Genomic DNA, 56,407 nt, shown 5'->3' with positions numbered 1-56,407 from the left:
CCCTCCAGCAGGCATGCTGCCAGCCCAAGGTGGGTACTGGCTGTGAGTGCTCAGTGAATTGCAGATTTTAGCAGCCACACCATGAGCTTTCCATGAACAGCAAATCCAGGATTAATACCAGCCCCAAATGTAACATGCAGACTGTTCCTCACTCTGCACAACCAGATAAGCTGGCAACTGGCCATTCTTATCCAAATACTGAATACCAGAAGAAAGGAAAAGAATCAAGAATCCTACAGGTCTTACTTCTCACTCAATTAATCAGAACCATAAAATAAAGACACTGTGGCTCATTACAGGGGAAAAAATGTTATTCCTGATGGGAAACATGTTTTCTCCTGATACCAGCAACCAGATGGCAGCTAAACAACGAACTGTCGAAGAAAACTGGGAAGAGTTTTCCTTCCTGCAGCTAACATGGACATGAGGTTTGCCCTGCCAAGGTGCCTGATCCTCCAGAGCAGCCCCAGGGCTGCAGGGAGCAGCTCTGCTCTCAGCTGGAGCCTGTCCCCAACAGCACCAGCCCTCTGTGACCAGCACAGACTGGAGTGCTCCACAGACACCAGCCTGGAGCTGGGACACCACAGGGCTCTGCAGATGGGACACAGGGCTCTGGAGCTGGGACACAGGGTTCTGGAGCTGGGACACAGGGCTCTGGAGCTGGGACACAGGGTTCTGGAGCTGGGACACAGGGCTCTGGAGCTGGGACACAGGGTTCTGGAGCTGGGACACCACAGGGCTCTGCAGCCAGGACACCACAGGGCTCTGCAGATGGGACACCACAGGGCTCTGCAGATGGGACACCACAGGGCTCTGCAGATGGGACACCACAGGGCTCTGCAGCCTGGGACACCACAGGGCTCTGCAGATGGGACACCACAGGGCTCTGCAGATGGGACACCACAGGGCTCTGCAGATGGGACACAGGGCTCTGCAGATGGGACACCACAGGGCTCTGCAGATGGGACACCACAGGGCTCTGGAGCTGGGACACCACAGGGCTCTGGAACCTGGGACACCACAGGGCTCTGCAGATGGGACACAGGGCTCTGCAGATGGGACACCACAGGGCTCTGCAGCCTGGGACACCACAGGGCTCTGCAGCTGGGACACAGGGCTCTGCAGATGGGACACCACAGGGCTCTGCAGCTGGGACACCACAGGGCTCTGCAGATGGGACACAGGGCTCTGGAGATGGGACACCACAGGGCTCTGCAGATGGGACACAGGGCTCTGCAGATGGGACACCACAGGGCTCTGGGACACAGGGCTCTGCAGATGGGACACCACAGGGCTCTGCAGATGGGACACCACAGGGCTCTGGAACCTGGGACACCACAGGGCTCTGCAGATGGGACACCACAGGGCTCTGCAGCCTGGGACACCACAGGGCTCTGCAGCCTGGGACACCACAGGGCTCTGCAGAAGGGACACCACAGGGCTCTGCAGATGGGACACCACAGGGCTCTGCAGATGGGACACCACAGGGCTCTGCAGATGGGACACCACAGGGCTCTGGAGCTGGGACACCACAGGGCTCTGCAGCTGGGACACCACAGGGCTCTGCAGATGGGACACCACAGGGCTCTGGAGCTGGGACACCACAGGGCTCTGCAGATGGGACACCACAGGGCTCTGCAGCCTGGGACACCACAGGGCTCTGCAGATGGGACACCACAGGGCTCTGCAGCCTGGGACACAGGGCTCTGGAACCTGGAACACAGGGCTGTCCAGCTGCACTGACTCTCCAAGGGACAGCTTTTTGGAGCTTTGGAAGAGTCAGTTTTATTATAACATCTGCACCAAGTTCTTCCCTGTCAGATCAAACACAGTGATTGTGTCAGCCTGTGCAGGTACAGTGCCAGGACTGTTCCTGCTCTCAGGTTCAGATCCCAGCACTGCCATAACTGGTGCACGTGGCTGGAAGCTCAGGAGTCAATTGAGTGTTTTCCTTCTGCACAAAGTCTCAAAGGCTTGGGAACAGAATGTCTCCCTCCTGCTGAAACACACTCCACATATCAGCACCACTTTATGGGCCCCTACCTTCCTCTGTCAGCTCATAAAAGCTCCTGCCAAGTTCTGCTTTTGGGCTGGGGCTGGAGCAGGGATGGCCCTGCTCCCCCTGGGGCACAGCTCAGCCTCCCTCCCTCCCTGCAGGGCACAGCCCCGAGTGCTGGCAGCAAACCGGGAATCCACAGCCCACACAGGAGCCAGCCTGGCCTGCCAGCACCCACAGACACTGGCAGCAGCTGGGGGGAGTGAGGAGCCAGAGCCACGGGGGGGACGGCCACAGCCCCACCTCTGTGTGCACCAGGAACAATGGGGTGGGCAGGTTTGGGGTGGGCAGGTTTGGGGTGTGCACCAGGAACAATGGGGTGTGCAGGTTTGGGGTGGGCAGCTTTGGGGTGTGTACCAGGAACAGTGGGGTGGGCAGGTTTGGGGTGTGCAGGTTTGGGGTGTGCACCAGGAACAATGGGGTGGGCAGGTTTGGGGTGTGCAGGTTTGGGGTGGGCAGGTTTGGGATGTGCAGGTTTGAAATGTGCACCAGGAACTATGGGATGTGCAGGTTTGGGGTGGGCAGGTTTGGGGTGGGCACCAGGAACAATGGGGTGTGCAGGTTTGGGGTGGGCAGGTTTGGGGTGTGCAGGTTTGGGGTGTGCAGGTTTGAAATGTGCAGGTTTGGGGTGTGCAGGTTTGGGATACACAGGTTTGGGATGTGCAGGTTTGGGGTGTGCAGGTTTGGGGTGTGCAGGTTTGGGGTGTGCAGGTTTGGGATACACAGGTTTGGGATGTGCAGGTTTGGGGTGTGCAGGTTTGGGATGTGCAGGTTTGGGGTGTGCAGGTTTGGGGTGTGCAGGTTTGGGGTGTGCAGGTTTGGGGTGTGCAGGTTTGAAATGTGCAGGTTTGGGATGTGCAGGTTTGGGATGTGCAGGTTTGGGATACACAGGTTTGGGATGTGCAGGTTTGGGATGTGCAGGTTTGGGATGTGCAGGTTTGGGATACACAGGTTTGGGGTGTGCAGGTTTGGGGTGTGCAGGTTTGGGGTGGGCAGGTTTGGGGTGTGCAGGTTTGGATGTGCAGGTTTGGGGTGTGCAGGTTTGGGGTGTGCAGGTTTGGGATGTGCAGGTTTGGGATACACAGGTTTGGGGTGTGCAGGTTTGGGGTGTGCAGGTTTGGATGTGCAGGTTTGGGGTGTGCAGGTTTGGGGTGTGCAGGTTTGGGATGTGCAGGTTTGGGGTGTGCAGGTTTGGGATGTGCAGGTTTGGGGTGTGCAGGTTTGGGGTGTGCAGGTTTGGGGTGTGCAGGTTTGAAATGTGCACCAGGAACAATGGGGTGGGCAGATTTGGGGTGGGCAGGTTTGGGGTGGGCAGGTTTGGGGTGTGCAGGTTTGGGATGTTCAGGTTTGGGGTGTGCAGGTTTGGGATGCACAGGTTTGGGATGTGCAGGTTTGGGATGTTCAGGTTTGGGATGTGCAGGTTTGGGGTGGGCAGGTTTGGGATGTGCAGGTTTGGGATACACAGGTCTGGGGTGTGAAGATTTGGGATACACAGGTTTGGGATGTACAGGTTTGGGGTGTGCAGGTTTGGGGTGGGCATCAGGAACAATGGGGTGTGCAGGTTTGGGGTATGCAGGTTTGGGATACACAGGTTTGGGGTGTGCAGGTTTGGGATACACAGGTTTGGGATGTGCAGGTTTGGGGTGTGAAGGTTTGGGGTGTGCAGGTTTGGGATGTGCAGGTTTGGGGTGTGCAGGTTTGGGGTGTGAAGGTTTGGGGTGTGAAGGTTTGGGGTGTGCAGGTTTGAAATGTGCAGGTTTGAAATGTGCAGGTTTGGGGTGTGCATGTTTGGGATACACAGGTTTGCACTAACCCTTTCCTTCCCCAAACTCCTGCTGTTCTGCAGCCAAGTCCCACCAGAGTCATTTCCAAGTTGGCCAAGGGCAGCAGGAAAGGCCAAAGTGTGGAGATCCTGAGTGTGAGCTCTGATTCAGCTGCAGGGTGAGCAGAAGGAAGGTGAGCCTGCTGGATGCTGCAGGTGAGCAGAAGGAAGGTGAGCCTGCTGGAGGCTGCAGGGGAGCACAAAGAAGGTGAGCCTGCTGGATGCTGCAGAATGAACAGAAGGAAGGTGAGCCTGCTGGATGCTGCAGAATGAGCAGAAGGAAGGTGAGCCTGCTGAAGGCTGCAGAATGAACAGAAGGAAGGTGAGCCTGCTGGATGCTGCAGGTGTGCTGTGGCACCGTGCTCTGGGGGACAGGAGCTGCAATAGCAACAGCAATAGCAGAGCTGGGAGCACAGAGAAATGGCCTAACTGGGATCCCAGAACTGCTGTGCAGGACACCCAGGGTTAATGTGACCCCCACAGGATGATCTGTGGCTCTGCCTTTCCTCCCAGCTAAGGCACTCAGGTGCCTGCAGCTCAGGTTCCCTCTCTCACTGAGCTCTTTTGGGCCCCTCTCAGCTGGCTGAGGTGTCAGCACTCCAGGTGCCACTCCAGAGCCCCAGGGTGTGCTCTGTGCAGGGCTGAGCTCACCCAGAGCAGGTGTCCAGAGCTGCACTCCATGTCCAGGTGTTCAGTGGGGGGCTCAGGGATGGGAGCAGCTCCCAGGCTGTGCTGCAGACACAGCTCAACTGGCTCTTCTGGCATTTAAAACAAGCCAAGGAACCACAGACCTCTGCTGTGCTGCAGACACAACTGGGACTGGCTCTGCTGGCATTTAAAACAAGCCAAGGAACCACAAACCTCTGCTGGTTCTGACACCCAGTGCCTCCCTGGGAGCCCCCAGTGCCTTGGCAATGCCTGGGAACGTTCCCAGGGAGCCTCAGGAGCCCATCCCTGCTTGCACACCTCTCACCTGCCCCACTGCACTCCCTCCTGACTGCTCTTAGGGGCTGCCAGCTGACCTGGGGACAGTTTTGGCAGCCTGAGCTCAGCCTGGCTGTTGAGGCACTGTGGATTTGTGGAACCAAGTCTCTATTGCACCTCTGGGCTTTGCCACAGTCCCAGACCACAAACACAGACTCATTCCTGACTTTTCCCACTGTTCCACTGCTGCCCCACAGCAACCACGAGCTGCAGAGGCAGTCCCTAAGAAAGGCAACTTTAAGATAAAATAAAAGACTCCTTCCTTTTAAAACAGAAGCACAAGGCCCCAAGCAAAAACATGCACACAATTAAATTGATTTGTGCATGGAAATGTGGCAAGCACATGAAAATGCAGCATATTTCTGTGCTGCCTTAGGCTTCTGACTTTATGGAAATTCACTCCCATATATTAAACCCCGTTTGTCCTTTGAAAAACAAACCCTTATTATTAACTAAAATGCCCAAACTGAATAAATTTGATTGTCCCATGCTAACTGGATTGATTGTCTATTTAAAAAAAAACAACAAAAAAACCCACCAAAAAACCCCACAACTAACTAACAGTTCATATCCATTTTATTAATATAACTGTCTTTTCAGCAGAAAAAGGGAAAAAGACAATGGCAGAGTCTCTTATGTTGACACAGACATTAATCAGCAAGTCACCAAGCAAAGTTCATAATCCAGCCAGGCTTCTGCTTTCCAGACCAAACTGAGTGACCCATATTGAGTGAGAAAATCTCACTCCTGGGCTGGATTCAATCCAAAATGCCTATTAGTAGGTTGGTTCTTAAAATGAACAAAGTACACTTTCTGATGGAACAAGATATTTCTGAATGAGAACCTGGGAAATCTCTTTCCTCAGGGGTCAGTCCCTGTGACTTCTCACAGCTGTGTCCCAGGGCTGGATTTTGTGGGCATGTTGGTTCCAGCCAACAATTGCTGTTTCAACAAAGAGTAATAAAACTTTCAAAGCTGGAGGAGTGGGGGGACTAAGACAGACAAAATCCTGCAACCCACAGGATTTTTGGATCATTGGGTCATGGTTCATTGTCCCACCCCTTCTGACTCCAGAGGAGTTTTGTCACTGACCTTGGCAGGTTATGGCAGCCCTGAGCAGCCAGGACTCTAAACCCTGGAAATTCACTCACAGAACCTCTCTGCTCACTGCTTGCTTTGGCTGTGGAGGATTTATCAAAACACACTGCTGCAGAAATGCTGCATGGGTTAACTGGTGCTGGTTCTATTTCATCCCTCATCCTCCTGAGTTTCTTTTCCATTTCCACGTGCACTCAGGTGCAAGGACACCCCTGTTTCACCACTCCAGGCAGTGGCATGACAGGATGTGACCCACATCACAGATTTGCTGAGAGGCAGCACTGATGTGTGTGCTTGTAAGGGGACTGCAGGGATCAAACCTTCCCCTGCTGTGATGGTGCTCACTGACACCAAACCCACAGAACAGATGGATTCCAAGGTCACCAGAATTAACTCCTGACAAACTATGATGGGATTCAAATCAAACAGTTAAACATAAATTAGAGTAGAGTGAAACAGTAATATTGAATTAGCAGCAAGATTTTTGGGGTTATTTAATACACTCAGTGAAAGTTGTAAGATGTGATATATTTAATTGCAATATATTTCTGTCAGCTGGACGCAGTAAAAAGTTGTCAATGTTTTGTTTGAAAGGAACAAACTGTGTGTTTGGTGATAGCTCAAGGAAATGAATGCTTGCACGTTAGAGGTGTGAACACCTCCATCCAGGATGAAACTTTGCCACCAGCACCCATCCCAGGCCCAGCAGGACAGAGGTTCAGAGGTTCTGTCCCACTGGGGCTCCTTGGCCACTGCAGCTCACAGCAAGACATCCAGACAGAGATTTCATTCCAGCTGGGAAAGCTTCCCAGCCTCTCCCAGCTCAGGACAGAGCAGCTGTGTGGTCCACAGTGACCACCATGGGCAGGGGTAAAACCAACCCAGCCCTGAGAGAGCTCCCATGGAGCCCAGCCCCTCACAGGGAATATTGGCACTCAGACTGCAAATATTAACAGCACAAAAATACCACAGTGAGCCTCTGTTCCAGTGCCAGTTTGATGGAAATCTGGCAGTGGGAAGTGCTCCAGGACACCTTCAGCACAGATACTGCAGCTGCTGAGGAGAGCAGGAGAGCAGAGCAGCAGTGCTGGGGGAGCCCAGGATCCCCCATCCATGGGGATGAGAGGTCTGAGAGCTGAGAGAGCTGAGAGAGCTGAGAGAGCTGAGAGAGCTGAGAGAGCTGCGAGAGCTGAGAGAGCTGCGAGAGCTGAGAGAGCTGCGGGCTCTGCCTGAGCACAGAGCTGAGCTGCCAGGGCATGGGCTGGGCACCACAGCACAGCCAGAGCCTTGGGGACCTGCAGTGTCACTGCTGTGTCCCTGCTCTGTCCCTGCTGTGTCCCTGCTCTGTCCCTGCTGTGTCACTGTGGTGTCCCTGCTGTGTCTCTCCTGTGTCTCTCCTGTGTCCCTGCTGTGTCCCTGCTGTGTCCCTGTGGTGTCCCTGCTGTGTCCCTGCTCTGTCCCTGCTGTGTCTCTCCTGTGCCCCTCTGCTGTCCCTGCTGTGTCCCTGCTCTGTCCCTGCTCTGTCCCTGCTGTGTCTCTCCTGTGTCCCTGCTGTGTCACTGCTGTGTCCCTGCTGTGTCCCTGCTGTGTCTCTCCTGTGTCCCTGCTGTGTCACTGCTGTGTCCCTGCTGTGTCCCTGCTCTGTCCCTGCAGTGTCCCAGCTGTGTCCCTGCTGTGTCTCTCCTGTGTCCCTGCTGTGTCCCTGCTGTGTCCCTGCTGTGTCCCTGCTGTGTCTCTCCTGTGTCCCTGCTGTGTCCCTGCTGTGTCCCTGCAGTGTCACTGCTGTGTCCCTGCTGTGTCCCTGCTGTGTCCCTGCTGCTGTCCCTGCTGCTGTCTCTGCTCTGTCCCTGCTGTGTCCCTGCTGTGTCCCTGCTGTCTCCCTGCTGTGTCCCTGATGTCCCTGGCCAGCAGAGCTCCAGCACCAGCTGCAGCTGCTCCTGCTGCACTGTGAGGGAAATAAGGTTTCCTTATTGCTCAACAAAAGCTGCTCTGTTGGGATGCTGTGGTTGGGCTTTGTGGTGCTCCTGCTGCCAAACACCTGCATTTATTCAGACACAAGTGCAGAAGAATCACAGTTTGTGATTTGTGTTTTGTTGTCAGACACCAACCCCACAAGTGAAACTCTGCATTTTGGTGTCTTCACACCCTGTGCACCAAGAGTGAGTGAGTAACAACTGCAGCCCCCTGGGCTCAGCGTTGGGCAATTCTGCATCAGCAAATGTACTGCAGAATGTTTGGGGGATAATCAGACCCTTTATTCAGTTCTGATTTTTCTTTTGTATTTTTAATGTCAGTTCTGACTTGCTTCCTTTATCTGTACAGTGAGATTTCCCCCTTGGTTCTACTGAAGTGGTGTCTTTTATTTATTTATTTTATTATTATCACAGATATCATAATCAATATGTGTATTTTAAGAAGGACAGCTTCATCTGACTTGCTGTGTTTGTTTAGGCTGAGAAATGAGCAGGAGATTTTCAGAGTGCAGAGCTGTGCCCTGTGCCCCAGAGCAGCCAGGTGGAATTACAGCTCACTTATGACACCAGAAGATCTGCACACAAGAACTCAGCAGTGCCTTGTCAAGGTCTCACACACCAAATCATTGTCTCAGCAATGGCAGTGGAGGCTGAGCTCATCAGGGAGTCTGGACCCTGATCTTGTCTTTGCTGCTGGGGTCACTCCAGGTCCCTGTCCCCCAGCTCTGGAAATCCCACAGAGCTGTGCCACAGCACTGACACCAAACACAGAGCCAGGGCACAAAGCTGGTGCAAGAACAGCTCTTCCAGCAGCCCTGGTGGCCCTGGGCAGTGGCCACTGGCCAGGACACGGTGGCACAGGTGTGTGGTACCTGCCAGCTGTGCCACAGCCACGGGGCACTCACAGCAACAACCAGAGCACACCCACAGATCCCAGTGAGAGCTGGCAAGAGCTGCTCCATTCAGTCTGCTCCTGTGGAATCAGAAAGTGACTCCAACAAGGAGTGCAGCTGTGCTAGATTAGCCCTGAAAGGATTCTCTCACAAGGCTCTGGCAGAGCCATTTCCTCCCTGCCATAAACCAGATCTGTATGAGCAAGCCCAGGGCTCTTAATCTGGATTTATGACTCTGCTACCAGCTCCATAAACCATCTACAGCCACTTGAGTGGCTGGATTGAAGCCAGCTGTGTGGGAAAGGACGTGATTCTGTCCCAGGAAAGCGTGTCCACCTTGGTCTGCTCCTGAGTCTGACTGCAGAGAGCTGACTGGAGCTTCAGTGGGACACAGCACACGGCTCAGCTCCAGCTGGGGTTTGGAAAACTGCATCCCTCAGCTATTTCTCTTCTGATTTTTTTCATCTCTTCAGAGTTTTCTTGGTTCTCCCCAGGAGCTGAGTTTACACACCCTTCCCACAGAACCTGCAGGCTGGTCCCACCTTCACTTCACCCCTTAGGGATCCTGTCTCCTGCTGGGGAGATGCTGGGGATGCTGACAGCTCTCATCCTCTCTGAGCTGCCAGGCACAGCCCTGCTCCTTTCCAGAGGGCTCTGGGCTCCGTGGATGGTGCCAGTGCTGGAATTGTTCTCTGTGCACATTGTACTGCACCAGGATTTTGCTTAACCTCTGTAGAACACAGTCAGTGTTTCTTTCCTTCCCCCACCGTGTCCTAAAATAACACTTTCTATGCCCAACCCCTGTCATTCTGGGGAAAAGTGTGTATGGAAAATTATTATGTTGGGAACATGTATTTAAACAGCTGCCAAAAGTACACAATTTTAAAATAGTAAGAGCAAAGCAGAGCACTGTGGGGTCTGGCCAGAAGAAATCTTCACTCCAAAAAGCTTATTTCATACACACAATAATTTGCCCAAATAAATAATGCCATAATGCTAATAATGTTTATGGGATGAGATGGATCTCTTCTGAATGCTGGCACAAAATTTAAATTAACTGACAAGAGGCATAATTTACCTTGAGTTCTCTTCATTAAGCACCACTGGCAGCTTCTCCTGAACTAGGAGGAATAACAATTAACTTCAGATGGAAATATGAAATCTAAATTACAGTTGCTAAACCTAAGAAGAGTAAGGAGAAGATTCTATTATAATAAGATATATTCAAATTACATACACAGCACCTTTAATTTGGGAGAGTGGGCTCGTTGGGAAGGACAGAAATGTGGATAGAGTGTGAAGTTTAGTATTTCTTTATATTCCTCAAACAAGCAACACAAGTCTGCACCTTGCACAGAAAATCCTAAAGAGCTTTTCCACTGTTAGATACAACTTATCACCATTCTGCTGAGCCATTTCCACCCTAAATCTCCCAGAGATTACTGCAGAGGGCACCAGGAGCTGGGCTTGGAACCACAGGAGGGGAACAACTTCAGTTTGTCACCCTTCCCTCTGTGAGGAGGATTTCAAACTCCTCACTTGCATGATTTGACTCCTTGTACTCCTTTCAGCTGGGGAGATCCCTGTCCCAAACCACCCCTCCTGCTTTCACATTGGTTAGAATTTCATTCAGAGATCAGCTCCTCCCAACTGGGAGTGCTTTGGGGGGCCTGGGGCACTCCCTGTCCCTGCTCCTGGAGGTGGCTGGGGCTGTCCTGCACTGACAGCTGCTCCACGTTCCAGAGCATCCCCCTCATCCCAGGCATTGTCCTCAGATATTTCAATCATCTTCCATTTTCATTCAGACAATGGCATGTCACTGCTCCCTCACATATGGTCAGCTCTCACTGAGTTAGGGGATTTCATTTCTGCAGCTCACACAGAAAGAGGAATTGATTAAAAATAAAAATTCCTGGTAAGAACAGCAGCTGGCTGACACAGAACCAGGCCCTCATAAACCCCATAATTCTGGTACAGTTAGGGGGAGGAAAGAATTTATAAGACATACTAGATTTTTTCCAAAGCATGTAAATAATTTATGAATTCAAGTTTAATGGAAAGCAGGTGGGACCTGTACTAGAAATGGCTGCAGCTCTAGAAAACTGAAATGCTCACTGAACACACCTTGGTAGGAAACCACAGAGCTCTCCTCTCTAGAAAAGACAAAATCCAGAATTGTTCATCTTTGTTTTGGCAGAGGATAACTCTAGCATGTAAAGTTGCATCATCTCCAATAAATACCACCTGGAAACAAACGGTGGAAGTGTGTGCTGTGTTATAAACTGCTGTAACAACTCAAACATTCTTGTCCTGCTCCTTCCAGTGTAAAGCAGCAAAGAGCCCAAGTGAGAACATGGGTGAGCAGCACACAGCATGGCAGGGACAGGCAGGGACACTCACTCAGGTTCCTGACAGTCACACTTCTGTGCAGTGAAACCCACCCATGGCAATGTTTCCACTCTCAGAAAGGTGTTTTCAGTTTTTCTGGGCACTCAGCCCCCAGGGAGGGTCTGTGCCCACCTCTCCCATCCCCTGAGCCTGGGGCTCAGCTCCTCCCCTGTTTGCTGCCAGGGCCCTTCCCAATCCCACAAGGGTTACAGCAGAGGGGAAAGGCTTTTCTGCAGAGGGAGAGATCAGTGTTTCAAAGCAAAGGATAACTGAGACTACTTCCAAAAGCTCCCTCTGCTCCTGTCCTTTATGTTCCTTGGGCTGTCACCCAGGAAGGCTGGCTAATGTTAGTGTTAATGCTAATGTTAATGTTAATGTTAATGTTAATGTTAATGTTAATGTTAATGTTAAGTTAATGTTTAAAAGCCAGCAGCTCCTTTAACACGGGATTTTTGGGTTATTCCCAAAGTTAGTGTGATGTGCCAGGGCAGCAGCAGTGATTTCACAGCAGTGCTCAGCAGTGAGCCATGCAAGCAGAGCTCAGCTCAGAGCTCAGCCCAAGGCAGGCCCAGCTCCAGCTGTAACAAAGCAGATGTTGTGAGTGACATTTTCTGGGGGTTTGAGCTGCAATAAACACACTCATGAATTTTCTTCTAGCAAAACTGGGGCATGCAAAGGCAGGGGTGTCACCTCCTCAGGTGTCTCTTTATTCAAGCACCCAAACCCTTTAAATTTAGCAAGTGATCCAGCCAGGTAAACCTTAGAACTTCAGAAAAAACTTCTTCAGAACTTCTGAAATCTCAGAGCTTCTAAATCTTCTGAGTTTGAGCTCAGAGAAAAGGAGAACCACCCTAGCTGACCCCTGCCCCTGAGCCCCACCACCAGAGCAGAGGTGTCACACCAGACTGTCACACCACTGTGTTCTAAGATTTCTGTGTATCTCAGTTCAAACAAAATAACTTCAGGTGCATTTCATTTTATTAAAGCTGATGCAGAAAAAAATGTAATTGTTATTATGTTGGAAAGTCTTACTGTGCTTCTCCACCACAACTTGAGAAGAGAATTAAAAATAAAAGATCACTTGTCAGGATCTCTTCAATAACTAAAGCTGGGAACTCTGAATGCCTCTTAACAAAGCTGTGAACATCTTCATAGATTCAAATTTCTAATCTCCTAAAATGCTGCAAGCAGAACGGTTCATTTTTAAATCCTCCAAAAATTTGGATTATTCCCTCTAATCTTCACTAAGTCATATAAAAGATAATGAAAAGCTATTTTGTTTTAATCACTCTTAGCAAAATCATCTGATAAATCTCATCCTTTAATCCCCTCCTAAGTGCCATCAAGACAACAGCATCAGCCAGGATTTTGTGAGTGGCCAGGGGGAAGCTGCAGCCCAGTGGCTGTGGCTGTGGAAGGTGTCAGTGCACTCAGAAAAACCCCAACAATCACATTTCAGTCTTGTCTCACACACACTTCCAATTTTAATCTCATTCTGCCCAGTATCTTATGAAAGAACATTTTCATTTATCAGCCCAGCAGTGTTAAAGGCTCCTTAAGAAACCAGTATCTGTATCAGACACAGTATAAATAAACAACCTGTGAGATAAAAGGTAAAATACCTTTTCTTTATTGCTACCATTTCAACTATGGATATCTGACATTAAATTATCAAGGTGCAGCAGGGTGTTCCAGGAGTGGTTCAGAGCACAGGGTACACCAGACCTGAGAATATGTAGGAATAAATATTTATAAACACTTTGTGAATTTTGTTTTGGCTCAGCCACCAGAGCAGAACATTATTTACATAGTAAAAGCAAGCTCCTGTCTGTAAACAAAACCTAATAATCAGGGTGATAATATATGCTGAGGGCAGAGGATTTTTATGCCAGGTAAAGCAAATAAAACTCATAAACATGAGAGCACCCAGTCAGTGAAAAAGGAGGAACAGTGCCACACATCACACAGTGTGAACTGTGCCCAAAGCTAAAGAACCCTTTTTAATGATGCATGAGCAGAGACAGTATTTACCTAAAACTGTCAAGAAAAGCTTGAATAAAATATAAGGTCTAAAAAACCTCTCTATGAAGAAATTGTAAACTGTAAATGGAAAGAGCTGTGATCTCACACTGTGAGCAGTCACTGGATGCTGCATTTGGAACGTGAAAGGGAACAGGATGGGGCTCCCTCGGTGCAGGTACCCAGGGAAACACTGCTCTGGGAGCTCAGGTGGGCAGGGGGCTGCAGGCACAGATGGGGACATTCCTGCTCAGCACAGATGTGGGAATTCCTGCACACACAGATGGGGACATTCCTGCACACACAGATGTGGAAATTCCTGCTCAGCACAGATGTGGAAATCCCTGCTGTCACTCTCACACCTGGAGCTCAGGTGGGCAGGGGGCTGCAGGCACAGATGGGGACATTCCTGCTCAGCACAGGTGTGGAAATTCCTGCTTGGCACAGATGTGGAAATTCCTGCTCGGCACAGATGTGGAAATTCCTGCTTGGCACAGGTGGGGAAATTCCTGCTCACACAGATGTGGAAGTTCCTGCACTCTCTCATATATGGAGCTCAGGTGAGCAGGGCAGCTGCACACACAGATGTGGAAATTCCTGCACTCTCACACCTGGAGCTCAGGTGAGCAGAGGAGCTGCAGGCACAGAAGGGGACATTCCTGCACACACAGATGTGGAAATTCCTGCTTGGCACAGATATGGAAATTCCTGCTGTCACTCTCACACCTGGAGCTCAGGTGAGCAGGGCAGCTGCACACACAGATGTGGAAATTCCTCCTCTCTCTCACACCTGGGCTCAGGTGAGCAGGGGGCTGCAGGCACAGATGTGGAAATTCCTGCACACACAGATGTGGAAATTCCTGCTGTCACTCTCACACCTGGAGCTCAGGTGAGCAGGGCAGCTGCAGGCACAGATGTGGAAATTCCTGCTCGCACAGATGTGGAAATTCCTGCACACACAGATGTGGAAATTCCTCCTCTCTCACACCTGGAGCTCAGGTGGGCAGGGGGCTGCAGGCACAGATGTGGAAATTCCTGCTCAGCACAGATGTGGAAATTCCTGCTCTCTCACACCTGGGCTCAGGTGAGCAGGGCAGCTGCACACACAGATGTGGAAATTCCTGCTCAGCACAGATGTGGAAATTCCTGCTCCTCACTCACATCTGGAGCTCAGGTGATCAGGGGAGCTGCACACACAGATGTGGAAATTTCTGCTTGGCACAGATGTGGAAATTCCTGCTGTCATATTCATACCTGGAGCTCAGGTGATCAGGGGAGCTGCACACACAGATGTGGAAATTCCTGCTCTCACAGATGTGGAAATTCCTGCTGTCACTCTCATACCTGGGGTTCAGGTGAGCAGAGGAGCTGCAGGCACAGATGTGGAAATTCCTGCACACACAGATGTGGAAATTCCTGCACACACAGATGTGGAAATTCCTGCTCTCACAGATGTGGAAATTCCTGCACACACAGATGTGGAAATTCCTGCTCGGCACACCTGTGCACATCCCTCCTCTCTCCCACCCTCAGCACTCAGCACAGCCCGGCCCTGGGACTCGGGGCAGCCCTGCACTCCAGGAAAGGTGGATTTTACCAAAGCCCCACAAAGCCCAGGGAGCAGGAGGGCTCCAGCAGTGGGTGCCAGCAGCAGGGCTCTGCCTTGCAGCAGAACCTGCTCCCAGAGGGGCACAGCATGCCCAGGACACTCCCCAGGGCCACGGGGATTTCTACAAGGAGAGACTTCAGAGCATTCCCAATGCTGCAAATCACACACTCAGGATAAAGAGAACAGAAAGGAGAACAGCCCAGTGCACTGTGTGGGGCTGTGCAGTATTTTATAGCCATTGTTTTGCACCATTCCCTCACCTAAATCAAGAACAATGAGGACAAAAATAATTCTTTAAAGCATTAGGAAAATAAGGAAGGTAGTTCTACTAGTTCTGAGCATTTCTGAATATTTTCCAGAGGAAGTCTTGCTGAACTGGAGGTCAAACTGTAACTATTACAGTAGTCTAAGACAAGAAAAACTTGAAAGTCTATGCAAACATGTGGAAATTACATCAATGCATGACTGTATTTCATAAGAATCCTCACAGAATAAATACTACTGCTTCCAGTCCTCAGAAATGAAGAATGCATGTCACCATTTTCACACAGAGAAATTTAACCAAGTGTATTTTCTAGACCTTCACACATGGCAGGTAAGTGTTGTTATCCCCTGTAACTCAACAAACATCAGGATTTGCTCTTCCACAGGATGTCCCCTGTAAGTGCAGCCCAGGATCTCCCCATCGATGGGGAGGCAGAGACCCGAGCAGCTCAGCTGATTTTCATGGCCATGCAGCTGTGGCATCGAGGCATTCCCTGGGGCTGTGTCACTGAAGCCAGAGCTCCCTGTCCCCTCCCTGTCCCCTCCCTGTCCCCTCCCTGTCCCCCGGGAGCTGCCCCAGCCCCAGCTGTTCCACAGCTGGAGCTGCATCCCCCTGGCTGCGAGCTGGGCTTGCACAGTTGGTGCCACCTGCTCTGAATTCTCCAGCCCTTGTTATCTCTGCTGCAGCTCGTGGCCTTTGCAAAAGCTAATTCACTGAACAAAGAGGAAGGGACACTTTGTGCTCGGTGTTTAAACCGCAGATTTGTTTTCCAGAGGCTCTTCAGATGGATGGTTCTGATTGTATTTTGAGAGCTCACAGTGTGACACGTTGGACTGCGGGCTCCTGCTGCTGCTGTCACTCACAGAAGCCAGACCCTGCCTCGAGTCAGGGAGCAGGGGTGTAAATCCAGTGCCATGCCAAGGACATTCATGGCATTGCTCTGCCCACAGGTGACACAGCTGCTCTGAGGCTGTGCAAGAACAGCAATAAAAGTTCACTGCAGCTCTGGATACACAAAAAACCCAAAGTACTGAGCCCGAGGAAGACTCCAGTACTTGTCCTTTATCCCACTTTTATCCATGTTTTTAGTTTTTAGGGTACCAGCAGTGAAGTTATGCTGTAACAGATACAGAAACAGCTGAATTTATAGTCTTGTATTTAAACAAGACTTAAACTCACTGTAACTTCAGGAGCAAATCAATTTGACATGAGCAAGTGCCCTTGGATTGCTGCAGTCAGGAGATCTGGGTATGGACCCAAACTACTCTGGAGATCCTGATATACATTACACTTACAAAAAAATCTGAATTTCAGTGCAGAGCCCCATTTCACAAGTCAAACTCATTGCTGATCCAAAACCAGACTTGGATAGGTGAAATTTCCAGAAAGTTCTACACTCCTTTGCTGCACAGGTAAGCAGGGTTGTTTTATCACCATGGTCTTTTTTCAGGGTAATTATTGAACAGAGAGAAGTAAGTTAATTATGGTTTGGGTTTCTTTAACCTGGAAGAAAACCCAGCAATTTTGTGCTGCTGTGAGGAAACTGCCCAGTTGTTTTGTGCCTTTTCTTGTCCTGCACCCTGCCCAAGCTCAAAGCACTGAGACATGGGGTAGGGGGAGGAGGGTATTTTTAGGTTAGATGTAATTTTCCCTTCCTCTCTGGAAAGTAAACAACAACAAGAGAAGTTTGTGCTTGTCTCAGTTACGAGTAAAAAATAAACCAGAACTTCTTTATAAAATCACCTGGCATTTAGCAGATCTCCCCAAAACACACAGAAAATGTGATGCCACAGAACCTTATAAATGACAAACAGGTAGGATGGAGGACAGCAAAGATTTCATAATTTTTTTTAAACACAATTCCATATTCCAAGATCAGAAAGCAGCAGTGGTCACATATACCTCCAGTACAATGCACACACAGAGGCTGGCTAATGAGTGTTTTAATATCAATGTCTTATCAAATATATAAATATTCTCAGAGAAAACACACATCATATGCTCTAAGCCAGGCCTGTGTTACCAAGATAAAGTTGAACATTTATTTCTGCATTTCAGATTGTAAAATCTTTGAAACTTCTCCTTGCTCTTTACAAAATAAGCCGTTTTCTACTTCTCATCCCTCAGTTCTGTATTTCGAGACATCCAAGTTCTCTGCCAGAATCAGTGGTGTCTTTAAACTTCTTAAGGAATGTAATAGGTCTGGAAACTCTTAGTAGGCTACTAAATCCCCCTGTAAATCCGGGCAGATTCCCAGACTGCCCATTCTCACAGGGATACATGGCCCAATTACAAACCCATCAAACACCATGAGTTCAAGGGTCTGCTTTAACCCTGCCAGTATTTGATGCCACTCACAGTAAAGCTTCAGTGAAACAGAGACAGAGCCAACAGGAGAGGCAGGAGCAGGATCAGAGTGGGCAGACTGAAATGGGAAGTGAACACAGCGGGGAAAGACTAAAGAGGGAGGGAATAACCCTGGGAAAGGGGAACACCTTCATCTCCAGGGGAAAAGATGACTGCTGGCTTTGTGAGAGGCTGCCCATCCAGGGCACACACTGGGGTGCTGAGCTGGCAGCTGTGGCACTGAAGGGATGGGAGCAGCTCTCTGTGGCTGGCAGGGAGCAGGGACCCCTTGGAGCTGCACCTGGCACAGGTGTGCCCATGCCTTGGCAGCAGAACGCAGAGCAGGGTTTGCTCTGACACAGGAGCTGACTGAGAGAATGCTCAGAGTTCAGCTGAGCACACAAAGCACCAGCCCCTGCCCAGGGCCACTGCCAGGGCACAGCCACCTCCTGGCTCTTCTTGTCACCCTGCAGCTTCCAGGAGCTCTGCACAGACCCATGGAGGCAGGACAATTTCTCACTGGGACAAACAATAGAGATTTGTTTTCCCATTTTCACATGCACACACACAGCATATTTGCCCTTTCATATTTTAAGACAGAAAATCGCATGTAAACCATTAGGAAAACCTCTTGGTTTTCTCTCCCAGATCTGCTATCTCAGTGTGGCCCAGGAAGGATGGCTTGGATCAGCACAACTCTCCCAGTCTCTGACAGTCCAGAGTCAGCACTCCTTCCTCCCCATTTTCCACACTGTACTGGTGCCATACAAGCCTTGCACTTTGTCACTTGAGATTAAAAAAGACCAGAAAGAGACATTTAAGTCATGGACTTGATTCAAATGATCTCATGGACAGGGCTGTGGAGCCAGCTAATCTGTGACATTGAAGCACAACCTATTTTTCTTGCTGACTATTTGCTTATGTCATCTGGGTGGTGAAAAGGAACTCTCATCCAGGGTGCCAGCAGGAAGAAAGAACAGAAAAATGGGATTTATTTGCCTCTAGGCCAGGCAAGGTGTCACTGCCCACACTGCCTTGTCAAGTTGTGGCTGATTGTTTTCCAGTGACCTAGACTTTGCTAATGAATATTTTTAATCTGTCATCCTAAATTTAAACATTTCTTTCCTCTCTTTTTAACAATCCTGACTGTAACTGTCCTGCAGAGCCAGCCTGTGGTGCTGAGTGTGTTTATCAGCCTTGCAGTCCATCAGGGCTCACTGCTGCAATCTGTGACACAGAAAACAGCCCCAGCCCTTGGCAGGGATAACCTGAGCAGGGGCTGGACCAGGCTGGACATCCTTGAGCCTGCTGAGAGAACACCCAGGGCAGGAGCTGTCCTCCAGAGAGCTCCTGTGTCCTGCTGTCTGGGGTGGGCTGCAGCCCCCAGCCCTGCAGGGGACACCACACACGGGCACAGCGAGGTGCAGCATCCCCAGAGGCTCCTGGCATCCCCTCAGCCCCCACCCCAGAGCACCCCAGAGCACCCCAGTGTTTTGGAATCCCAGCTGTGCTGGATCCCAGTGCTTTAGGAGCTCTGCTGTGGCTCCCTGGTGCCCAGAGGCAGTGCCAGGGGGCCCCAGCCCTGCAGAGCCCCAGTGCACAGAGCTGCAAACACAGCAGGGTGTTCACTCCTTGCATTTGTGTGTCCCTAGCAGTTCCTGCCCCAGATTTTGCTGCAGTAAAGGCCTCTCTGTGCTTGTGCCTTTTTTTTTTTTTTTCCCGAAGCTGTGGTTTTAAAGTTAACCAGAAAAGTGTGACTAAGCCTTCACAATGTATTAGCCCTGCACAGGAAACCTGTGGTTAATGAATCTCAGTTCTCTCCCCTGTTTTCCTTCTGTGTTTATACTGTTATCAGTTTTCACACCATCTGCATATGGCACAGGCACATTTCCATCCCCTGCTTTTACCCACTTCCACAAAATCACCCACTATTGTCCCAGTAACATTTAACATGTGGTTCCTGGTAGAGCTGCAGATTTTCAGGACCCCAAAGAGCCTGTTAGGCAGAGCTAACTGCAGCAATGTGTGTGGCTCTTAGGCAAGCTCAAAACCAGCCAAAACAAAACAAAACAAACACACACACACAAAAAAATTTAAAAAAAAAAAGCAGCTTTTCAGCCTTTTCAGCCAAGGGTTTTATCAGGCTTGCAAACACCTGCAAATCAGTTGCACTGCAAAGCCTGTCGCCTAACAAAGACAAAGCTTTGTAATACAATACAATTAGACCTGAATAATTTAGGCACTGAAACAAATATTTTGAGACCTAGTCTGTTTGCTTTCCTGCAAGAGAAATTACCCAGGCTTGGATTCATTACAAACCTAGTGAGAAACAAAACCAGAACCAAATGAGGAAATACTCAGTGTGGTAAGGCTTTACCACCTACATTCTCACAGTCCAACTGCTATGAACATGCATGGGGCTCAGGAGGGAAGGCAGCAGGTTCCCATTTCCCTCTCCTCTAGCAGAGGACAGGACAGGGAAGGGATCAGAAGGGCTGAGGGAGGTGGTCAAACCCACACAGGCAGCATCCACATTGTTTGTTCCCTGAACCCTGGCTCTGATGATTTGAAAAGTGAGTTTTTCCAAAAGGAAATAAATAAAGTATCAATAATGTTGTTCTGCAGTGGTGTAAATGAGTCCTAATGTCACCCAGAGGTCACATTGGGAACGAGGTCTTGCTGAGGACCAACAGAGAACACAATGCTGAATGGGTCACTGGTTTTTGACTCCATGAGGAATTCCAGTTGAGCTATTGGGATGCAGTTTGTTTTTCTGAAGGCTGGACAGTGAATGCATTTTTGTATGTTGTTCTGAACTACTTGTGGGCCCAGATTTTGGAGCAGCTTCCTTCCCTAGCCAAATTTTTAAGGGATACTACTGCTAAGTATTGCTATCTCCTCTCAAATTACCAGTGAGCAGAAATCTTTGTTTTTCAAGAGCACGGATTTAACAACAGCGTGCTCTTCCATATTAACTCCTTTTTTTCATTTTCTGACTCTGAGTGGTATGTTGAGTGTTGCTTGGTCCTATAAACCTACAGTGTATTTGTTTCAGCCTGGTGGCTGTCCATCAGAAGTCCAGAGAAGTTGTGAGCAGCAGTGCCAGACCCCTCCAAACTCGAGCCTAAAGGATGGAGCTGAGTCTCTGCTGCTCCTTCTCACTGCAAGCAGTAAGATCAGAGCAGCAAGGTGCTAAGAAAAGCTCTTTACTCTTATCTCTAAATTCTTTCTACTGTGGGGTGAACTTTCTGTTGTTGGTTTGCCTTTTTGTTCCTTATCTTGGTGAAATCCCAGTCCTAGCAGGGCAGGTGAGTGAGAGGGAAGCAAACACCACGGTGTTTAACCGGAATTAACACAGGGTCACCTGCTCCTGGTCATCCTGGCACTGGGGGTTTGCCTTTAGGAATCTGCAGGGCATGTTCATCAGAGAGTGAAGCTAAGGGTCTGTCATCCCTAAAATGTAGATTGGAAAAGCCCTCTAAGGCCATCCATCCTCTCAGCACTGCCAAGGTCACCGGTGATCGTGTCCCCAAGTGCCACATCCACACTACTCTTAAATCCCTGCAGGGATGGGGACTCCACCACTCCCTGTGCCAGGGCTGGATGACCATTTCTGGGAAGAGATTCTCTCTAATATCCCATCACAACCTTTCCTGGCAGAACTCGAGGCCATTCCCTATTGTCCTATCACTCGTTATCTGGGAGAAGGGACCCCACCTCACTATTGTGTCCCACTGCAAACCTCTCCTGTCTGATTGCCCACAGCAGCATTGATAACGTTATTCTTTGGAAGCAGATGACACTGCTGACTTGCTGGCAGTTTTCCCTAGAAAAGGCCCAAGCAGGAATCTCAGTGCTTGAGTCACAGATCACACCTCACAGGCTGTGTCAACAACGTCTGCTCCCTCTTTCCAAGCACGAGGTTCTTCCAGAGTGGAAACTCTCTCACTGCCTGTCAGGTATGTTAGTCCTCTTTGGGCTATTTTCACATTGCCACACGACTTTCTTCCTTCTCTCTCTCTTTTTGGTGAATTAGGCATTTCTACTCTTTTTGTTCACCCGAAATTTGTGAAGCAAGTCCTTGTTTTGCCATTTTAGTTCAGTCTGTTTGCACATTGCCCTGTGCTTCCCAAGCCCTGCTGCAGGGAAGGCTGTGCAATAAGCACCTGGTTACAAAATCACATGTATTTTTAATGCCTCCTCTATTCTCACACTGCTTGGTGAAATTTGCTATTGTTTAAGGCATCAGCTAATGACAGGAGTGACCTGCAGGAGCACATGGCTTGTCCCAGGAATTGGACTGGAACTGTGTAAGAATTACTGCAGGAAAGGGTGAAAGTGAGTTATTTACAATAATTTGAACACTGATCCTGGAAAGGATATAGCCAGCATTTTCCCCACTCCTCTCTGTAAGAAAATGCAGTATTTTTGTCCTCTAGACCGTTTGAAATTTTTTTTTCTTGCCTATTTTTGACACTTCTACTGGTTTTTTTGGAGAATAAAACCTCCTTCTTCAGAAGTTCATTTTGCAAAAGTGCTTCGTTTATACAGCTAATGCTGATCTTCCCCTCTTCATTGCATCTGCCCTGCAGATCACTCACTGGGCAGTTCCATAAAGAAGTGAGGATTCAGTTTCCACCTTTCTTGGTAGGAGGAAGTTACCCCTCTCAAACCGCAGACATTTTAGTGTGTGGAGCTGGTAATAAAAGATTTCAGAAATTCCTGTCTGCCTCCGAGGTAATAAACCTCTAAAGAACGCAGCAGAAAGCAGTGTGGTGTCTGGTTTGAGTGAGGAATGACTGCAACTCGTATTGCTGAGGTTGATGTTTGTCGGTCTCTTAGTAGAAATGAAACTTAATTAACATGAAACTTTGTAAGAATGAAACAAATATCTTTCGATACTCGGTTGGCTGAGAAATCTTCTGACAGAGCACAGAGCTGCCTGTCCGTGCAAGAAGTGGCAGCTCTCTCCCTCACTGGGTGACTGAGGATGTAAGATCCTGCAGAGCGAACGTGACTGCATTAATTTGACAAAGGCGATGAGTGTGCATGGAAGCAGGCAGGGAGCCGCAGACATGCAGCCGCTAACCCTGCCCGTGCTCGCTCTCCCTGCGGCTCCTGAAGCGCCTGGCGGGCAATGAGAGGGGCCGGGGGCAGGGGCAGGGGACCGGGGGCAGGTGCCGGGGGAAGGTGCCGGGTACCGGGTACCGAGTGCCGAGTGCAGGTACCGGGTACTGGGTGCTGGGTACCGGGTACGGGTGCTGGGTCCCGGGTACCGGGTGCTGGGTACGGGGTGCTGGGTGCCGGTGCCGGTACCGGGTACCGAGTGCTGGGTGCTGGGTGCCGGGTGCCGGGTGCCGGGTGCCGGGGGAAGGTACCGAGTGCCGGGTGCTGGGTGCCGGTGCCGGGTACCGGGTGCCGGGTACCAGGTGCTGGGTGCTGGGTACCGGGTACCGGGTACTGAGTGCTGGGTGCCGGGTACCGGGTGCCGGGTACCGGGTGCCGGGTACCGGGTACCGGGTACTGAGTGCTGGGTGCCGGGTACCAGTGCTGGGTACCGGGTGCCGGTGCCGGGGCCGCTCCATCGGGCACGGCGCTCCCCTCCCCGCCCCGCCCGGCCCCGCCGCGGCCCCGGCGCCGGGGGAGGTTTGGCGAGGTGCAGGGCGCGCTCCGCCGGGGCGGGGGGGGCTTGTTTGTTTGTTTCCTGCCCCATCCCATTTTATGATCGCGAAGAGGAAGAAGCCTTCAGGTCAGCCGGAGAACTGCTCGTCCGGCGGACAAGGGCTGCTTTGATCGGCGAGCGGCGGGCAGCGGGGAGCGCTCCGGGCTCCGATGTCCCGGCCGTGCGGGCGCCCCGCGGCCCCGCCGCTGCCCGCGGGCGCTGAGCCCCGCCGGGGGCTGCCCGGCACAGCCCCGCCAGCCTGAGGCAGCCCGAGCCCCAGCCCGAGGCTGAGCCCCAGCCCCAGGCGGTTCCGCCTCCCCCCGGGCCCCGCGGGCGCGGACCCGCCGGCTCGGGGCTCCTCCGCCGCCTCCGCCCGGCGCCGCCCGGGGATGTGCGAGGCGGCCCCGCGGCCGGAGCCCTGCGAGCGCCAGCGGGTGAGTGCGGGACGGGGCTGCGGGAGCGGGGCGGGACGGACGGGGCTGACAGCCGGAGCCGGGACTGGGCTGGGACCGGGACCGGGACCGACGCGCCCTCGGGCTCCGGGGCCAGCCCGGGCAGCGGCTGCGGCAGAGCCCAGCGCCCTCCCCGCGCAGGGCGGCCCGGCCCGGCCCAAGGCGCCTCCCCGGGGGCCGGAGCCGCGCTCGGAGGGCGGCGGGGCTGGGGCAGTCTGCGGGGATGTGCCGGGCTCCGGGGATGTGCCGGGCTCTGGTTCAGTGCCGGGCTCCGGGGATGTGCCGGGCTCCGGGGATGTGCCGGGCTCCGGGGATGTGCCGGGCTCTGGTTCAGTGCCGGGCTCCGGGGATGTGCCGGGCTCCGGGGATGTGCCGGGCTCCGGGGATGTGCCGGGCTCCGGTTCAGTGTCGGGCTCCGGGGATGTGCCCAGTTCCAGGGATGTGCCCGGTTCCAGGGATGTGCCGGGCTCCGGTTCAGTGCCGGGCTCCGGGGCTGTGCTGAACTCCGGGGCTGTGCCGGGTACCAGGGATGTGCTGGGCGCCGGGGATGCTCCTGACCCCGGGGATGTTCCTGACTCCGGGGATGTTCCTGACTCCGGGGATGTTCCTGACCCCAGGGATGTTCCTGACCCCGGGGATGTTCCTGACCCCGGGGATGTTCCTGACTCCGGGGATGTTCCTGACCCCAGGGATGTTCCTGACTCGGGGGATGTGCCCGGCTCGGGGATGTTCCTGATCCCGGGGATGTTCCTGACTCCGGGGATTGCCCGGCTCGGGGATGTTCCTGACTCCGGGGATGTTCCTGACCCCAGGGATGTTCCTGATCCCGGGGATGTGCCCGGCTCGGGGATGTTCCTAACCCCAGGGATGTTCCTGACTCCGGGGATGTTCCTGACCCCGGGGATGCTCCTGACCCCGGGGATGTTCCTGACTCCGGGGATGTCCCGGCTCCTTGCGGCGGTGCATCCCCCCAGGCTGCCCGGCTGTGTCCGTGGCACTGCCCGGCCGGCACGGGATAGGCGGCACAAGTTAATGAAACAATAGCAAAGTATTCCTGTGCCGTGGTCCATTTTCTGTGCAGGAGACACTTGGAACCAAGCAAGCCACAAACCGATTTTAACAAACCCATCCTAAACCCAAAAGCCAATGCATTCATTAACTCCCTGTGCCATCTAGATCAGGATCAGGCTGAACATCTTCATCTCTGTGTTGTGTCAGCTTCAGTAGGCAGAGCAGGGGATCACGTAAGAGGAGAAGTGTAAGAAAACCACAATACGAGCCTTATATCTGCTTAAATTATTCCTACAGTTTCGCTGTGCTTGCAGTAGCACATAAAGCAACTTCTGCCTGGTGGTCGTTAATGCAGATGGGCTCAACTTTAAATAACCAGAAGTAAAAATTAGTCAGATGCTTGTAGACACGAGGAGCCCTCCTGCAGGAACAGAAAGATTAGTTCCCTTGGAAGAACTCAGATGACTGCAAAGAACATATTTGCACATGAAAGGTGCAGTGTTTCCTGCTGCTCTACGGAACTGTTTTCAGTGCTCAGAGTCACCACCAGTCAGGAGATAAGCATCATTGCTTTTGCAATCATTTTTTTTTGCTGCTTAATATGACTGGAATTGAGAAAGGGATAATGGTTAATTTGCTTTTTTATTACCTATGAACTTGTAGCTCATAGTTAATGCAGGGCAGATTTCTCACTCCTTTACACATTTCAGAGGGATTTCAGTCCTCAGAGACCACTGGCTCATTTGACCAAAAATCCTGTTCTTCAGAGAAAACCAGCAGCTCGTGAGGCACGTGAAAATAGTTGTGATGGTCCCTGTAGAGGCTGGGCAGACCTGAGGGTTCCAGCCTCCCAAGCCATGGAAGAGCTGCGGTTCTGGCACTGCCACTCACCTCTTGCAGCTTGATGTGCAGGAGCAGTGACAGAAGGGCAGCTGAGACATGCAGAAATAGTGTCCTCTCCTCTATGCAGAGGAACAGTGTGAGAATGTCCAGTGAGCCACCGAGACAGGTGCTGGTAAACCCATGGAACACAAAATCTCTCTTTACTTACGCCTGTAGTACTGGGTTATTGCACATCTTTAGTTTATTAATAAACATACACTTTAGGGACATGTTTGTGCAGCAGAGCAGCCACTTTCTAGGGGAGGTGGACATCAGAGAAAGGAAGAGATTGTTGGAAACTAAGGAATGTGAATCAGGCAGAAAAGGGAGGTCCAGTGGAAAAGCAAAGACTGGAGATCTGAGACTGCAGCAGTTTGAGGAGAGTTTGAGTTGGGGTGAGCACCAGTCAGTGACACAGCTAAGCCAGTTTAAAATAATGAAGTTCCAGCTCTTAGACCTGACTGGATGCAGAGCCTGAGAAGGGACCCTCACTGACTCATGGGGAGAGGGAAAGAGTGTAAGGAAGGCTGACCTTTGTGTGAGGGGTCTGCTCAATGTAGTGCTCCCATTATTTATCCCAGTGAAATTCTCATATTCTTTCCATTGAATGGAGAGGGTGTGTAGTGCCTGTAAAGATGTAAAGAGCCTCAGGAAATGCTGGCAGGGATTTTCATTGTGAAACACTGAGAAATACACTGCTGTGTGTGTAGGGATTGGAATCTCACTTGGTGGAGGGCAGTCTCGCCCTGGATAAGTAGGAGCAGGTGAAGGGGGAGCACAGAGCTGCCACCAGCAGCAGGGAAAGGTGCCCAGTTACCTCTGAGGAGCAGCAGAAAGAGGATCTCCAAAGCTCTGCCAGAGCCACACGGGCGAGCGCGAGCTCGCTGCCAGCAGCGTTGCGTGACTCCTGCTCCCAGTGCTCTAACCTCCACAGACAGGCTGCTCCCAGCTCTTTAAAAATTGCTGTGAACACTCACTGTCTTCAGTGTGAGTTTGACAGGCTCCCAGCAGAGCCTGAGTTTTTTTTTCTATTTTTAGAGCCAGCTGTAAAGCTGTAGTCAAGAACTGCTTACATAATATTTTAGAAGTGACAGCGAAGCACAATGGCATATTTTGACCTTTGGCATTAGATAAGTAATTGGCAGGTTAAGTTAATTTTTATTCAAGCAAAGAGACATGCTTTTTACTGCTTGTGAACTCCTGTACCTTCACACAAGATTAAACCTCACGGGTACATTTTAAAAATAGGTTTTGGTTTGCTGGCCTTCCTTTTAGGAAACTCCTCCACGTGAAGGACGTCCACTGTTCTGCTCTCCATCCATGACACAAAGTGCATGGTACGTGTGTGTGTGTGTGTGTGTGTGTGCAGAGGGCAGGATCCCTCATCTCCTGACAGCCCAGTGATATTACAAATAATTGAAAACTCACCTAGAAAACACCTTTGTTTCTGTGCAGTGGAGGAGCTGTTTTCAAGCCTGTGACTCAGGGTAAGTGCTCAGTGACTGTTCCCTTTTCCATTCCAGACACTAGGTTATGGGCAAGTCAGAAAGCCAGATGGATATAACTGAAATGAATACTCCAAAACCAAAGAAGAAGCTGGGATGGAGTGGCTTGGAAGTGGGGCTGGCTGTGGTGGTGCTGCTGCTGACCATCGTGGCCATCACCATGATCGTCCTGTACGCCACCTACGACGGTGAGCACGGGGGCTGGGGAGGCACACGGGAGTGGGGAAGGGGTGAGGATGCTGGCTGAAGGGTTAGGATGCTGGCTGAAGGGTTAGGATGGTGGCTGAAGGGGTGAGGATGGTGGCTGAAGGGTTAGGATGGTGGCTGAAGGGTTAGGATGGTGGCTGGAGAGTTTAAGATGTTGGCTGGAGAGTTTAAGATGTTGGCTGAAGGGTTTAAGATGTTGGCTGAAGGGTTAGGATGGTGGCTGAAGGGTTAGGATGTTTGGTTGAAGGGTTAAGATGCTGGTGAACGGTTAGAATGGTGGCTGAAGGGTTTAAGATGTTGGCTGAAGGGTTTAAGATATTGGCTGAAGGGTTTAAGATGCTGGTTGAAGGGTTGAGTATGTTAGCTGAAGGGTTTAAGATGTTGGCTGAAGGGTTAGGATGTTGGCTGAAGGGTTAGGATGTTGGCTGAAGGGTTAGGATGTTGGCAGAAGGGTTAGGATGTTGGATGAAGGGTTAGAATGCTGGTTGAAGGGTTAGGATGTTGGCTGAAGGGTTAGGATGATGGCTGAAGGGTTTAAGATGTTGGCTGAATGGTTAGGATGCTGGCTGAAGGGTTTAAGATGCTGGCTGAGGGTTGAGGGTGTTGACTGAAATGTAAAGATGCATCCACACATCTTGTTGCTGGAAAAACTCAGAAACTGCGTTGTTCCAACTGGGACTGGGTAAATTCGTTTGTTCTTGCAAAGTTGTGGTAAACACAAACCATCTGCTCCTTCTGACTTAGGAATAATTCTGTTTGTAATTAATGCTTCAGTAAGCAAAAATCCCAACAAATTACAACATTGCTGAAGAAAAGCAAACTCCAGGGCTTGCTTTGTGTTCTGTAGATGCATGACAATCCTGTTTTTCCCTTTTTCAGGCTGTTGCAGCAAGGACTCTCAGTGAGTGTAGTCATCCTGAGAGGTTTTGTGCTTCAGCAGCCAGAGCTAAATAATTTCATTCAGGGGGAAATACCCTGATAATTTTTGGAAAAGATAATACAAAGAAGCTAAAATTCCCATCTAGGGTCAAACTAGAATTTTTCATTATATTGGGAATTAAGTGCTTTGTTTAATTTTGAAGTACTTAATGGTTTTGTTTAGGCTTTTTATTGAAGTGTAGCTCTATTGAAGGCTTTCTATTGAAGTGTAGTTATGGGATGGGAAAAAACCATTATGGGGAAAAAAAATAGTTTTGTTTCCAAAGTCTCAAACGGAAATATTTTCATGTTCCTGAATCCTGAATTTTGTTCAGAAGACTTCAGAGTGAGTGTCTCAGAATTTTCATATAATTCCTTGAAAATCCTTTTGTCATTGTAAAGTATTGCTAAATACAAACTGCCTTTGTAATTCTCTCCAGTCCTGGAGCTATTTTCTTTTCTAAATTGCTTCTTTGTTGTAAAAATAGTATTTTGCCCACCTCCAATTGAGAGGACATTTTCCTCTGATGACTACAAAAATTGCACATGATGAGTGACTAGCAGTGAATGACCCTGAAGGGTTGAAGATGATGATATTTTTAGAGCCTGATCCTATAAATATGCCCTTACTGAGTGTAAGGTGTTATCATTCACATTATCTCACTGTACACTGCAATTACATTGATCGTCAGTGGAAATATTTACAGTAGATTTTATTGTATTGACATTGAGTAAAGAATTAAGATTATGATTGTATTCTCTTCTAGATGGGATTTGCAAGACACCAGACTGTATCAAATCAGGTAAGAATGAAAATGCCTATGTTTTAAATTAATTGATGTGTTTTTAGACCAAATTACCTCCATGGAATTCTCCCATGTAACTGCAGACTCCATGGCACATGGAGGCGTGGCTCTGTTACCTCACATTATTTTCTTAGCATAGTTCTACAAAAGTAAACTCTTGTGCTGTGACATTGTCAGTCATTGGAAAATGATCCAATTAATTCTCCAGCAGATTGGTTTTAATCTCTGCTGATGCCCATTTTCAGCTAAATACACATTGCTACAAGGGAGTTCAGACAGACTCTGAGAGTGAATGAATTCCAAAAGGAAAAGCAGGAAAAGTTTGGAGAAATGAGGCATAATGTAGCAAGAAGTGCCTAAATTAATTAATCTGAACAATTTTGCTCCTTTATGCTTCTGTTAAAGCCTTTAATAGCATTTAACCACTGGAAAGGGATGAAGTGAACATACTCACAGAATTGACTGTTCATTTGAGAGAAGAGCTGTAAATAAATGACCATAAGAAAAATAAATGTAGTAAAATCAGTAATGAAGAATTAAAGAAAAAAAAAAAATGAGAATTCATTGGTTGTAGCCAGGGTAAAATACCAGTAACTGCATGGCACTGCTATCCATGGATCTGTGAGAACACTGCAGTGTAGCACAGGAAGACACAATGCAATTTGTGCATTTGAGCAGTTTTTGGATGAGCTGACACACTCTGATAAGTTCCCTGAGCTCAGGCAGCACACCCTGATGGAACAGGGGATTTTGATCTCTGTTTCATACCTAGTTAAGCACATTGTTTTGCTCCTGAATCCTCCCCAGGTCACTGGTTGCTTTGCCAACTTATATTACTTTATTTGTAAGCTATTAAAGCAACAACTGACAATCAGGAGTGCTCCAATAAAATTAATCATTACAAGTAATTGATATGCAGCTCTACATGCTTGGTGGCAGGTAGGAGCTGAGTAAACAAGTGCCAGTAGGAACAAAGCCAAACACTGGTTTGTCACAGCAGCACTGAGCACTAATGAAGAGTACACCTGTATTACCTGTATTTGTATAGGTACAATTCACCTGGATTAGAGAGAAAATAACAAAACATTCATAGTATAGTCACAGTCCCTTGGTTAGAATTTATCTGTGGTATCAGCCAAATAATGAATGGTTATTATATATCTTGGTTATTATGGTGTCTTGGGGCTCAGGTGTGCAAATAACACTTGAGGAGAATATTCTGCATGGTCATACCTGGTGTATGTACTTCACATGCAGCCCTAAAGGAAAGATCACAGCTCCCACAGCTGAGCTCTTGCTGGTATTCTGCAGTATTTCAGTTTGGAGTTCTGATAGAAGTCAAATAGCTGATACTGGCTGGGCTGGACCTTGGAGCAGAGTTATGAGAGATGATTATTTCTGTGTGACACGAGCAGCACAGAGCATTACCCAGGTGCTGGCTCCAAGCAGAGCAGCCCCCCTGCACAGCTCAAACCAGGTTTGATATTCCTGTTAATGATTCCTCAGATTTAAGCAAGACCTGCATTTCTCCTGGGTCCTGTGAGGTTTTTCCCAAAGTGACAATCCCTGGATAAGGGCCATCTTCTCCTGGTGTCAGGAGATGTTTCTGTCCTGCTGTTACTGTTTGGCAGGGTGTGAGTGACCCAGCTGGGGTGCCCACTCCTAGGAAGGGCTGTGCTGCTGGACTGACACATGCCAAGCTCATCCAAGGGACAAGATGCCCTTCAGGTGCTGCCCCAGCCTGGCAGAGAAATTGAGATGTTAGGGATAGTTACAGCTTTCCTCTTTCACAGCAAATAGGTGGAGCTAGGACAGGAATAAACTGCAGCACTGAAAACTCCCCTTCCCCCAGTGAAACAGGGCAAAAAGACAGAAACCAGTACCAGAGCTTCCACAGTCCCAGAGCACTTGGGGCTGCAGTGTCACACTTAGTAAAAACCTGACTGAATTTCCCAGTCTCTGGCTGCTGGCATGAACCTGTGTCCCTTCAAATAGAAGTCACCCTGAAGCCATTGACTTCAGAAGGAAAACCACCAGCTAGGAGGCTTTACATCTATTTCCACAGTGACTTTTATGCTACTGAAGCAGTCTGAGGTTGAAAATGCACCTGTCCATGGCTATTTCCATCTTGCAGGCACTGGAACATTGTCAAACCATCAGGTGTTGGCCTAGAATGTAACACTCCTAAGCCTACAGAAAAATGGGGGCAGGCAAATCTACACAAACACCACAGAATTCTCTCCATTTCCACCAGCACGAGAGACATGGAAAATATTGAAAGTACTGGAAAAATAACTATAAATATTTGACTTGCCCATGTGGAGGAATGAACGCTTCAAATCACAAGCCTCATAATTTACTAAAAATAATGTCAGAAAAATAGGAAGAATATTCAGTATCCTGGGAAATTCAGAGGTATGCCTGACTTTAAGACCTCTCCTTTCTGAGAGGCTCTGTTCTGGCACACTGGTGGTAGAAGCAGTGTGGGTGGAATAGGAGAAGGTGTAGGGAAAAGCCCAGAGGGTTTACAGACAGCAGCTGGGAAGCTGCCACCAAGGAATTGGATTTCACTGAGAATCCCTGTCAGTGTCTGGCCAGTCTTGGACAAGCCACTCCAGAGGGTCAGAGGGATAGCAAGAGGCACTATTGGTTCTAGAGTAAAATGTGGAGCAGGTCTAACAATGAGTATTCCTTCCAGAAGGCATTAATGGCAAAACCTTTCCTGACAAGAGCTGAAATAGTCCAATAAAGTCAGTATTTTATTGAAACAGCCAGAATTCAGTTAAGTCTAATCAATAATTAATTACCAAAACTACATTGCAGTGGATACTTAACCAATGTCTTAGGTTATGTCTTGTGCTTTTAATGTTCCTTTTCAGCATGTTTCAGTACAAAGAAGGGTAAGTGAAGGGAAAATGAAACACCCTATATTTTATTTAGAAGGAGTGACCACTGAGAGGGAGCAGGAACATCTGTCAGCTTACCACCAGTAAACACAGCCAGCTGGAAAGCATGGAAGTGTGGTCAGCACAGGAACAGTAATTCCTTGTTCCCCAGTGAGAACTTTGGTCTAGAACATTGAAGCAAGCTTGAGCCTATTCTAAACTAACCCCATTTCTGAGTTGAGGTGTCTCTGTGTGCACACAGCTGCTCGGATGCTGGAGAACATGGACCCCAGCGCCAAGCCCTGCCAGGATTTCTACCAGTACGCGTGCGGGGGGTGGCTCAAGAGGAACGTCATCCCCGAGACCAGCTCCCGTTACAGCAACTTTGACATTTTGAGAGACGAACTAGAAGTGGTTTTAAAAGGTCAGTGCAGTTTGGGGACTAAATAAAGTTTCTTCTTTGCCTTACGTGTCATCCTAAGAGGTTGTGGTTTTCTAGCAAAGCTTAAAATACTACCAGGTATTTCAGGGTTTTGTGTTTGGTTCAGGACAAAGCTGCCCCAAGGTTTTGCTTCCAGTCAGCTGGAATGCTGGGAGCTGCTCTCTGGCAGCCCATGTCCTGCCTGGTTGTGTTCCTTCAGAAAGCCCAAACAGCAAGCAAGCCCTGTCATATCAACAGATCAAACTGTTCACCCTCCCTCTTTCCAGGTGAAAATAACAGAGTCCAAGAAGTCAGTCTGTACTTGTGTAACACTCTCCAACCCACTCTCTCCAGGCTAAATATCCTTTTTTTCACTTTGCCTGTCTCCTGGTTTTGCCATCTGTGTCTTCACACGATAGCCTGGTTCAAACCTGTCCCTGGAAGTGAGAGCAATTGTCTCACACAGGGTGACCTGCAGAGCATCTCTCCTCTGTTCCACACCCTGAGCCAGCTGCAGCCACTGCAGCATTTCCCCTCAGCTGCTGAAGGCAAAGCCTGCCTGGGGCTGGGCAGGGAGCACTGCTGGCCCAGCCCTGCTCCCCAAACCTGCCAGGACACACAGGTATTTTGGGATGACCATTTCTCTGTGTGTGTGTGTTCCAGATGTCCTCGACACGCCCAGCACCAGCGATATCCCGGCAGTGCAGAAGGCAAAAACTCTCTACAGGTCGTGCATCAATGAAAGTGAGTGTCCCCTGCTCTGCACTGCCCACACTGTCCTGTTCTGTGCAGCACTTCCCAGAAATCCTTTGTGAAAACTAAAATGTCTCTGTTCTGTACAGTCCAGTCAGAATGTCAGCAGTAAAATCACTATTGTACCCCCTGTTTTACTACCTAAGGTATTTTAGGTAACTCTTCAGTTACTAATTTGCTGCAGATACATAAACTCAAATCCTTTCAGTTGAATGGGAATTAACTTCTTTTGCAGAAATTACCAGGGATGGGGTGAAAGCTACCTGGCACACCAGGCTCTGCCACTAGAACAAAGAGCAGTAAAACTGTTTGCAGTGCTTCCTAAATCATATTTTTATGGTTTCTGTAATAGTATGAATACTTTTCAAAACTATTATTACAAGCTATCTGCAGAGAGAAAAAAACAGACAGTACTTCAATGTCATGGTCTCAAGGATCTGCATGTGCTGTTTGTGACTGGAACATTTTTACATTAAATGTTAAAGCACAGTCATACATCAGAGCAAACTGCTGCTGTGGTGATGGGGGAAACAGTTCTCAGCTTCAGTGTTCTGAACTCATTATAATATATAACATACAACATTTGTGGGGTTTAAAATGTCATGGTAACTCATTTTATTTTTTCCAAAAGCTGCCATTGATAGCAGAGGTGGAAGGCCTCTAATTAGCTTATTGCCAAATGTGTCTGAGTGGCCTGTAGCAACAACTGACTGGGACACTTCCTATGGTAAGATAACCTGTGCTTACTTCTTTTTTAGTTAAAATATCTGAAATATTTAATTTATAGCTTACCAAAACCAGAGACTGACTATACCTTTCATTTGCTTAGGTACTGCTTGGACAGCTGAGACAGCTATTGCCCAGCTCAATGCCAGATATGGAAAAAAGGTCCTTATTAATTTTTTTGTTGGCACAGACGATAAAAATTCCTCAGCACATATCATTCACGTAAGTCTGCCTGGGTGCCATGGCCTTGTTGATCATGAGTGCAGGAAATAACTGGAGGCACAGACATTAATGTTAACAAGGAGAAACATCAGTGGTCCGAGTTTGACCCGAGAATTTGTAGATGAAATTGTGAATTAATGTGGTTTCCAGCTGGAGGTGGGTGTCACAGCCCCCTGTCTGCTCTCCAGGCTGACAGCTTTGTTCTGGGCACTCATACACTGCTGCTGTCAGTGAGAGGGGAGTGACAGGGACAGAAAGGTCAGCTCTGAAACCTGAACATCCAGACAGGGCAGGAGGGCTGGTGGCTGTGGGATGCAGCAGTGAGAGGAGCCAATCTCTTCTGCCCTGGGTGGATGGAGCTGTGGATTCACTGCAGGGATTTCAGAGATGCAGGAGCTGCCCTGCTTGTCTCTGGGCTCTTTTGTGACCTCCAGTTCACCTGTTTTCACACTGGCTGAACCTTGCAGTGTTCAGCAACAGAAGAAAAAGATTGAAAAGAAAAACAAAAAGTTTAACAAGAATGAAAATAGTTCAAGGTGTGCAACAGGATGAGAGGAACGCCCTTGTGGCCAGAAAGTAATTTGGCCAGTGAGGCATCAGCACGTGTGGCTACAAAAGAACAGCACAATGCTCTGCCATTCCCCTCAGCACTTGCCAGTTTTTATTTATATTTTCAGATTGATCAGCCGGGGCTGGGCCTGCCTTCTCGGGACTACTACGAGTGCACTGGTGCCTACCAAGAGGTGAGGGGGCTGACACACCACTGCTCACAGGTCATGCTCTAGTTGTACTTTCAAGGCAGCTACTTGACTTTTTTAGACCTCTTGGAAGGAGATAACCATGAAACAATTTAGCTTTGTTATAGAGCCTCTGCCAGGCTTCTCAGCTGGATCAAGAGCTGTCCCCTGACTGTCAGGGTCAGTCTCACAGAATACAGGTGGTGATGATCAGCCCTGTCCTGTCACTGCAGGAAGGAGCCACTCCTGAGCTGTGACTGGAAACAAGGGGCAAACACTGCAGGTCAATGACTTCTACCAGGGATAGGCTTGGAAAGAAAAGCACAACATTCAGAACCAGACACTTTGCTGCAGGAAAGATCTGAAGAGATCACAGTCTCCTACATCAGCTGCTGAACACAAGCACAGCAGCAAAAGGATGTGACACCAGAGAAATGGCTCAGATAGCCAAAACCTCGTGTGGTCCCCTTTAATTCCTGTTTACTCATTACTTCTCGGGCTCTCATTAGCCTGTTAGCACTGACACTGTATCCCTGTTGCTAATCTTGGATGTGCTTTAAGTCCTTGAGAGCTGATGGGTGTCTGTGCCGAAGTCATGGAGCTGAAACTGCTACCACAGTGACCTTTAATTAACCACGTTCCTTCTGTGTAATTAAATGCAGAAGCAATGAGAAAGTGTACAGGCCATTTGGGCTTTGTAGGTATTTTGCTGATGTGCCAACAGTTAATAGTGATTACATTTAATTACAGATCACATGCTCATTAAGACAATCATTGCCATCTGAACTGCTCAGTTCCATGTGAGATGGCCTTTAGGAGCTGACTCACATTGCACTGTCTGCTCCCTCCATGTGTTGTGTTAACTGCAGCACTGAGACAATTCCTGTCCTCTGACCTACCTGAGAATCATCTCTGCACTGTAGGAAGTATTGTTGAAAAGCAGCTCTGTCCCCCAGGCAGGTTCCCAGTGTCCATCCAAGCACACTGCTCCAAGTGGGAGCTGCTCCCTCCCTGCTCCTGGCTCTGCCTCTGCTGGGTTGTTCCACCCCAGGGGCTGCACACAGCAAACACCAGCTCTGCTCCTGCTGCCTCCAGCAGCACTTCCCACCCCAGAGCTGCAGGAGGAACCTGCCATAAGATAACTTCAACATCTTTTTCTCTTGTAAGATACAGGATGGCTCTGATGTCTCAAGTTTCCACTGAAATTGCTGAGACTGTTTATACAGTCCAGATTAAATTAGCTGACTTAGTTCTTTGTTACTTGACTTAAGAGCTGCACTTAGAAGAATGAAGTCACTGATTGGTACCTAAAAATCTCTGTTAGCTTACTGGTTTGAGGTAATAACTATATTGAATTTTATGATGATTTTTACAGTGTTGGGATGCACTGACTTTTGTAGCTGTCAGTGGTTTCATGGGCTTTTCTCTTTCTGAAATGATCTCTCTTGCTTGTAACTGGCACTGGGAGTTCTGCCCTTTGGGCTGCTGTGAGCCCTGTCCCTGCTGATCCCTGTCCCTGTTCCTGTCCCTGTCCCTGCTGGTCCCTGTCCCTGCTGGTCCCTGTCCCTGTCGATCCCTGTCCCTGCTGATCCCTGTCCCTGTCCATGTCCCTGCTGATCCCTGTCCCCGTCCCTGCTGGTCCCTGTCCCTGCTGGTCCCTGTCCCTGTTCCTGTCCCTGCTGATCCCTGTCCCTGTTGATCCCTGTCGCTGTCCCTGCTGGTCCCTGTCCCTGCTGATCCCTGTCCCTGTTGATCCCTGTCCCTGCTGGTCCCTGTCCCTTTCCCTGTCCCTGTTGATCCCTGTCCCTGTTCCTGTCCCTGCTGATCCCTGTCCCTGCTGATCCCTGTCCCTGTTGATCCCTGTCCCTGTCCTTGTCCCTGTCCCTGCTGGTCCCTGTCGCTGTTCCTGTCGCTGCTGATCCCTGTCCCTGTTGATCCCTGTCCCTGTCCCTGCTGATCCCTGTCCCTGTCCCTGCTGGCAGCTCTGCCCCACGGTGCCACAGCCCCAGGTGGGCACAGCCTGGCCCTGCTGGCAGGGAGGGAGCCCAGGAGGGGACAGGGAATGGCTGCACACGTTAAAGAGGTGTGGCCCTGCCTGAATGTACCAAAACACTTCTATAAAAAAAGCTGATGACATGCGCACCTTATTAATTCTAGGTTTAATCACTGGTTTGGTAGATTACATTGTATAAACCAGATTTATTATTTGATAGCTGATCCAGAAGTATGCATGTTTTTTATTTGCATTGAAAAGAAATATTGAAAACATAATTTCTGTTGATAGAAAAATGAGTGTGACTTACCAATGAGGAATTAGAATTACAAATAATAATAGAATTACATAAAAACTGAGGTTCCATAAAATATAATGACACCTTAAGATATTTGGCAGTGTGAGATTTCAGAGAATTTACTGCTGTATTTACATTTTTATCATTAGTGAACTCTTCAAGGTTAAATTTCATATATATGAAATTTAACTTTATATATGAATATATATATGAAATTTAACCTTGAAGAGTTGCCTGATGCTAAGAATGTAAAGACACTAATCTGTCACTGTCAGTAATGACACAGCAATGTCAGTTCTGACTGTTCCAAGGTGCACTGGAGGAGGTTCACAGCTTTTTCCCACAAAGCCATTCCCTTGTTTTATGTTCCTGGGAACACAGCTCTTTGGAAATGGTATTTTTGGATGCTGTAATTAAAGTGAGCTAGAAAAAACATGGGTGATGGTTTAAATCTGGCCATCCAAATGTCTCACTGTAAATAATGCAAACAGTGCAGTCATTGGGAGTGCCCCAGTTACCCAGCAGTGCTCCATGAGGGAACGTTCACAGTTCATTTCTGGCTGTGATCTAGCAGGATTTCTGATTAAAATGACCTGTTTAAATAAGGGATGATGAACTGTAGTTCATAAAATGAAAATGAAATCTTGAAGATAATCAAGGGATGCTCTATTTGAAGAGTTTTGTCTTTAAAGTGTTCCTGGTTTTTTTCCTGCAGGCATGTTCTGCCTATGTTGATTTCATGATTTCTGTAGCTGAACTAATCCTACAAGAAAGAAATATTTCTGTCAATGAGAGTGATATTTCTGCACAAATGAGAAGAGTTATGGACCTGGAGAAAGAGATTGCCAATGTAAGAAAACCACCTTTAAACTGTCCTTTAAATAACTGAATTTTTGTAATATCTAAGAGAGCTGACTGCAGAGTGAGTGGGTAACCTCCTTGCTGATGCTGTTTGTGGGAGTGGGAATGGGAGGAGCTGGAACACCTGGAGGAGCAGAGGATGGGAATGGGAGGAGTTTGTTACACCTGAAGGAGCACAGGATGGGAATGGGAGGAGTTTGTTACACCTGGAGGAGCAGAGGATGGGAATGGGAGGAGCTGGAACACCTGGAGGAGCAGAGGATGGGAATGGGAGGAGTTTGTTACACCTGAAGGAGCACAGGATGGGAATGGGAGGAGTTTGTTACACCTGGAGGAGCAGAGGATGGGAATGGGAGGAGTTTGTTACACCTGAAGGAGCAGAGGATGGGAATGGGAGGAGTTTGTTACACCTGGAGGAGCAGAGGATGGGAATGGAAGGAGTTTGTTACACCTGAAGGAGCAGAGGATGGGAATGGGAGGAGCTGGAACACCTGAAGGAGCAGACAGCATTACAGCTGTGGCCTGGGAGGAGCAAGGGAAATATTTGAGGCAGCTGTTTTCTTGCAAGCAACAGAATGTTTTGTCCTGATGTGTTCACAGAAAGCCTGCAAGAGCAGAGACAGGGCTGGGTTTTGGTTAATGTGGTTCAGAGTGTGAGTTTTGAGATGCTTTGCCTCTCCTCCCTTTGTCCTGTTTCCCCATGGGCTGTTTGGTTCCCAGAGCAGCAGATTCCCAGCCCTGGGCCTGCTGTGAGCACAAAGTCATGTTTGTGCTGCACAAGCTGCTCCACAATGCTGATTGTTCCAAGGGCATTTTTAACCAAACACTGTTCTCCCTTTAAAGAAAAGGGCAAAGAAAAAAATAATATAAAGAATTTGACTTTGGAGAAATGGGGAGAGTTTGAATGTGTATGGAGAAAACCAAAGACATTAATGAGCAAACCATGGCTAATTATTATTAACCAGTGCAGCAGGACCTGAAGCTGAGGGTGACCATGAAGCAGGCTGAACACACATTTTAGAGCTCCAGCTATTTTTGAAGTTATGCTGATAGTAAGGTCACATACTTGGGAAAACTATTTCTATAAACTGAAACCATCTGATTTTGATTTTCTTCGTTTTCATGAGGAACACACCTCTGGGCTTGGATCAGAGATGGGCAATTATCAGAAAGGGAATTCATTGAAGAAAGGTTTCCAGGAGGAGTGTGAAGGGAGCCCACACCTGCAGTGTCCCTGCAGCACTTGCTGCCACTGCCTGGGATTTAAACTTCCACCCAAAACTCAGCATCAGCCTGAATGTGACTGGAGAGAGCTGCCATTGTGCTCTTGGGAATTTGTTAAAAAACACAGAAAATACCATGAATGCACAATAGAATAGGAAAGAGGAAGCGGAAGAGAAGCACAGAGATAAAAGGAGGCTTGGCATAACTGACTGTTCCAAGCACTTTGAAAGGGTGAAATCTGCTGCTGTGGATGCAGATGTTGAATGCCCAGAGCAGCACAGAGCTGTGGGAGCTGGGGCTGTGCCTCCCCAGCAGTGCCATGGGTCACAGACAGACAGGGCAGCACTGCACCCTGCTCAGAAACAAAACTCCTGGCAGCTGACTCAAGACACTCAGTAATGTTCTCCTGATTAACTCTGACAGGCAACAACAAAATCTGAAGACAGAAACGATCCACTTCTGCTGTACAACAAAATGACCTTGGCACAACTCCAAGGCAACTACTCATTGAAAATCAATAATAAGGTGAGTGATCAATAACCTGGTATTTAACCTCTCATTTATCACTGATGGGATTAAACAATGAAGCCTGATTTTTTTTTTTTCTGTTAAAGACATGGCATATTTGCAATTGAACAGGATCCCTGATGTGCACAGTCTTACCTACCCTTCTGATGGTACTCAGCACAGAGATGGGAAAGCACAAAGGAAAAAAAATATCCAGTGGAAGGTGTCTCTGCCCATGGCAGGGGTGGAAATAGATGATCTTTAAGATCCCTTCCAACCCAAACCATCCTGTGCTTCTGTGATCCTGTTCCTTACCCCCAAAGTCCAGCCTGTAGCCCCCAGCTGGCTCAGGAGTGTTTAATGGACTACTCAGCCCCACTGTATTTATCCAGAGCTGCAGATTCAGGACAAAAGTGCAGTTTGTCCAACACTGCCTCTGTAAATATTGCTCCCCAGGCAGGCAGAAAGCAGCCTGGGCTGCCAGGCCCATGACATGGGACAGTTCTGCACATCCCTCCCCCTGCAGCTCCCCAGGATGTGTCAGCTCTGCTCTCACCCTGAGCCATGTGCTGATTGTGAGGGCAGCCTTTAACTCCTGGCTCAGAGTGCAGCTGAATGCCAGCCCAAGCTTTGCTAACACAGCCCTGTCTCCTCAGGAACATCATGTCATCTGAACATGGATAGTTCTTATTCTCATGGCTTTTATTGAGGTTTCTGAGGCCAGTAAGGTGCAATGAAACACTGTTATTCCTGGCACTTTTTCATATTCACTGCAATTTTGTTGACTTTAATTCTCTGACAGTTCCCTCCTGCCTGGTTTAATTGGTTTCATAATTCACCCTCTCCCCCAGGTGTAGTTGGTTACCATCACAGTCATCCTGTCAGAAAACAACAACTCCTGTCATGCAGTGGCATTGCCCTGGTTATTATTAGTTCCTGGGGGGTGCTGCAGATCAGCACTAATTTTAATTTATTCCAAAATGCTCAGAAGACACTTGATGGGAGTTGGTAGTGCTGTAATGTCTAAGGATAGAACAGCAATTATTCCCAGGATTAGCCTGAAGTTTGCTGCTCCTCTCTCAGACCTGCAGTGACTGAAAGCTCATCTGCTCCCCTCAGCTACTTCCCTTTGTCTGATGGAAAACATTGCCTCTCCCAACAAACCTTTCCAAAGATGCAGGCAGGGAAAAGTCACCAACTCTTTTCACAGTAATAGGCAGAATAAAAACTTTAAAAATTAATAAAAAATTGTGTTAGTTTGAAATCAAAGCAATTTCTCTAGCCTTTCTGACAAATACCCCCTATGTTAACAACATTTTTGGAGCTATAAATTATCTCAGGCCAGTTGTTATTACGATGACCCCATTTATAAGCAGTGTAAATATTAGGGAAACTGCAGGCAGAGCATTTGTGTCATGCAAACACCTTTAGACTGTTTATGGTAGAACCTTATCATAATGCATATTGATTTTCCAGGTGTTCAACTGGTCAGAATTCATAAATGCTATCATGTCAACTGTCCAAATCAACGTTGACAACACAGAACATGTCATTGTTTATGACCCTGACTACCTTCTCAAGCTCAGCTCTGTCCTTCTGAACTACACTGCCAGGTAGGTGTGTTTTCTTAGTATTTGCATTTTCTTTCCAGAAAACTTAAAAAGCCTCAAAACATCAGCACTCACTATTGTGCTTTGTTAAACAGAGACCTGCAGAATTACATGACCTGGAGATTTGTGATGGATCTTGTCAACAGCCTGAGCCGGGAGTACAAGGACACGAGGAACGCTTTCCGTAAGGTGCAGAAATTCTCCTCTCCCTGACTTTAGTGATGCCTTTTGTGAGCCACAAAAGAGAGGGCTTTTATGGGGGTGTAGTACATAAATATTTGATGTATTTTGGATTTTGTGCACAGCAGTCAGATGTGTCTGCTGTGGATGTATCTATAATTGATGGGATTTATGCCTGATAGCTGAGAGGGTTTGAAAGCACTGCTCTGATCTTGGTCTCTTGTTTTTCTGAATCTAAATTAATCCCCATTGTGGTATCAGAACAGTCCCATTTATTTGACTGACTTGTTAGGAACTCTTCATCATCCCAAGGAATATATTTCAAGGCAAACATTATGGCCCCAATCTTGGTTTTCAGTCATTTGATCCTGCTGGTAGCTTAGTGCTTTTAAGGAAATTTCAGCAGTTGGACGTGGAAGTTCTTTGTATTTCCACAGCAGAAATTGCTGTGTAAGAATTTTTGAGTGATCCTGCCTTTGCAGAGTGAGTGCAGCCAAGTGGCCAAGCATAGAGTGGCTGTGAGCATGGGGTGGGGAATTCCTCTGGTGTGTGAGCATAGCATGGAGAGCTCCTCTGGTGTGTGAGCATAGAGTGGGGAGCTCCTCTGGTGTGTGAGCATAGAGTGGAGAGCTCCTCTGGTGTGTGAGCACAGGGTGGGAGAGCTGCTCTGGTGTGTGAGCACAGCATGGAGAGCTCCTCTGGTGTGTGAGCACAGCATGGAGAGCTCCTCTGGTGTGTGAGCACAGCATGGAGAGCTCCTCTGGTGTGTGAGCATAGCGTGGGGAGCTCCTCTGGTGTGTGAGCATAGGGTGGGAGAACTCCTCTGGTGTGTGAGCATAGCATGGAGAGCTCCTCTGGTGTGTGAACATAGCATGGAGAGCTCCTCTGGTGTGTGAACATAGCATGGAGAGCTCCTCTGGTGTGTGAGCATAGAGTGGAGAGCTTCTCTGGTGTGTGAGCATAGCATGGGGAGCTCCTCTGGTGTGTGAGCATAGCATGGAGAGCTCCTCTGGTGTGTGAGCATAGCATGGAGAGCTCCTCTGGTGTGTGAGCATAGCGTGGGGAGCTCCTCTGGTGTGTGAGCACAGCATGGAGAGCTCCTCTGGTGTGTGAGCATAGAGTGGGGAGCTCTTCTGGTGTGTGAGCACAGCGTGGAGAGCTCCTCTGGTGTGTGAGCATAGCATGGAGAGCTCCTCTGGTGTGTGAGCATAGGGTGGGGAGCTGCTCTGGTGTGTGAGCATAGAGTGGGAGAGCTCCTCTGATGGAATGGCTGTGAGCATAGCATGGAGAGCTCCTCTGGTGGAATGGCTGTGTGCATAGGATGGGGAGCTCCTCTGGTGTGTGAGCACATGGTGGGGGCTCCTCTGCAGCCCCTGACCCTGCTGTGTCCCACCCCCAGGCCCTGTATGGCACCACGTCTGAGACTGCCGTGTGGCGCCGCTGCGCCAACTACGTCAACGGCAACATGGAGAGCGCCGTGGGCCGGCTCTACGTGCAGGAGGCCTTTGCTGGGGACAGCAAACATGTGGTAAAGCCCTCAGCCCCCCAGCCTGACTGCCACCAAAGTGCCATTTCATCACCGCCTTGTGCTTCCTGACACTGCTTTGGTTCTGGTTTTTATTATGGTGTGATCAAAGTGGTTTTGGTTTGGAAGTGTTTATTGAAGTGTTAATAAGGGTTATTACAAAGGTTGCAAAATGCAGGTTTTTATTAGAGTGTGAAATGTGAGGATTGCAGGTGCACAGCTGGAGGGAGAGAGGCTCCTGCCTGCTCTCTGAGCCAGGTCCAGGCTGTGCACGAGCCAAGCCTCACATCCCAGGAGCAGCACTCGCTGTTCTTTACAGCAGTTCACATCCTGCCACCACTGGACATGGGGACAATTGGTTACTCCTGTTTGCCTTCAGCCACACAGAAAGTTCCTGGAAATGGACCTGAAGTGAAGCCTTAGTTGACTGCAATCACCACTGGTGTGAAACAGCCCATTTTTGGGGTTGGCATAAACACAACAATTCCATCAGATGCACAACACCCAGCAGGGCAATGGCTGTCGGGTTTTGGAACCTGAATGACTGAATGCATTGCCCCCCATCTTACTCTGTGTGTTTGTAACATTCTGATGGTTTTTCCAGGTTGAAGAAATGATTGCAGATATTCGTGATGTGTTTATAAAAACCTTAGATGAACTTTCCTGGATGGATGCAGAGACCAAAAAGAAAGCAGAACAAAAAGTAAGTTCTGTCTGAAATACTGGTAATGTGTAGTTCTGTAAAAATGGGTATTTCAATTGTTTGTCCCGACCAAAATTAAGCAGTAACTTCTATCACTACATTATAATACAAACACATTTGTACTTGTGCTTATACAGGCACAGCAGCTTGGGAAGGGGCTCTGGAGATAGGCACACAAACTAGAAAGAATCTGTATACAAGATAAAGACCTTTCAGGAAAATCAGTGATTAAGGAACTAGATAATGAATACCTACAGGAAAACAATACTGAAAATGGGAAGGAATTCTGGTGATTTGACCAGCTATTAGGAGGAACAGGATAAAACGCATAAACTTGTGCTTTCAATGAATAAAAAATGTAAACAAAACCTATATATAATTAATATCCTGTGGTTTCTGCAGTGACTGCCATACTCCCATAGTGCCTTTTTTATATAATTTATTATTTAAAACCATGTCTGGATTTGCTATGGATATCAAATTTCCTTGTGCCTAGGCAAGAGCAATCAGAGAGAGGATTGGTTATCCCGATGAGATCGTGACAGATGACAACAAGCTCAACAGTGAGTACCAGGAGGTAAGTTTGCACAACAGACAGCAGAAACAGAAAAGGGTCCTCAGAGAAGAAAATGTGCATTTGCTTTCCTTGGCCCAGCGAGCCTCGTGCAGGTCCCAGCACAGCCCTGTGTGTGCCCAGCTGCAGGGGAAGGAGGAGGTGGGACAGCAGCCTGGTGGGGCTGAGCAGCTTGGGATGGGACAGCCAGCTTGGGATGGGACAGCCAGCTTGGGATGGGACAGCCAGTTTGGGATGGGACAGCCAGCTTGGGATGGGACAGCCAGTTTGGGATGGGACAGCCAGCTTGGGATGGGACAGACAGCATGGGATGGGACAGAGAGCTTGGGATGGGACAGACAGCTTGGGATGGGACAGACAGCACGGGATGGGACAGCCAGCACGGGATGGGACAGCCAGCTTGGGATGGGACAGCCAGCACGGGATGGGACAGCCAGCACGGGATGGGACAGCCAGCACGGGATGGGACAGCCAGCTTGGGATGGGACAGCCAGCTTGGGATGGGACAGCCAGCACGGGATGGGACAGCCAGCACGGGATGGGACAGCCAGCTTGGGATGGGACAGCCAGCTTGGGATGGGACAGCCAGCACGGGATGGGACAGACAGCACGGGATGGGACAGCCAGCACGGGATGGGACAGCCAGCTTGGGATGGGACAGCCAGCACGGGATGGGACAGACAGCTTGGGATGGGACAGACAGCTTGGGATGGGACAGCCAGCTTGGGATGGGACAGCCAGCATGGGATGGGACAGACAGCAGGGGATGGGACAGCCAGCACGGGATGGGACAGCCAGCACGGGATGGGACAGACAGCACGGGATGGGATGGGACAGCCAGCTTGGGATGGGACAGCCAGCACGGGATGGGACAGACAGCACGGGATGGGATGGGACAGCCAGCTTGGGATGGGACAGACAGCATGGGATGGGACAGACAGCATGGGATGGGACAGACAGCTTGGGATGGGACACCCAGCACAGGATGGGACAGCCAGCAGGGGATGGGACAGCCAGCAGGGGATGGGACAGCCAGCAGGGGATGGGACAGCCAGCACGGGATGGGACACCCAGCACAGGATGGGACACCCAGCACAGGATGGGACAGCCAGCACGGGATGGGACAGCCAGCACGGGATGGGACAGCCAGCACGGGATGGGACAGCCAGCACGGGATGGGACAGCCAGCACAGGACAGGACACCCAGCACTGGATGGTATGCCCAGCACTGGATGGTATGCCCAGCACAGGATGGTATGCCCAGCACAGGATGGGACAGGCTCTGAGGGCATTCCAAGGACCTGTCTGCATTCTGGAGGGTTATGTGAGGACAGGCATGGTGCCAGTGGCGTTCAGTGCAGCATTCCATCTGGCACAGGCTGGCCCAGCTCTGGCTGCAGTGCCTGCACAGGCACAGAGCTGACTCCAGCGTTCTGTCTGAGGTGCAGCTGCTCCTTACCAGACTGGTTTGCAGCAGGCATCTCCAGAGGTTAAGGTCAACACCAACAATTGCTGAACTCCACTCAAAATATGTATACAAAGGAAGAATGAAGAGCTCTGCAGAAAACACCCAGCTGCTAACAGATCCAGCTACAATATCAACTCTGTCATGGAGCAGAGCTCTGCAAACCAAAGTCTAATTGTAGATCAAAAAATACTCTTAGAAATGTGCTGCTTAGCTCACCATGCTCAAGACTAGATTTTCCTGATCCATGTCTTTTATCCCAAATCAGTAACACTACCACTAACTCCTCTTCACCCTTTATTTTTAGTTGAACTTCAAAGAAGAAGAATACTTTGAAAACATTATTCAAAATTTAGTATTTACCCAGAAGAAAAGGTTGAAAAAGCTTAGAGAAAAGGTGGACAAAGACGAGTAAGTATTTAATAATACCATGTCTAGTGTTTTATCCAGTTTGCACAGGAGAAGGTACCTTGCAACTTCAAATATCCTGTGATTCCATTACACAATTTCTAGGCTTATTCTAGCAATCATTAACTTTGCCATTAACAATTGAAAACTAACTTTTGTTCTTCTGGTGTTACCAGGTGGATAAGTGGAGCTGCTGTTGTCAATGCTTTTTACTCAGCAAGTAGGAATCAGATAGGTAAGGTTTGCCAATTTATTGATGCCCAAATTATCTATTTTTTTATATGTGGTATGTATGTACTTTTAAAATCAGGAAGTGAAACTCTCTGGATATTACAAGTTTGGGTATAAAGATTCCTAATGTCAGCCTACCCAAAACCCTCCATAGAAATAAAAAACCCAGTCCATTCTTGCTAAAGATTAGAACCCATGGAGGCCCCAAGGTTTCTCACCTTGTGAACCATCCCAGCTCCCTTCACAGTCACAACATTGATTGCACTTCTCCATATTTCTGTCACGTCCATTCTGCAAATAGTGTTTGAATTTTAGTCACAGACTGCAGTGTCCTTTCTAGGCCATCAGCAAGGGACAGTGATCCACCTGTAACTCCTGAAAACAAGTCTGAAAAAATGGAAAATCCTTGTTCTGCAGGGCTCTGCACAGACATGAAATGAGATTATTTCTTGACGGGAGCATTTAGCTCTTTACTGAACAGTTAACACAAAAACTTCCAGAAGGGTTTGTTTAAAATAGCTTTGTTCAGTAATTTGTAGGAAAGGAATCATGATGTGAAAGACTGAAACTGGTGACTGGCAGTTGATGTGAGTCATAAATTCTTACCTCACCCTTTAACTATGGCATGCACAGGATAATTAAAGCAGTCTGATCTTTAGAGTGATGTCTGAATTAGCTTAGAACTAGACTTTCAGAAAGCCCTCTGAAGGGCAGTTCAGTGAGCTGTGCTGTGCCCTGCAGTGTCCATCAGCAGCCCAGACCATGAGGAAGCCACCCCTGGTGGCTCTGGGGCTGCCCAGCCCTGACCCCCGTGCTGGGACTCGTGCAGGGGTCACTGCTGTGCCCTGCTCACCCCTGGCATCACCCTGCTGTCAGACCTGTGATTCCTGCTGGCAGGATAATCAGGGGGCATTTCCTTCCTTGTGAAACTGGCCCTGTGTGACAGCACCTGGCACACACAGCACAACTCCTTATTTCTAACCTGACCCTTGTTTTCTGGTTTTCCCATGGTTCTTTCTTGTCCTGAAAGAAATGAACATTTATACTGAAATGCAAGAAGTATCAATCTTCTTTCTTTTGCTGTCACCCAATTCCTTCTGTCTGTTTGAGCAGTGTAGAGTTACATCCACCTCCTTCCCAGGGAGAATGAATACTTTATATTGCCACAGCAGCAGGGACACAGGAAAATCCTTCACAAGATACTAAGTAGAACTGAATATTTTATAGTATTTTATTACTCATAATTTATAAAAAATATCAGAACTGCAATATGGTTTCTTTTTAAATGAATTGTTTTGCAGAAGCCTAGAAAAATGAGCAGAGAAGTGGGTAAAAGGAGCTGCTTTGTTCCAGTTCTTTTATTGACAGCTTAGCCTATTTTTTATTGATTCTAGTGGGAGTTACTTGTATTTTCAAGGGAGGAATAAATTCCTGTCTCTAAGATTGATTTATGATGGAATGATCAAATAATTTATTCTTCTTGGGGGACACCCTCCCACTTCTCACAATGTTGTGAGGTTTGTTTAACCATGAGACAGAAGTCTGTGAATGCTAAGTGATGTAAATTGGAACAAACTGCTTTTTCCTGCAGAGCAAAACAGTACCCAAGCAAAAGCTGCTGATGATTTTGGAAGTGTCTGAGGAGGGGAGGGGTCCTGCTGCTCTGTTCCTCCTGTCCCACAGCATTCCTGTGGCAGTCACTTGTTGCTGCTGGGAGAGCCGAGGGAACAGGCTGCTTTTGGTTGAAGCCCATAAAAATCTGCCCCTGCTGCACCTGCAGGATAACGAGGCAGGGCCTTAACTGTGCTGTGGCTTTTATTTTCAGTCTTCCCTGCGGGCATTTTGCAGCCCCCTTTCTTCAGTGCCTCCCAGCCCAAATCTCTGAATTACGGCGGCATAGGGATGGTGATCGGGCACGAGATCACGCACGGCTTCGACGACAACGGTGAGGCTGGGTGTGTGACGAGCACCAGTGCAGCTGCTCTGCATGCTTCAGTGCTCAGTCCTTCCAGGAGGGACATGGGTTTCCATGTGTGAGATCAAGCCTGGGTTCCTGAGGCATCACAGTGCTGCTCTCCCAACAGCACATCCAGAGCCTTCCTCGCTCCCCTCCTCACTGCACCAAAGGCTCTGTTCTTGTATAAATCATTCTAACGTGCTGTTCCAGGCAGGAATTTCAATGAGAACGGAGACCTGGTGGACTGGTGGACTGAAGAATCAGCAAGGAATTTCAAGGAGCTGTCCCAGTGCATGGTGTACCAGTATGGGAACTTCTCGTGGGACCTGGCAGGAGGACAGAACGTAGGTCCTGTTTGTGGGGCTCCCCACGCTACTTTGTGACACAGAACTGCTGGCAGGAAGGCACAAGAAGTTGTTTTTCTCAGTTCCACTGGCTGGCTTTTTACAGCCTGACATATTCCATCACACAGGACAGGGGAGAGAGAAAACTCCCAGCCCTGAGGTTTTCCCAAAACATGTGCTGAAGTGTGGGAGCTGAGAGAGAGGCCAGTGAAAATAGAAAGAAAATTTCAACATATTTTTCTGCCCTTTTATTCACACATTAAATTCAATCAAAGGATGATTCTAGATTTTGCAGCTTTGACTATCCTAAATCAGTATGTTGGACTAAAGGTTAAAATATGTTTTTTTTTAAATAGAGTTAGAGATTTCCCATTATCAAAGCTCCATCATCTTTGGTGATATTTGACTGACTTAGGAATACCTGCTAGAGAAATTCTATGTGTCTGGCTATCAGTAAGCCACTGAACTTGCCTACTATACAGAAAAATAATTGCCTGTTAAGAGACAGTTTCAGCATTTGGAGTTTGAATTTTAACTTGTCTACAGACTGCAGTTTCTGTTCATTTCCTTAGAACTGTGCTAAGAAACTGAGGATTAAAGACAAGGAGAAAAGAGGAAGGATAAATGAGTAATGACTAAGTAGCAGAAAATCTGGGTGACAGATACAGAGCCTACAAAGTTGCCTGGAGGGGAAGGAAGAGGATTAGATACACAATAGTATCTCAAAACAAGGATTTTGAAACAAGGGGGATAAGGACTTTTCAGAGATTTTAACATAATCTGCTGCTAAACCTTCAGATTTTAAGGTAATCCTTGCCTTTAAGAACTGGAAAATGTACAAAGTTTGATGTTACAGGTCCTGGGTGAGCTTTTCTTTCAGAAACCAATACCTTTCCTTTCCATTTCACAGCTGAGTGGAATCAACACACTGGGAGAAAACATTGCTGACAATGGGGGTGTGAGACAAGCGTACAAGGTAAGAAGTGCCCATTTTTCTGTTTTAGCTGGAACTGTCAGAGGTTAAAAAATCAGTTTCAGAGCCCTGGAAGAAGAAACACAATTTCTGTCTTAGGGGACCTACTGTGCCATCGAGGCCTGGATTAAAGCTACTGGCCAGCTGTGGTGTTTCTCTCATCCTGTTCATCATGTCAGGCTACAGATGACCTGTTCTAGGGAACTCTTTTTTTTTTTTTTTTTCCTTTGTGGATAAGGAATGTGTGGAATGGAAACATTCACTGGCTCACACTTGGACCATGACCTAAAGAAAGTGCTGATCCCAGCAGCTGTCTGCCTCTGGCTGTCTTTCCCCAGCTTTTCATGCCAGGAAGGAGGGGCAGGATGCCTTTCTTCTGACCCATAAACATGAACACTTTGCTTCTCATCCTGTACAGGTGACCTGGGCTCTCTGTACTGGTGTCCCAAGATTCAGAGGCACTGGACTCCCTGCACTAAGCCTTCCATGGGAGCTGGATGCTTTCTGGCTTTGCTTTCCTTCTCTTCCTCACACAGCTGCTGGACTCCCTGGACTGGCACTGTTGAGACTGACAGTCAGAGAGCCACAGGTTCTATTTGTGAGCATGGTCTGCAAGAGAGTAGCTCAGCCTCTCTATCAGCTTTTCTTGTTATTCACAAATCTGATGGCTGCAAGCCTGAACAGCCTGATCTCCTTCTCCTTCCCTGAGCACCTTCTGTGGCAGAATAATCAACACTTGACCACTGAGTGCTGTCACTGCTCAACAAAGAGCCTCTGGGGTGCATGGGCCAGCTCACACTGCTCCAAGTTCTCACTGGAAATGGACATGGTTGAGAGCAAAGACAATTATTAATGAGAGTTTAAGGAATGATTTGGAAGCCTAAAAGAGGCATCAGGCTTATTAGATTAGTCTGATCTTCAGTTGCTGGAATATTTGGGCAAAGCACAGAGCCATGAAAGGGGATATGCTTTCTGAAAGGAATGGGAGCAGCCAGAAAAATTAGATCAGAAGTATTAAGAATTACTGTGACATCATGTAAACAGTAAAAAAGGTCTGAAAGGAATCTTGAGAGGTCAATATTGCAGCTCCCTCTCCATGCAGGTGGAATCAGCCCCTTGTGCATCCTTCCAAGTCCCACGGGAGCGTTCCTGCTGCCTCCTCGTGGCACTCCCAGCGCCTCCAGCCGTGCAGAGACACCAATCTGCTCCTTTCTCTCCTGTGACCTTTCACATATTTGAAGACTTACATGCTTCAAGGCCCAGACTCCTCTCCTTTAGACTAAACAAACCCAATTCTTCCGATCTTTCCTCATAGGTCATGTTTGCTGGACCTCTGCTCGTTCTTGCTGCTTTCTTCTGGACTCTGGCCAGTTGGTCCACATCTTCCTTGAAGGGCAGTGCCCAAAACTGGACAGAGCGCTCAGCTGAGCCCTGGCCAGCGCCAAGTGGAGTGGAAGGATTACTTCTGAATTTCCTATAGGCCACTCCTGTTTACACATCCCAGTAGGGCACTTGCCTTTTTTTGCAGTGCTGTGGCACTGTTGGCTCTCGTTGAGCTGCTGTCCATGGAAACTTCCAGAGCCTTTTCCATGGACCTGCTATCTGTTCCTCAGCTGCAGATGATTGGCTTTGCTCGTGTGGTGCTTTGGCTCTGACTTCAGGCACAACCTGGCTCCAGCATCTTCCATCAGTGATGATACACTCACAACACATTGTTTGACACATCTCCATAAGAAACATGAAAGCAGATGGTTTTTCTGTGGCTTTAAGGTTTTAAAGTCTTCTGCAATTCTGTTTAAAAAAACCAAACCCCAAAAAGACCACAGTGGAATAAATCTCTTTGTCATAATTCAGCTTTAGGTAATTGGTAGCACAGAACTGAGAAATGGCCCTGTTGGCTTCTGCTTCAAGGTGGCACGTGTGGGATGGATGGCCAAGGGAGGCAACAATGAATTATGTCAAAGAGTCTGTGTTCCTCCTTGTCATCATTTCATTTTGACTGGAGAAAGGCTGGAAGTGGTAACATTTCTGCTCACTTCATTCTACAGGCTTATGAAAACTTTGTGAGAAAACACGGGAAAGAAAAGCTTCTTCCTGGTCTCGACATGAACCACAAGCAGCTGTTTTTCCTGAACTTTGCACAGGTATCCTTTGCTTCTTGCCTGAGGGCTTTGAAAACCACTTAACAGCAAGTCAGAACAGGCTGACTCCTGTGGGCTAAGAGCTGCAGAGCTGAGCAGTGTTCACTGCAAAGCAGTGAAAATAAAGTCTTGTTAGGTGATTTTATCTTCCCTAAAGAAATTAATTCAGCCACTCATAAGCCTGGTAGGAAGTGCCTTTGTCTGAGGACAATGACATACTTTTCTAGCAAAATACACCCTTTTTTCTCTGTGTTTTAATGTGGACTTTATTCTCATGAACATGAGGTGTTTCATAGTTAAATGGCAGCAGGTCTCTTTGTGTGAAACCTTAGGCTGATGCTGCTTTTGTTTGTTGCCTGTGCAGGTGTGGTGTGGAACGTACAGACCAGAGTATGCAGTGAACTCCATCAAGACAGACGTGCACAGCCCGGGCCAGTTCAGGTCAGCAAGGCACAGTTCCCGAGGGGGAACACCTGCAGCACGGTGGTTTGTGTGGGGCTGGGTGAGCCTGCCCTCCCAGGGCAGCTTTAACACACACACACACACAGGCAGAGCTCCACAGGCACAGGAAGGGTGTGGGATTGTTGTCTCATCCTTGAGAAGATCCAGCCTAATTCTGTGCACACTTTGAATAGTCTCCAGCACAGGACACACACCCCATCACCTGGCTGTCACTCTGTGGCTGTTTCTGCAGAGCCCCAGTGCCTGTGTCTGGGATCCAGGGCTCCTGCAATAGCTCCTGGTAGGGTTCTTGTACACCAACAGCACGGGGGAACTTCTGTCCTCCACTGAAGTCCTCCACTGAAGTCCCAGGCAGAATCAGTGGGAGATCACTGCCCTTGCCCTTAACAAACCCACGTGCTGTGGTACAACAGCAGAAGTGAATTTTGTGTGTGGTGTGCTCAGCCACCCTTCCAAGGTCAGCTGGGCTCAGTTCAGTAGAGCCATGCAGGAAATGGGGCTGCTCAAGGTGCAAGCCTTGGAGCCAGACTAGGATCTTTCCTTTTTGTCTGAAGTCAGAGCAGCCTATTCATCAGCAGTGTAACGATGTGCTCCAATAAACCTGTTTGGTCCAGTGCCACGATATCAGTGGTAGTGCAGCCATCACAGCATCTGCAGGCTCTGGAAAGCTGAATTATCTGCAGGCTCCCTGTCCACAATAGCCAAGTTCTCTGCTGATACAATCCACTACATTAATTCCAGCATCTTCCTTTCAGTGGCTTTTCACCAGATCTTGTTTGTCCCACACACTCAGCTATGCAGTGAAAGCAGTGAGCGTTCCCTCCTGCTCCTGCCCGCTCTCCCTGCGGGTGGTTGTGCTATCTGGGATCTCTCCCAGGGCAGCTGGTGCACCAGCTCCTACAGGCATTCCTGTCTGCTCTCAGTGCTAATGAGGCTCCAGAGGCTCCTCAGAACCTCAGCACATCTGATTTGGATGAGGCACAAAGCCTTTGAAGTTGGCTGGTTCGGCATCTCAGTGTAACAAGCTGTGTTTGTGTGTACCCTGGACACACTGCTGTGCTCTCTGTACCTCGGCAGGACAGGCTATAAACTTTATATGCAATGATACAAGTGCTCATGAGCAACCAGACAACATTCTTAGAGTGGGCAGTCATTGGCAGGATGAGGCCCCCTAAGAGCTCTAAAATAGAAAACATTTCGTGAGACATACCCACAAAATGAACACCTAATAACATCCTGCACAAGTGTCACAAAGGCTCCCAAGGTGCCTTTTTTGATTATTATTTTGCACTGACTGTGGCTGTTCCTCCTTACAAGTAGGACAGATAGCTCCTCATAAAAATTGTTAATTGCAGAGCATCCCATTTTAGCAGTTCTAGTTCACTGGAGCAGTGAAGCACAGCTAGATCACCAAAATGCAGGAGTTTTTGATAACACTTTTTCTGTGCCATCTCCTGTCCCACTGCTGGCTCCCAAGAGCAGGGAGTCACTTTTGGTTTTGTGGAACAGTGAAGTGTTGCAGGTGTCACTGCTGAACTTCACCTCAGTTTCTGCGGGCACACCCTGGTTCTAATGATGAACATAACTCTCAGAATAATCACTAATTACTCAAAGAAGCAGTTCTTTAAAGAACTTCTGGGCCACAATCAAAGTCCATCAGTGCCTGTATTTGACCTGTTTCCCTGCACAGGTATGTGCTGCTGTATCCCCCATGCTGAAGGAAAAGTGACTCTTGGCAGATCTGCTCACACATGTTCTAAATTACACACATAAAATCAGCCTTAGCTGGAATGGCTCAAACTCACTTGCCATGCTGAGTTGAAAGCCATTGTTTGTGTGAGTCTTTTTGCCAGGAAACTCATTCACTGGAAAATCTGTGCAGTACGCCCAGAGGAGCAGCATGAGCTCAGTTAAAACTTGGTTGGTGTAAAATGTAAATGAACATTCACTGATGAGTTACCACCACAGCCCTTGACCTCCGGGTCTTATTTTCCCTTCCCCAAGGAACTTGTCAGCAAAACGAAGCTGAAAAACTCCTTGGTGAAAACAAGCATCAGCTCTAGGTGAAAGAACTGGCTTGTGAGAGCCAGCCACGAGGAAGGGACAGGTCCTGTGGTTTTGGGGTTGCAATAGGGGCAAGATGAACTGAAGAAGAAAACAGGCAGCCCTTGAGGTGAAATGAAGCAACAGTCGGCGCTCAGCAGCAGGGCGTTCCCCACTGCAGTGGGGTGACACAACAAACAAGTTACAAAACATGGGTCATGCTGTTTGCCTCAAACCAGGGCGAGCAGCAATGACAGCAATGACAGCAATGACAGCGTGTTGCTTTGTTTTAAAGGGTCCTGGGATCACTGCAGAACTCCCCAGAGTTTTCAGAAGCCTTTTCATGCACCACCAGAGACAACATGAACCCTGCCAAGAAGTGCCGCGTTTGGTGACGGACTGCAACCTCAATCTCGAGGAGCTTTCCAGGAAAAGAGACCTTTCCAGCTGATTTTGAGAAGGGCAGGAGGGAAGAAAACGAGGAGAATACACTAGAGACATGGCTGTAATCCTTGGTAAACATGCAAACCCCGAATCATCACCCATCAGAGCACGGAAGGGCTGAGGCAGCGCTGGCTGCCTCTCCCCTGGAGCCCCCAGGACCTGACTCACCTGGCAGTGCACAGCCACACCTCACCTGTTTCCAACCCTGCCCCACAGCCAGTGGCTTTGTGGATTCATTTTTAAATGGCAAGGTGTCACACTTGACCTGCCCCCGGTGGGTTCCTGATCAGGAAGTCAATAACACACATTTTAGCCACCCTAACACAACAGAGACACCACAGTTTGTGTCAGTGTCAGACTCTGTACCCTCTGCTGTCATGGCAAACCTGTTCCACCAAATGTTTTCATTTTTACTTGAAACCATTTGTACAAGAGGAGTCCAAAGACCTGCTGTACTTCAGTAATTCTCACTAATTTCTCCAGAGTGTGTTACCTGAAGTCTCTATTCACAACAGTTAATTTACAGCTCTCCAGCCCAACTGAAATCGTAGGTAATTTATTAATGTCTGTACCTATAATCTGTAAAATTGTGATCAAAGACCCTTTCACCATTTTCTAAGCTTTTTCTTGCTTTCTCTAAAATTGCTCTTTTTTAAAGTTTCTAGTAATGTATAAATCATAGTTTTTATATTTAAATCTTGAGCTACACTTTTGACTTGAAGTATTGTAACATTTTATCAGTGGCTGCGTAGAACTGGGAAATTGGACTGAAGCATGGTATGAGGCAATGAGATAAAGCCTACAAAACTCAGTTCTCAGTGGAGGGCACAAACTTTGGAGTTTTCAGGCTGACTCTGTCAGTGCTTAGGCTCTGATCCTGCACATAACTTGTTCGTGTTCTGATCACTGCCAGTCCTCACATCAGGAAAGCTGCACAGCTGATTGCAAGAGTCTCAAGGAGCTTTAAGAGGGTAAAAGGCTTTAAATCTGCAATGATATGTATTAAACATTCTCATGCAGATTGCAAAGGAACTTACTGCTTTGTTTATCAAAGCAAAGACATTTCCAAACCAAGTACCAGATACTCAGATGACTGCTACAATAGGTCTATTTAAAAACCTATGTCCTTTTAGCTTTCTGAGTTTGTCATCTGATCAAAACGTTTTGATATTAAACTGAAATTATGAGCCAAATGCAGTGCGTGTTCTTCATAGGAATCAATGAAAATACAAACCAAAAATTCTCTGCAAATCAATGTCTGCCCCACAGCTCAGAGAACACAGAAAACAACAAACAAATTTCTCTCACAACTCCAGGATCGGCTTTGCCCAGGAACGAGACTCTCACGGAGAGGGGAAACCCAGAGCTCCTGGATTTTCACACAGAAACCAGCATTTCACACAGAAACCAGCATTTCACACAGAAACCAATATTTCACACAGAAACCAACATTTCACACAGGAACCAATATTTCACAGAGAAACCAGCATTTCACACAACAACCAACATTGCACACAGCAACCAGCATTTCACACAACAACCAACATTTCACACAGCAATCAACATTTCACAGAGACACCAACATTTCACACAGCAACCAACATTTCACAGGGAAACCAACATTTCATACAGCAACTAACATTTCACACAGAAACCAACATGTCACACAGCAACCAGCATTTCACACAACAACCAACATTTCACACAGCAACCAACATTTCACACAACAACCAACATTTCACACAGAAACCAGCATTTCACACAGAAACCAACATTTCACACAGCAACCAACATTTCACACAGCAACCAACATTTCATACAGAA

General features: G+C 48.4%; 1 protein-coding gene across 2 annotated transcripts; it reads left to right on the top strand.

Moving 5' to 3' along the window:
* The first annotated feature begins 23,500 nt into the window (after nucleotides 1-23,500).
* MME (membrane metalloendopeptidase) lies at nucleotides 23,501-55,762 on the top strand. Of its 2 annotated transcripts, none has more exons than XM_033069276.1 (23): nucleotides 23,501-23,549; nucleotides 26,984-27,153; nucleotides 28,858-28,893; nucleotides 32,044-32,205; nucleotides 32,866-32,946; nucleotides 33,587-33,682; nucleotides 33,785-33,903; nucleotides 34,581-34,646; nucleotides 37,647-37,781; nucleotides 39,440-39,541; nucleotides 41,000-41,136; nucleotides 41,229-41,322; nucleotides 42,713-42,841; nucleotides 43,443-43,541; nucleotides 44,038-44,118; nucleotides 45,888-45,991; nucleotides 46,165-46,223; nucleotides 48,045-48,164; nucleotides 48,387-48,520; nucleotides 49,431-49,496; nucleotides 51,542-51,637; nucleotides 51,999-52,075; nucleotides 54,435-55,762. In XM_033069276.1, the coding sequence occupies exons 2-23, from the start codon at nucleotides 26,994-26,996 to the stop codon at nucleotides 54,532-54,534; spliced, it is 2,253 nt and encodes a 750-aa protein (XP_032925167.1). In that variant the 5' UTR covers nucleotides 23,501-23,549; nucleotides 26,984-26,993; the 3' UTR covers nucleotides 54,535-55,762. The 2 variants fall into 2 exon arrangements, with proteins under 2 accessions (XP_032925167.1, XP_032925166.1); XM_033069275.2 differs by lacking the exon at nucleotides 23,501-23,549 and adding an exon at nucleotides 24,505-26,797.
* The last annotated feature ends 645 nt before the right edge of the window (nucleotides 55,763-56,407 follow it).

The sequence above is a fragment of the Catharus ustulatus genome, chromosome 10 (assembly GCF_009819885.2).
Source record: "Catharus ustulatus isolate bCatUst1 chromosome 10, bCatUst1.pri.v2, whole genome shotgun sequence".
Taxonomy (NCBI): domain Eukaryota; kingdom Metazoa; phylum Chordata; class Aves; order Passeriformes; family Turdidae; genus Catharus; species Catharus ustulatus.
Note: the sequence above shows the minus strand (reverse complement) of the source record. Positions and strands in the feature narration are given on the sequence as shown.

Coding starts and splice junctions, on each gene's coding strand:
- MME (XM_033069276.1), top strand. CDS start 26,994: ATGGGCAAGTCAGAAAGCCAGATGGATATAACTGAAATGAATACTCCA. Junction 32,206..32,865: donor ACTAGAAGTGGTTTTAAAAG/GTCAGTGCAGTT, acceptor TGTGTGTTCCAG/ATGTCCTCGACACGCCCAGC. Junction 45,992..46,164: donor GAAAAGGTGGACAAAGACGA/GTAAGTATTTAA, acceptor TGGTGTTACCAG/GTGGATAAGTGGAGCTGCTG.